The 72,089-nt window shown below is 35.2% G+C and overlaps 1 pseudogene across 1 annotated transcript; it reads right to left on the minus strand.

Annotated features, from left to right (window-relative positions):
- Window positions 1–1,567: 1,567 nt before the first annotated feature.
- LOC149781820 (sodium- and chloride-dependent glycine transporter 2-like) lies at window positions 1,568–59,698 on the minus strand (annotated as a pseudogene). Its single transcript, XR_016414793.1, has 15 exons — window positions 59,584–59,698; window positions 39,783–39,984; window positions 38,178–38,309; window positions 29,532–29,659; window positions 28,580–28,764; window positions 16,723–16,868; window positions 16,267–16,401; window positions 15,419–15,522; window positions 14,947–15,071; window positions 13,768–13,877; window positions 8,714–8,842; window positions 6,576–6,675; window positions 4,757–4,863; window positions 3,248–3,418; window positions 1,568–2,540 (listed from the first exon to the last, which is right to left on the minus strand). The product of XR_016414793.1 is annotated as a sodium- and chloride-dependent glycine transporter 2-like (transcript).
- Window positions 59,699–72,089: the final 12,391 nt, after the last annotated feature.

The following is a 72,089-nucleotide window of genomic DNA, read 5'->3' on the forward strand; positions in this document are numbered from 1 at the left end:
TTTCTGTTAGGCTTACAAAACGTTGAGCCTCTTGGCAACATGGGAGATTATGTTAATTTATATCTAGATCATAGTTTGTATGTTTATGATTTTTTTTAAATGTGGTACACATGGCTGCAAATGTGAATGTTGTGACTATATAACTCTTACTCATCTCCAGAACCAGTAGAGTTTTCTCTCTTAAATGCAATGGATTACCTGGTTCTGTCCTTGTCAAATGACAATCTAACATTGTTCTCTATGACAGTGTGTGACATGCATGCTGAGGTAGGATAGAAAGTATATTTATTTCCAAAAAAATTAGCTTTGAGCTATATGGGAAAACAATTGCTACCATGGTACCTTCACAACAAACATAGCAGAATTTTTCCGCATTTCTTACACAAGAACGAGACAAAATCAGACACTGGCAAATAAGAGAGCACGATACTGTATCATATCCAGAGTTGATACAGGGCAATTTGTTCAGTAGAGTTCATCATCCATGAATTCTAGGAATAACATGATGTAATTCATATCGTGTATGACACAATACCAGCTTCAGTTGGCATCATTCCTTGTTTTCCCTATTTATAAAAATGCAGATACGCTCCAAACAGTAATATATTTATTTATTCATAGCTAATATAAGGTAATTTGTTCAGCAGAGTGACGTAAGCTTAGTTATGATTTCATCATCAATGACGTCTAGGAATAACATGATAAAATTCATATAATGTATACCACAATACCAGCTTCAGATTGCATCATTCATTGTTATGCCTAAAAAGCAAGTAATGTCACTACCCAGATATAGATTTATTCATAGCTCCTGTCAAAGATGTATTTAGTCATTTCTGGTTTAAATTGAGATCCCTTCCATTTATGACTCACTTATACTCCACCATTACCACGTTAAGGGTCAAGGGTCGTATATACTGATCCAGTATCATATTATTAAAACTAGAGCCAATCAACAATGTGAAGCATCATTTTCGTTTTCGGTGACTCAGAATTAACAAAGTTTCACTACATTTATTTCGAAATCATTTTGGCTGTAGATCATTCTAATAAAACAAAACAAAAAAAAAAAAAAAAAAAAAACAAACATATTTTGATGATATTTAAATATTCTAATACTATTTATTCATCTCTATGAAGTCCGTATTTCTACACTTTTCTCGGAATATTTACAAAATTGCAAATATACGTAACAGTAGCTGATTGTCGGAAAATAAATATCACATACACCAGATAAAAGAAGATTTGTATTCATGCAATATGGAAACAAGGATATTGTTAAAGAATACTCTTGTTTGTTTTCGAAGAGAATAAGTATGACAAAGTTTTCAAAACTAACCTTTTCGCATATAAACAATTACAATTTAGGTATATATAATGATCATGTGGATGAAATAAGTAAAGGATATTCAATAAAAAATATACATGTTGGAAATAAGTAAAGGATATTCAATAAAAAATATACATGTTGGAAATAAGTAAAGGATATTCAATAAAAAATATACATGTTTAGATCAGTCAGTGCGAAATGCATGTAAAATGAATCAACAAAAATGAAAGACATGAGAATTGCGACGAAATTTGTATGATGAAAATTAGTAGAATAAAGTACATATAGTTTTTTCAAGCTCGCAAGTTCTACAAATAAAAAATACAATAACAACAAACATTGTTGATGAACATCTAACCTTAGCTAGGATACACAATCTGGCATAAAGAAAACTGTCGAAGACGATATGCATAAAACGCTGATAAAGATTTGCCTTGTGTTTACTGCATCATCCAAATCGAATGTTATACTTAGTCTGTGTACGTGATATTACTATGTTAGAGACAAAATTTCGTCTTCGAAACATTCTGCCACAACGTCCAAGGCGATGATTTACAATTGTTCACTTCACAAGCAATCATACCGTGTTAAAGATTCTTATATAAAAGAAAAAATAATGAAAACCAATCTACTGAAATACCTCATAACGTTGCCATATATATTTAATGAACATCACTCCCTTGTATGAAGATATTAGGATATTTGTAAGTACATATTGCTTGCAAACAACTTACCCAATATAACACATGTCTGACTGAAGTATCTGTAAAAATAGATCTTTTGGGTAAAATGTCGACTGACAGAGGAAGTATCACTATTGACAAGAGAAAGCTTTACATATTCAGTAATGTTAAATGAGCAAGAAGAGTATATAAATGCAAAAACACAGGTACAATATAGATAGCAACAACTCTTTAAAACAGCTCATTAATGAGTAGTACATATTAGGTACATTGTACATTCTTGAAGTAAGCAACTGAATAACTAGATAAGGACAATCAAATTTCAAATACAATAATTTCATTCACACCCACTAAGACATGGCATGGACCATTTAGAATGTATGGTTTCCTTCGTCAGCAATATGAATTGCTGGATTATCATATCCATATTTGACATCATTTGCGATATCATTCATGTGAACTTCATGCTTCATTGAGCCGTCATTCGGTCCCCACTCTAACGTTGGTGTTGTGATCGTTTTCAGCCTCTGAAAAATAATTAACACTTCATGGAATTTTAACAAATTATTCATTAGTATGTACAACTGAATTCTAAAAGAAAAGCTGATGAAATATATCATCAAAGATGTAACAAGATTGATTTGTATAGCCGTAATGAGTTGTGTTGAGAAATAAAATCTGGACCACTTGAGAGGCTGTAAGCCCATAAATGATAATTAAGAACCCAAACAAACCAATTACATACACTGGAGTAAGACACGAAGCTATTCGCCATCTGAATGAACATAATCGGATCGTATCATAGCAAATAAAACTTGCAACAATTTTGGTATTTGCAGTTCAGAAGTCTATAAGCTATTATGCATACATGCGTCAAGAAAATTGTTTTTAAATTTAGCAATTTCTAAAATAAAGAAAATGCCTTTAATACATACAGCATCATTTATTTACGAAGAATAGTGTGCGAATAACTGTTTAACGATTCCTGATGGCGCTGATATTAATTGATTGATACAAGGTATATATTAAATGCAACATTTGCAATTTTGCGTCATAGTTCTCCTTTAGTATAAACCCGTGAAATCAGAATCGTCTTTTCTGACAATAGGGAAACAGGTGCAACAGGAAGTAAGAGTATAGACTTTCCAGAAATATGCATGTTTATCAAGTGTGTGTGTCTTTGTGGGTGTGTGTGTGTGTGTGGTTAATCCTTAGTGTTTGGCATGCTGCTTACCTGCCACAAACTTCCCTTCGTATCAAATAACAGCTTGTATACGAACATTAGTGGAATGGGGCACATGACAAAGGCGGTAATAGCCCAACCAGTACTTTGAGCAAACTCTGGGAATACATCATTTTCAACCTTGGGAGGACTGTATTTCACTATACGGTATATAAACAGTAGCTGCGTAGAGAAAAGGCTAGAGTAAGATATGATTATGTGACTCGTCTGGCATACAACTACTTGTGGCATTTTCGTGTTTAACGAAAAGATAATGGATTATGTTAAAGTCTTCCAAAATTCTGTTGAAAAACACGTTGGAATTTACTTGATAAGAAAACATTCTGATTATATCGATGTTTGGAAACTAATCATAACTTAAGGAATTTCAGTTTTAATTTGAGAACTTTTATTGACCGGATAAAAGCGCCGAACAACGTTTGTATAGTGGACATTTGTAATTATGTCGAATTCCAAAATAAAGTCTCGTCTTTTTCTTGAAGATGTGTTTCCAAATACATACACATTTTGCATTGAAAGAACGAGTAGATATGAATAGCAATATCACGTGTTCCTAATTATCATGATTGGGCGTAGCAGAAACTGCTTAGTCATATGTGATATTCACAACCTCGGGCGACCCACGCCTGTCTGCAGTATTTACGGAAACAGTAATCTGACTGTCCCCGCAATATAAAACAGTTATTTATCTAGTTTCGGAAGCAGTTGTAACATGCTTCACAGACGCAAACTCCTCGTCAATCAGAAACGATAGTATACTACTATTTAGATAATTGATTAACAAATATAATTGTTTATAAAATATTAATAATAATTTACACACCAGATCATTTAAATTTAGTTGTATTTGCTTGTCATTTTAGTTTGTTTCTTTGTGTTTTGTTTAGACAGTATCGTCTATACTGAATAACCTGTAGCTTTGGTGTCACATTTCGTTAACATGTTAAGACGAATGTATCACGTTTCCCGTAGAAATAACTGCTGCGATTTCCACATTTAAAGTTTTGTTACAGTTTTAGAAAGTCACATTCAGGAGAGTGGGGAATGTGGGCGATATACTTGATTCCGCAAAACGCTTATATCAATATAGTACTCATTCTTAAATTTAGCTTTATCCCCTGTTGGTTTGGGGATATAAAATATGCCCAGTTAAACTGACATTAAATAACATACTAGTGTTGCTGTGCCAAATATATGATCTACACGTCACCATGTGATACAAGTTCAAAAAATTGAGAAAAGGTAGTCAACAATACTACTTGAAAAATGAATATTGATGAACATTGTTCTTGACTATCTGCAGCTTGTAAAAGAAAGGAAGACATAAAGAAAGAAGGCATCTAAGTCGAAGAAGTGGAAATGAACATATAGTCCCTCCTCCCAATTTCTCTCTCTCTCTCTCTCTCTCTCTCTCTCTCTCTCTCTCCTTACCCCAGTATAAACAAGTCGACGTTAGTCTATCTCCCTCTCTCTCTCTCTCTCTCTCTCTCTCTCTCTTACCCCACTAAGGACAGGAGCACAGAAGGCCCAACAGAAGGCCCAGTACCAGGAAGGCCTTAGTGGACTACCGAGCATATATGTCACATCTTTAACAAATCTTCTGATACCTGGAAAGTTTCCATAGACCTGACGTGAACAGACAACACTAGAATTACACTAAGATTCCGTTATGATTGTGTGGTTTTTTTGTGGCTAGTTTAGAGAGTAGTTTTAGTAATGTTAAGGTGAACACAAAAGCAGGACAGTCGCATAATGTTGGTTTACTAATGTCGATTCTGGGAAGTCTCAAGCGAGTTGCAGGCGACCGTACGTCAAGATGGATGCTGTATGGATGTTTTGCAAGAAATTGGATGAGTGCATTTTTTTCGTCAGAGGGGCAGCAATACGAGGTAATTGAAATAAGGCAGAATACAGTATAAGGATACAAGGTTAAGTTGCGCGTGTCTATTAACATGTTCTGAACATTGAATATTTTCGACTTTAGTGACCTATCCGTATGTCAACAGTTATGAAATACAAATATTCTGAATTTGTTCTTTGGTCGGGGATGGATAGTTTGCTGCTGCTGAACAATTGCTTATTGTGACTAGTACCGATGTAAATCTAACGATTATACGTGATTTCATGGTTTATTTTTTTGCAAAAGTTTGACGGAGCCCTCGGGTCTCTCTGCGTGCTGCGGCGAACCTTTGCACACATCACCTGTGTATGGTCCCTATAGTCATATTATGCAAGCTTTAACGGTGCCAACTGTCACAAACAGAGTATCGTATGATTGATCACGAGATAACGTATTTATTCAAGAGACCTCCATACTTTTTGTCCATGCCTCTTCCTCGTTGTACACATAAGAAGATGATTCATGTGCAGAAGCACATTTGTGCTCGACAGGCTCGAAACGTTTGCCTGATGTATGAATGAGTGCTTGCCCGTTTTCTTCTGTTTTATATGTTTACCAAAACGTTTTGGTGAGTGATTTTGTAGGACATTTTTCCGTTGATACTCCAATTTCTTCTTCATTAAAGTAATATCTGGGACGTACTTGTTCCCGCTTTTCATATGAAATATCTCCGATTTTGTTCAGTATTTTATTGTGTTCAAAATGGCGATGGGGTTGTGTGGCTCTAGAAAGCGTAATCACAGAAGGATTGGCTTTGTTGTGCTATAATTTTAATGATTCGGTTTCTCCAAAGTCTATCGAACAAAAAGTAGCTAGATGTTAATGGTTGAGGCTATTTCATTAAAGGGTGACTTTACGGTTAGAAGACACAACTTCCACGTCTGCTGTAGTTGAAACCTGCTTAGTAATATCGAAAGCTATCGTAGAATCGTGTATCATCATAAAGTACAGGCAATGACATGATAATACGGTATCAGTAATATGTCAGTCGTTGTCGTTGTTGTCGTCGCTATCTTAGTAGCGGTACGAACGGTAGAAGGAGTAGTTGTATTCGTAATTTTAATAGTACCATATCAGTAGTACTGTCAATTGTAGAAGTTCTAACAGGTGGTATTGGTAGTGGTGCAATCGTGATGGTGTTGTTAGCGGATATGTTCTGGATCATAATAATCTGTAACTGTCCACAATTCATTCACAACATTTACACTGATATAGATGAACATACATAAATAACGAATGAGAATTGTTTTCTAATAGAATTTTCCTTGATGTTTGGCAATTAAATATGATTGCTCACATAAAAAGGAAAAGCTACCAAAGCTTAAAATAGCACGCTCCTATTCCACCGGCTTGCGCTTTCTTTCACGTATATAAAAAAGAACAAAACGACAAAAAAGGCAAATTGTCTTACAGACTTACCATAGACCCAAAACACAGCTATACATTCGCATGTGGCTAGGAATAATAACAAAAAATCGGTTCCATAACTATCCAGGAGTGTCACGATGTAGTCTCCGGCCTGTTGAAAATAAGTATATTCCATACAAAATCTCAGTATAGATCACTCAAAGCCTGAATGCTTTCAGTTTTTACATATCTTGTATGAATAGTTATGCAAATCTGATTTAATTTATATTTATTTTAATTTTATTGATTGTTCGTCAGCTTTAAGTTTTCTTATTCTATTATTGATATTATAATAAAATATTGTTTACGTGATTTGGATTTTTTTCTCCAGAAAATAGTTTGACCTTGACTCTTTAGTTGTAAACACCTAAGGTTGACCTAGTTCCTGGCCTTAATTCAAAAGTAGTAACAGCCACGTGAACTAATAATTTTTCATTGCTTATTTTCATTGTGGGAATAGTAAGGGTTAAATCGAGGTTGTATTGGATATGTGACCTTAGGCTTACAATAGTGTACTGAAGTAAACAATTTTTAAAATTTTATTCTTAGAGTAAAATGATGCCTTTTTGTCAGGGCCATGTTGAGCGTACGTGATGTAAAAATGATCACGTGAACCTCATACGGGTACCTATTCTGCGCTTCAAAATTACTGTATAACCATTGTTTTAGAGAAATAATCTCAGTCTGGGCTTAAAACACTTGATGTCAAGTCGTTCTTCTGTTGTAGCCAGTTTTCGAGTTATATTTTAATTTTTCTTCAGATTAATTGGATTCTAAAAGAGTAATTCGTTTCTCTGGAAAAAGTTGAATTCTTGAACCAAGACATTTCTTAAAAATTGTATTCGGATTTCCAACACCAGGGTGTTATTTCTTGTGTTTCTAGAAAGAACCATAAACGATAAAACGCTATACTGACTACAATATACATCATCGCCTTCCATCTTGGGTTATTCGTCTGGTCTTTAACTTGAATTCATTAGAACATTTAATTATTAGGACTTCTTAAACTTTATTCGGGGATTATTCTTGGATTACTTTTGGATTTGATTCTTAAAACCGTAAGTTCTTATTTTTTTTCATTTTTACAGTGTTTTTCCAGGGAAATAAATTATTTATTAAAGTTTTTCAAAGCTTGTTGTTTACACTCTTTCTTTTGTTACTGTTTATTTGATCCTAAACACGTAATATAAGAGAATACTAGCAAATCTAAATATAGTATGCATCACGTGAACCAGACCTATTGAGGATAACAAACGTGGTTCATAAAATTAACTGAAATAACGCTTGATTTTATTTAGTTTATACTACGCTTTAATCAGACTTTCTTGTGTAATTTATATGTACGCATCTTATCCGAGCACTGATGTTTATATTGGTTAGTTTTGAACAGCGCTTATACCACATTATTAGCTAAGTGTTTTTCGCACGGAAATACTTGGCAGCCGACCAGTGCAGATAGGAAAAGTATCGCGGGAAACACAAGGTCACAGAGTTGACGGCAGAAGAAGACACGAAACACTTTCTCGAACCCACTTTTAGATACATGAAAATATCTAGACTACTACAACAAAGCTGTATCTCATCTCTATTATATGACTGAATTTCACATTTTTCTGATGAGCATGATTTGTTTTTAATTTTTTTATTTATTTATTTATTTATTTATTAGTAGTAGTAGTAGTATTAGTAATAGTAGTAATAGTAATAGTAGTAGTAGTAATAGTAGTAGTACTAGCAGTAGTAGTAATAATAGTAGTAGTAGTAGTATAATATAACAGGGATTTACACATTTTATGAAAGGCAAGCTGACATAAAAATTGAACATGCCCTTGATCATGCATAAAACATAATATCCCAAAATGAGTAAAAAAGAAATAACATTAAACTTGGGGTGTTTAAAGGAAATTAAAATTGTTTGCCTAGATACCATACCGGGCTCATCTCATCAACTTCATCACCAACAAAGCACGCTAGACTGTGTAATGATTTATTTATACTCACAACTGAATGATTTATGAACTTAAAAAGTATAGTGTAGTAACCTTGAAATTGTGAACTGGGTAAGTAGATTTGTAAATTCCTGATCATTAATGCTGATGATAGTGGCGGTGGTAAAAAGTAAGCAAATATTATACCATATTTTAACTTACAGGTGTAACATAGGGCAGAGCAAGGAAGAAACATGCCACACCAAAGCCGACACACATGTAGCTCTCGTACTTCCTTATTCTTGGAAACTCGTCTAGAATGCACGTGATTACTGTTTCTGATGTGGCGAACTGAAAGAAATGCAATAGACAAATGCATGTATCTAGTTCGACAGAACTTTCTGAAAGCAATAAAATAAGAAATAACACTAAAATCAACAAACTTTATATGGCTGAAAATTTTGAAGTCATTATAAAGTTGATGAAATCTTGACCAGTGTGAATGAAAGGGAACCATTCACATTTACCTCTATTTTTTTTAGACTTCTAAATAAATATAACCAGTAACAACCAGTGTAAATCACAGGGAACCAGTCACCTACGCATTTATGAGAGACAAATATAATCAGCAACAACATATTGTCTCTGAGAGCGAAAACAGAAAAGCACTAAACGAGACAGCCTTGGAAGCCGTGATATAATGATCGTATCGGGAAAATAATTCATAGAAGATTTTCTTTTCCTACGTTAATACCTGATATATTGTGATGTGCGGTACCAAAGCCATACTTTAACGAGTGGCGAAACTTTTGTTGGAACGCACAATCAAGCGTCGCATGGCATAATGGAAAATCTTATTTTTTTACATGTGGAAATATAAGGATATATTTTTCACACGTGAAAGTATAGGAGTGAAAAAATATGAAAATTGTTTCGCAAATACGTCTCGATATTTCATACTTAAGAATATAATAAAACAAATTATAAAACAGTATGTAAAATTGGAAATATAAGAGAGATAAAAGGGATTAGGTGTATCAAAGAAAAAAGAAAGAATATTACAAAGCAACTATAATCCATGACAATACTGGCTTAAATCCTACATTTGCTTTCTTAAACAACCAATGGAATTCGGTTTGACTAAAGATAATATTGATCGAAATGCAACAAATGTGAGAAACGGTCGAATATATCAGCGCAGACTGTCCCGTAAGATATGTTACGTGGCTAAATTCAGAAGGTTGCGGTATAAGGAAAAATGTTCGTCATAGAGTTAGTAGAGTTAAAAGCCTAGCTTTCAAAACCGACCGGTTGGACTAAAAGAAAAACGTAGGTAATAGTTATACACCGAGTTGCAAGGGTTCTTTTCTAGACAACCGCTGCAACTAGATATATAATTCATATAAAATAATAATAATAATAATAATAATAATAATAATAATATAATAACAACAACATCATCAACAAAAGCAAGTGCGACAGCAATTAATAACAGAACAGAACATAAAATATATCTGGCATTAAAATCTCAGGGAAACACTCAGGCTGCATAATGCTTACATATGCTGGGTGGCAGAGCGAGTAGAATGTAGTTATTAAACGTTTGACGGAAAAAAGTCGGTAAGGATTCATGGTGACCAAGTGGTCTGAGGAGCTTGCTTTTACATACCGTTGAAATCGCATCTCTTTCCGAGTGGTTTTGAGACTCGGGCTTAGCCAACGTGGGTATGTGAGAAAGTTTGCTAGTGGATACTCTTGGGTCGGTGGCTTTTCCCCAGTTCGACCTGCACCAAATATATTGGCCGCCATGTATTACATATCATGTGCTTACAAATGGCGTTAAATCCATAACATCAAGCGGGTATATGATGAAAGGGTATGGGCATTACTATCGTAAAACGCTTACATTGCATTTCATAATCATCTCGACAAATTTGCAAAGACGTATTAACATTCAGCAATATCGGGATGAAAAGAGTTTACCAAACTTTAGTATATGATTATTAGCACAACTATAAGAATGTAATACTTAACAAAATTTTTTGCAAACAAAGGATCGAGACGCAAATAGTAAAATTCATCATCCATGTCATTCCTATTGCAATATTAAAATTATAGCAAAAATACCAGCTTTATCTGTCATTTTTGTTACGACAGACGTTGCTATACAATATGGCAACTTTACAAAAAGAAAAGATGTTTTTAAACTGAATATTAATTCAATGAAGCACGAAAGCCCGTGCAATTGATCGATTGTCTACTTTTGAGATATGAAGTCAAACATTAGTGCTGATAGCTATAGTTCTAAATTTATTGCTAACTCAGCCTGTCTGTTTTACATTAATTAACTGTGTGCACAAACTGTTCACTTATCTTATTATATAGACTGAAAGTATGATTCCGCTAAGACCGCTCAGGTGTTCTAATTGGATGCTGGAGATCGCGGTTCGGACCCCGGCTGAGTCTTATAAAATGGTACTATCAGCTGCCTCGCTTGGTGCTTGGCATTAAAAGGTTAGTGTCAAGACTGATGGGCCTGGTGTCCGGATAATGTGACTGGGTAGGACATGATATTACATGTCTTAGACACGATGTCCCAGTACTAGACAACGAAATGTCTGTTAGTGCGCTCTTTCAAGCGCAACGACACGAATTTATATGATGTAACACCATAAATTTCCGGAAACCTACGTCGTCATGTTCCGTAAGCACAATACATTGATCATGAAAGAGTTTCCGAATTAGCAACCCCCTTTACAAACAGAGTACCTAGAGTGTAAGTGAATTTTCCGCCTCAGATGGAAAGGTTCAAGATCACTTTGGATAAGCACCGAAGCAAAAGAGAGTTGCACAGCCAGACCGTGTGCAATGCACGTGCTCAGATGTCAATATTTGCTGAATTTCGAAGTCGATTGTGTTAATTGTGTTAACCCGATTCCACATTCTGAATGGTAGATTTTCTTATCTGCTATGAGGGCATGCATGGTTTGCAATACATTTCAAGTTATCACTTTCATATGCCCTACTGATACCTTTGTACATGACCAGGTGTTCAAGTATGCAAACCAAGTATTCAAGTGGAAGTGGTGTTCGTGTTCAAGTTCTTGAAAACCAGTTTGCATGCTGCGTGAAAACCTGAGCAGGTGCAACTTCCTTTTTCAGTTTGGTTCTTTAGACTTTTAAAACACCTTCCAAAGCACGAAAATATGAGATACACCTGAACGGTGATTGGTCTGCTAGGTGGATCTTGGTCATCTAAACATATCAAAAAAGGTATGTAAGCCTCTTTGCTGAATTTCCCCTGTTTGCAGTCTAAGTTTAATTCTTTCTTCATTTAATTGGAATAACGCATGGTAGTAGTGAAGGGGGATAACTAGTGTTTGGAAAACTACATTATCTTGATTTTTGGTAAATAAGTTATGCACTCAGTCACTTTTAATATAAGAAAAACGATCATACACAATTTCTTGTGTTGTGTTGCAATGTTTGCCGGAGCAAGAGGGAAAGACTTCGTAACCTCGGGTGTAAACCTTTTCCTTCCTGCTTTGGCAAACTTTTCAACAAAGCCGACTGTACATAATCATGCATAATCACATTAGTGTCCTTCCACGACAGACCACTGACATGTCAATCGGCGTCAATAGAATCTGTAAATCACAGTATCATTTAGTTACCTAAACCAGCAAGCAAATCAGATTCCTATCGGGAAAAAGAATCTCGTCAATGGCAGCTAAGTATAAACTAAACCAAAGAAAATCACCACCCAAACATCCCACCTCAACCCACCTGCGTTTTTAATAGTGAGGTTTCGGGCTTTAAAACATAAACTACTGATGAGAAAGGTAACATTTTGGTATGGATCAGGAAATGGATAATTGATTATAACAGACGAAAGTTTCTCTTTTCAATTACTGTTTTAAGAATTCTGTAAATCCAGGTAACGTTTATTTGGTTAGGAAATCTTTCTTCAGAATTAAAATTGCGGGCGCATTGCACATGCCCTCTTAATTAGAGGCAGATTTAGCTAGCTTACCAATCTACGCAGGCAAGTTTTATTTCATGATAATCATTATTGAACAAAATGGATACGATGTGCATCAAATCGGTTGACAATGACCTCAAAGTGACCAGCAGGTGCAGATGTTTTGTCATACATCATTATGATCGGCTGAAGCCTGTGGGGGAAAATGTAATACCGTGGTCGCGATTGATTTAGCAGGAATATTAAACTATATTAATTCCACTAGATAAATCGCTGTGCATGATGTTGGGTAATGATGCAGATAAGAACTTTTGAAATAATTGTTTAATTTTAATGTATTCTTCAGGATGATGGGACAATCACTACGCAATAATCGCATTTTGTTCCAAGAGATAAATAATTAAGTACGAGTCATGCGATAAGGAATGACTGTGAACGAAGTCATGTATCATTGTCGTGAAAGTTTATGCTAACCCAGTGTCAATTTAGAACAATGAACTGCAACAAATTCTAGAGTTTTAAGCCTTTAAACCATTCAAAAAAAAATTTCTTCCCTAAAAGTATTTCTTTTATTTTCGCGTAAACGACGAATATCATAAATTGGGAACCATCATAATATGTTGCAAATTTCACAGCTCTAGAAACTTTACGATTTATAATTTAGAGATTGTGTGTATTATTGTTTCGATTGTCAACTCGCGCTATTTAGAAAACTTTTTTTAATGTATCTTCTCTAAAATAAAGTTAGGATGTATCTTTGTATCCTTGTAATTGTTATGTGCTAGTAGAATAAAGGTTATCTATTTATGAATGTGTAAAATTTATGTGCAACGTTAATGCTATTATTAGATTTTTCCTACAGTAGTGATACGTTCAGTCAGTCAATGAGAAATGTGCGTTTGGTTTTATTATTATAGCTACTTTCCTCAACGTCACCGTTAACAGCGCTCGTTAAAAGTTCATGAAGATGGCGTTGGCACACCTAGCTCGCGCACTCTTTGTGGATAAGAGACGTGAAACTCAGAAATCTGATTGGTCGCTGACTAAAACTTGCTTTCTAAAATCTTATAATTTCCAAAATGAATGTTCTGATATTTCAACACAATAAAATGATATATTACCTGATGACATATTAATTAGAAAACTTCCCTTCTGCCCTCAAAATATGAATTTAAAAAATCTCCGGAACCAGATAGCGATGAGTAATACATGCATGAAACTTCTTATGTCGGATTGCGTGCTAGTAACTGCAATACACAATTTCAGGAAGTAAACAAAGATTTTTCATACATACCTCGCTGTTGAGTCCCAGAGTAAAAAGCAAGAAGAACAGAATAGAACAGAGCTGAGGAGGTGATAAGTTAGACAGGGCTTTTGGGTAAGCAACAAAAGCCATACCATATCCTATTATAATAATAATAATAATAATAATAATAATAATAATAAGTTAGACAGGGCTTCTGGGTAAGCAACAAAAGCCATGCCATATCCTATAATAATAATAATAATAATAATAATAATAAGTTAGACAGGGCTTTTGGGTAAGCAACAAAAGCCATGCCATATCCTATAATAATAATAATAATAATAATAATGATAATAATAAGTTAGACAGGGCTTCTGGGTAAGCAACAAAAGCCATGCCATATCCTATAATAATAATAATAATATTAATAATAATAATAATAAGTTAGACAGGGCTTCTGGGTAAGCAACAAAAGCCATGCCATATCCTATAATAATAATAATAATAAGTTAGACAGGGCTTCTGGGTAAGCAACAAAAGCCATGCCATATCCTATAATAATAATAATAATAAGTTAGACAGGGCTTTTGGGTAAGCAACAAAAGCCATACCATATCCTATAATAATAATGATAATAATAATAATAATAATAATAATGATAATAATTGTCATCATGATCAATACCATTTATACGCGATGTTCAAAATCTGACTTGTTTAAATGGTTGGCAAGTCAGACATTTTCAACTTAATTTGCCACACGCGATCTATATCTCTAATTGATTTTTCTTTAGACATTTTACAATTTTTTGGTGCTTTTGAAACAAAATAGAACTGCAAAATTGGAGCGAACTGACAGCTAATAACACTGGAATGCTTCTGACTTTACGCCTTTGCATTGCGTGATAGACATGAAGCAATTTGTATCATCATTATGTGTTATTATACTTTTTTAATACTATGCAATGTTAATTAATTTATTAAAATTAAATTAAGATGTCAAGTAATGAAATACAAAATGCGATTAATCGCAACTAAGGTCATTTTGAAGGTATTAAACCATGTGTCTCCATCTCTATAAATGTATATAATCACCTCATTTATTTTTTTTGTGTAAATAATTCACGTAGATATAACGAATAAAACTTGTTTGGTTTCTAAAATGCTTGATCAAACAGTTTTGCATTATTGCAAGCGTGATTGGGTTTTATAGTTTTCGTCAGCTTACCTCCCTTTGCTACATCCTGTACGTTCACGCCAAGTTCCTTGGCCATTCCACCAAACGTTGTAAATATAATAAAACCAGCAATTATGCTTGTTATTATATCCATCGCTGCAATTATTATGACGTCTCTGAGGAGGAAAATTCAAAAATAAATATTAGTTTTGATCTAGTCTTTCAATCATGACATTTATTTCGTGGACTTACACACCAATATAATATTCTTAAAGTTGTCTTTAAAACATGATCGATATAAAAGATGGCATTCTGCGACATCAGTCTTAAGTATTACCCAAGTACTGAATAGGGAAAGTAAGGAAAGGTCGTCTGGTTGAAAGAAATAAGAGAGACAGAGAGAGAGAGAGAGAGAGAGAGAGAGAGAGAGAGCATTTTTATTATTTACATAGACACCGGTGTCGATGTTTTCTAAAACGATATACTTTTTCAGGAACGCCTTGATTATGTTGCATGCACTTACCCATATAAGTTATTCTTAAACTTGTTAAAGCTCCCAAACATGATTAAACCACCAACGGATATACTGAGGGAGAAAAACATCTGACCCGCGGCAGCTACCCATACCTAAAAACACAAACAATATATGCTCTTTTAGAGGTGTTGATTTGGTTGATATATGTACCAATTTTTAATTCCTTGTTGCTTCCAACTGGCGATTTAATAACCAGCAAAATATACATCTCCCAAACCTTTAAACATCAATAATTTATATGGTTATTTTCAGTGTAACGTGTTAAACATACAAATGGTCATATGAGCAACACAGCAATCTTGGTCGTTAGACACGTTAGACATCTGTCAGTAAAAACAGGGCATATTACGATAATATCAGACATAAACGTATCTTACCTCATTAAAGCCTGCTGTGACATTATATATGGGTCTCTAACCGTTATCATGATTTTAATGATTACTGTGATCTTCTACCAAGTCTATTAAAATACAATGGTCACATACGTCTCTGCAATAATCGTTTAATATCAAAATAGTAATTGCTAAAATTAACGTTCTGTCTTTAATTTCTATCGCGCTAAGGGCTATTACACCAGAGGTTGTGTCTTTAGTATGCCTTGGATCGTTTGGGAATATTTATATAAAAAAAAATTGAATTCAAATGAGGATTGGATTGGATGCCAGAATACGCGGCATTATGCTCTTGATGCTAGATAATTCCTATTTTGCAGTAAAGGACTTCGTCTTGGCATTAGACAAATTTGAAGACTTCTCGAAGACAGCGAGTAATCATTACAACAAAAAAACAACAGATAACTGCAAACACGACGGTAAAACACATGTACTTAGACTCACCTTGAGATCAAGTAGTGTTTCCCATTTAGTAACTACAAAATATAACACCCCGTCCATTGCACCGTCAGGTGTGGAACCACGAACAAGCAAGATGAGCAGAATGACGTATGGTAACGTAGCAGTAAAATACGTAACCTTTGAAGAAAAATAAAATGAATGCAAATGCGCAATAATTTCGACGACGAAAAGGCCGAGTGAAATTAATTAAATGTCTACACAGTAGAGTTGCATTCCTCAAACGGAAAAGATAGAATCAGAGCTATTGAAGCACAGGATGCTTGTGAGCAGACAACATATGCATTATCATGAGCATCTTCTCGTACAAAAAGTTTATTCTTTGTTCGATTCTATCTGACAAAGTCTTATGTATAGCAGAAACAAAAAAATATTCATAAATCTAGTATTGAGATTAAGTCATTAACTCGATCAAAATTATCTATAAAAATTTCACCCTACCTTTCCAAAAGACTTGATTCCTTTGATCGGACAGACGACTACGATAATCCAGGAGAGGAGAAGACAAAGAACAAGTTTCCACGGGGGGGGGGGGGGGGCCGATATCCTTAGGATATATGTTTGGGGCCCTTTGGATGACCTCTTTACTGAAAGGAGATCAAAAACAGTTGGTACATGCAATAAGTTCAAATTAATTTTGCTGGCTCTCTACATGTTTGTATTTTGCATAGGTTTAGATTTTAAAGAAAAGGAATTTCCCCCGTTTTCGTCACTGGTTATACTGGCTATTTAAAAAAAGAAACCTTGTATATCTTTGGTATTGTACAAGAACATTCAATTCCCGTTTGATGTGATTGATTGGTGTAGTATGGGTTTTAGAGTATACAGCTTGGTCTTACTTCAGATGTGCACAGCAGCAAAGAGGGTGAATAGACATTTTGCTGGAACTTCATTTTGGAGAAAATAAAGCTTCCTACGAAAATAAATAAAATAAGGTCAATAACGTCAAACCGAAGGCTCTAATTTACCGAGAGTTTCTCTGATTGGGTTATTTTATTTTTTTTCACTTTATTTTTGTCGTTAGTGTTTTTCTAAATTTGTATGTGCGTTTGTTTACCCACCGGACGTTTCATTGAGGTCGCACCCTCTCTGCTGCTATAAATATATTAGTAATTAAATCATGATTCTATCAATAATGGAATCTCGCTCAGCTAGATTAGCTCGAGAGCGATAGAGGCCATTAAAATATATATTCCAGTCCGTGATTCTGTCAAACACAAACTACAAGCGCGTCAGGAGTCTCAGGTGGAATTTGTAGAAGGTACAAAACAATTATTTAAGCCTTTTACAAAAGTTACCGAAAGAGTTGCGGAAGCTACTGAATGTCTTCTTCCAACTTTAGAACAAACCGCTAAAGATACTAGAAAAATAGCAAAAAGAACTAAGAAAACAAAAACAATTTTAGGAGATCTTCCAACTAAAATAGCCGCTGCTCCACATCCTGGTAGAGAAGAAGTAATACTTGAAGGTATTGACAAAGCTCGTGTGAACAAAAACAAAAAGGGAGAAAGTTGACGAAGTAATTAAATTTACATAGGAAGTAATTAAACAAATATAAAAAAATGGATAAATGGAGTGAAAGAGTTAATTTTACAGTAGATAATTTTTAAGAAAAAAAATATTTTACACCTGAGTGTGCTCGTGATTATGAAAGTGGTAAAAATTAGAGGAAATGGATATTTCGATTAAAAACTGGTAAACCCAAAGCTAAAGATAATGACGTAGAATTCATTAGATTTAATCAATTAATAGATTGTTATATTGCAGATAAACAAGAACCTTCCTATCAACTTCCTCCACTACAACAACAAAAAGAACGACAAAAACAACAACAACAACCGCCAGAAACTGAAGTTGATGTTAAGAATAAATTTAAGTCTGAAGGTATTAACCTTATCACAAATTTGCTACGTGAAAAAGTAGTAAATGTCGCCGCAAGTGGTCTATCGTCCAATAGGAAAATATTTAAAACCTAAATATCTTCTTTATTGGGTTAATGACGATGATTGGACTAAGGATGTATATTTCATATATAGTAATAGACCTGCAGAAGATGATGACTCGTATTTTCTTGATTTCACATGAGATGTAGAACTAGAAAAGAAACTAGAAGAAGAATTTAATGACTTATTTAGCCCAGGCGTTACTGGAAGTGGTTTTTGCTACTCAAGAAAGTGGTCTTATTACTTGTCGTAACAACATCATTTCTGACGTAGATAGATTAGAAATTCTGATTGGGGGGGAAACGTGCTGAAAATCAAAGGAAATTATTAATGAAGCAGCTGATATTTGTCAACGATTATTTACAGAGGGCATCATAGACCTTAATCTTTATCGGTCTCATATTGATTAAACCGTTGATGATTATCACAGCGATTAATTAAAATTAGTGATAATAAAACATGATGATTATGCATAATGCTCAATGTGGACCGGTAAAGGTCAAGGTGATAAATTCACGATTACCAACGTAAGTGATCTACGATGATGGACTCGGTCATGTTGTTCAGGGTTTATTTAGAAGGATAGCCCCAAAAGCAATACTGATTTCAAAACAAGCTGGAATGAAATCTATTGATTTTTCTGGTGGAAATTTCCTAGCGCACCCAGCAATGAAGTTGTGCCTGCAAATGTCAATAAAATAATATATCAGGCTGCAAATCAAAACTATCTGAGTTGACTGTTGAAGCAGAAAAAAATATAACTGCAAGTTTAATAGCAGGAAGTGGTCTTCGTGGTAGAAGATAACAATTATAATAAAATGTTTAAACGTGTATCTGATCTAGCACTTGATATGGACGCACCAATTCTCAAGTATAAGTCTGTACGTGATTATCAGTATTGTATGGTCATGACGCACGTGGAAGAATGAAATTACGTGTTCAGGATATAAGTAGATATTTCTTGCCCGCTGAGGCATTTATCGAGATCGAAGGTAGACTTTTGAGAGCAGACGATACAGCATACGGAATTGGTGATCGAATTGGTAAAACATAGACGTTGGTACGACGATGCTTGGCCTTGCAAGATACAGCGATGCTTACTCAAAATCAGCTGGTCCATCAATGATGTCTGCAAAAGATACAACTGATCATCCAGAAAACAGAAACGTAACACTAAATGCAGCTTTAACTGAACTTGCATCATGGAATGAAAATTTCAACTTAGGATCTTCCGCACGTTGATCAATGTTGAACGGCAATGTAGAGTTCTCACGTGCAATTCTGCGGTCTCATATTTTTGGATTTTGCAGAAATGTTAGAAAGGTTATATTTGGCGCTAAACACACGTGGTACTTGTCAGAAAAGCCACCCACAATGATGCAATATGGCTTAATGCTACCGTTGGTGCTGGCAAAGTAACACTAACAAAACTGACGCAGTGGATGCTAGTAATGATTACATCGCTTGCGAAAGAACTAAAAATACTTTCTTTTATTGACACAGGTGGTAAATCATTAAATTACCATAGTTGACATTCATCACATACAGTATTCAAAGCAATGCTTCTAGGTTATTCACATGGCAGATAGCATTACAGCAGGGAGTGTCAGAACTACGACATATATTCATCGCATTTCAGTAAAATGCCAGAGTAGACTCGCAGGAAAGAAATAAAATGGCATTTGACACACATGAAGTTTCTGAAGTTGCTTTGAGGATAAATGGACGTCAAGAACCTTCTGAAGAAGTGTTGCTGAATTTTGAACACAACCATGTTGGACGTGTATATCATCGGTTGATGACATTTATGGGGCGTGATCAGATTGTTGATTCTGGTTTCCATATACCTCAGTGGGATTTGAAAACATTATATCCTATCCGTTGGAACATTTAGATTTATTCAGACAATCTGTCGTTGATACACACTTCCGATCTCGTGTAGCTCGATTACACGCTGATGGCTACAGAGCAATCGCTTTCATCTCCTCATACAAAACAATGTTACTTGAAGGTGTTGGTGGACGAATGAGAGTTATTGATGCTCCAGTAGAAAACATGTAATTTAATCGCTTATAACATTATAAATGTCATATCATCATGTTAGTGTTACTCTGACTTCTGGTCAGATTTAAATACTAAAATCAGTTTTAAAAGATAACTGTGGAGTAAAAGTATCCCCAAAAAAAGAACAAGTTGCAGGTGGTCCGAATAAATTATCATCGCTGACTGAACGTCAAAGCAAACACTTCAATAAAGCTAAACAAACAAAAACCGGCATTAGACATAATCTTTCTGCAAGCGCCATTAAATATTCAATCACGACTGGTGGTATATTTCCACTTGTTGCAGCTATACCAGCTTTATTAGCCGCTGAAGCCCCAGCTGTTGCAAAAGCTGATGCACTTGGTGCTGTTGGAACTGCTGGTGGATTAGCAGCAAAAAATATTATGACAGGAAAAGGAATAAAAATGGGGACAGGTCTAAGATTACCAGGAACTCATTATCGATACGCCAAAGGTCTGAGACTTCCAAGAACACTTCGTTAATTCTTCCTATGTCAAAGTATGATTTACTTGATGCTGCTACAAAGTTAAATATAAATATTTCAGATGTGTTTTATGCGTGACCAATTACCAAAACAACCAAACAATGCTGAAACAAGCATCATTAATCTTGATAAAAGTATTGGTCCAGGAACGCATTGGGTTGCATATGCGATTGATCCATGTGGAATTGTTTATTTTGATTTGTAGGGATAGGCACCACAGAGGGAAATTTTAAAATATGTCGGCGGACTTCTAACTCTAGTCTGGTATTCAACATTGCCAACACAGACAATAGCAGATCCGCCAATATGTGGCTGTGAAGTAATTGCTGTACTCGACGATGTATCTGCATCAACAGCATCACCTCGCAAAGTCGTGCATGACTATACAAGTAGCCGCTTATCTTTTTAAACAGATCTTAACATATAATGGTAAATATTTACGGAAGATCTTCTACCTGTGCTATCACTGTAGGCTTGAAAAAAATGATCATATCGATTTGTCGAATTACGCTACTTGAGATGATCTTGCCGATCTTATGAACCTCTCCAGAGTTGAAAGGGATGAAGTCGTTATTTTTGAGGATATATACATGGTGTTTTAAAGACGAGTAACATCAAGTGGGTCGACATGGTTCGTAGAGTTCTTAGTACTACCATGGATAACATTCCAGTATTGTAGAATCAGAGATTCAAATGTATCAGTCGCAACTATTAGAAATGATATTGCGAACAAAGTGTTGCTAATCGTTTACGATCAACCGGTGATATAATGACAGGTGAACTTACCATGAATGGAAATAAAATAGTTGTTTTAAGAGATCCAACATCGCAACAAACAATTATGCATACAATAACTATACTACAGTAGATACTAAATTAACCACGCTGCGATCTGAGAATGACGTTAACATAAATATGTTTCTAAATCTTCGTAAAACTTTCAAAAACACAATACAATCGCAGATGATTTCTTTGGAAGTCTGTTGCTTGTTGACGTAAAATTCTCTGAAATTAAAACAAAACTCTGCGATAATAAAACACCTATGTCAGACATTGAAACGATTAAAAACGATTAGTTATTATTCAAGATTCTAAATCACTTTCAGAGCTAATCACGATAGCACTGAGTAATATCGATGATATTAAAAAAGGCTAGAAAATGTTATCAGGGGAACTCCTGATATCGTTAAAAAATTAATCGGATTAAAATTCCTCACAAACAAATCATCAACGTGGTATGCACAGGATCATAAGGATCATCAACGTGGTCACAGCAAAATAACACTATAAAGCATAATGCGCAAGTCACTGGTGTGAACAGGCTGTACATGTTCAGCGATGCAAAATTTAGTATATTTACTACGTATCTTTGGCGTCATTCAACCGATACTTTTTCTGGAACCGTCTATACCGTGTTAAATAAAGGGGGACGAAGAAACATTTATGCTGAAATCATCTGATAAAAAATTAACTACAGCGTCTTACTGGTGGTGCCCGGAATTCTTAGCTGAAACAACTCAATTAATTACTAAGCAGTTAAAATATAATGAGCCTCCCAATCAACGTTCAGAATTTTAGATACAATCAAGCACGTGAATGGCAAACAAATTAAAATAAATATCGTTGACGAATATACAACCAAAGTAAAAACAAATACCGTAGACGTGTAGTTATTGTTGAAGTAATTGTGTATTCAGTGTCTGCTGTTATCGCTGTATTATTCTCTTCTGTAACAAAGACATCGCCAGCAGTTGTAACAATTGCATTTCAGCTGCAACAGCAATTGCCGGTTTTCTTAATATCATCGCAAAAAGATATGCCCGGGCAAGCATAAAAATTCCAGGTGTATATAATAAAATTGCACGCATCAGCGCTAGGATACTCTAAATTATCCTCACTGATTTCGACAAGTCTTAACGATGTAAAAATATCAGATTTTGAGTTCACACAAATGATTGAGATTTACAAAAAAGTAATGCCTGTGATAGAACCTATGCCTGACTTAGAAAGTCAGGATTTAGAAAATAATAATAATAATAATAATAATAATAATGTCAACGCCGAAAGAATTACTACAGCAATTTTTTGTTAATACAACTCGGTCGAAAACTACGATGATATCAATAAGTTCGACAAATCCTGAATTCAGTGTTAATTTTCCAACTGCAATTCCGGCAACAACAAAAAAAATAGCGCAAGCACAATTACGAGTTTATTACAGTTGGAAAAATATCAGATCAAAATCATTTGGCGGATTACCAGCAAATAATTCGATTGTATTTGCAAATAAAAATAAACCAGATGGAACTCCAGATTGGCAATTTGTTGGCATTATCTCAGGTACTTATCAGATTAAAAAAATGAATGACAAATTCCAGCGCAGAATTAAATCTATAACTAGAAGAGAATCAAAAATAGCTATAACGGTTCATGAGCCAATATTATCAGCTGCGATTGAAATTAATTCGCAAGATTATGTCGTTGATATTTATTCTTCATAAATCCGAAGAATTTAATGATGGCCAGAAATTCCTCCAAAATATTAGCAACTACCAGAACCAAGACGAGATGTTTTTCCACCAACGAAACAATTTTTATTACAATTCCAGAAGATTGAACCAAATATATATTGACTGACACGGATAGTTATATTCTTCATTATACCAAAAGATTTCCTACAACATCAATATCAGTAATCGATTATGACCGTAAAACTACTTTTTATGAAAGAAATTTCAGATCACTGGCTAATAAAATTAAAACTGAACATATAACTATGTACAAAACATTAGCGCAATTGTTTATAAATTATGTTCTGGAGTATCATAATAACGATATAATCAAGAAAATCATTGAAACAAAAAAGTTGTGTCAGACCTTGTATATGCTAATAGAACTATTGTTGAGGTAATAAATGCTAGTGCTTTTACAGAAGATAGATATGAATTATCATAAAATAGCTGAACCAGATTTCTTAAAATTTGTATTACCAGGATTTAACGCCGACGAAATAATAATATCACTCAACGATCTTATCAATGAATACTTTCCGCAAATCGTCGAGTCATGGAAATAGTAACCACAATAGTAGTTATCCTCAAACAAAACAATAATCCGTACGGTGGTGATCGTCATATTTCACCAAGAATTGTAAATATAACTTCAGCTATTTCAGTCAATTTATATGTGATGCAATTGATGGCAGTTATAAAACAGATCTTGAAATATCCAGTCAGGCTCAAGAAGGATATATTTTATATACATTCACGCCTCAAGTACCTCCTGAATGTTTTATTAAACAAGAATCGATTAATCCGGTTTATCTACGGTGTCATAATCCCTTATTATCAAGGATACAATTCAAACTCACCGACCAGACTAGATATTTACTTAATTAAAGAAAAGAAAATTTGAATATAAATCTCTATGTAAATTCTTATCGATTTTAGGGTATGTTACCATAATTTATCAAATTATCAAACAATTTCAATAAGATGGGATATATAAAAATCATCTCATCGAGAAAAAAAATTTGTATAATAATAATTTCATAAACAAATATATATTTTTAACATAATCTTTTGTGCTGATTTTTCGTTAATATGATGGGGCAAAGAAGGAAATGGCGTGTCTAGTTAAAATTGAAATTTGGAGTCATATTGTGAATGAATGTGCATTACAACAACTTTTCCATTTGATCTGGAATGAATAGATTTTGGTATATATCTCGATACTAGGAAATATCGTGATTATTGACTGGATTTGTATGTGACGATTCCACGTGAAATAAATGAGATTGAAGCTAGGGAGAAGCGTGTTGACATCTGCAAATGTGTTTCTGTTTCTGTCATTCAATGTTTAAAATCATAATGTGGGGGAAATATGAAGTCTTTCAATTGCAATTATCAAAAAGACGATATGGAATTCAATGCTTATTTCATTTTGAGTGCAGTAAGGAGGATGCAAATGCACTTATCATCGAAATTACAGCACAATTTCGAAATGTGTAATCCAGATTGAAAACCTATGGCATGGCTCATGTAATTCGGATTTGCAGAATTAAGAAAAAACATTTTGAGGAAATTCAGGATGTAAAACTCTAAGTATATTTTATTTTGCCATTCTTATCACCAGCGAAAGAAGAGAATATCTAAGGTGTCACTTGTATGTTATTTGTAAGGACATTATCTCGTGTCTGTTATATACTGTAGCTAGCCTAAATCCGTAACATTGTATCAACGCAGAATGTGCCAAAGGTCTGGTATGTGGCAGTCCACGAAACATATGTTTTAGTTCATTCAGAAACAAATTTAAACAACCACAACGTAAAGAGCCCCTTACGCGAGTGTACATGATTTGTGTACAAATCAAAAGTGCTGGCGTCTGCGTCCATTGTTTGTTTACAATAGAAACAAGTTCCTTTATGCACGTGAATGCAATATGTGTATTGTAGCGCGAGCTCAGTATCGGGTAATATTGAACGATTTTGACAATGTAAAGTTAACGGGGGGGGGGAAATGATGATATAATAAATATGTTCATAATTATTTTTTGCTTCGTATCCCTGAGACAATTATGATCTAATTTTCTCAATCGCGCTTGAAAGCGAGACGAATTTATCAACTTCTGTATTGTTGACCGCAGCCAAGGATAACAACATAGCTTGCTGAATGTGCTTGATGAATTTATATCTTCGAATTTACGTTCTTGCAATGATTTAAAATCACAAATAATTTTTCAGGATTAAGTTCATCAGACATTTAACAACTTTTATGTGCTTACCAGTGTCATCAGCCTGTAAATTACACAAACAATTAGTTTTCTTATCTGAATCACTATCATCAATCACAAGGCAGTCTTCGATTACTCCTGATAACGTTCGGACCCGAACCTGTGCCAGTAATAATTTTTTTTTCCATCAACACCAAACGTTAGATGACCAGAAGTACTATTAACATAACCAAGTGGTTTTTTTTAGTCTGTAGTTCCTGATTATATCACGAGAAGCCTCATAATTCTTGATGATGGGATGTTTTACAAACTCTTTTAGTTCCATATATATAATAATATCATTTGTTTAAATGATTATTTCTCTCAATTATTTTTTTTAAATCTGGCGAGATAGTTATCAGCGTTTCTTATAATCTTTTCATTATCGGTGTTACTTTTTATCATGATATCTTTCCAGTTCTTAGTATTTTGTACCCACCACATTGCACACACAACTGCGTTTCACCTCTATCTCCAGCACCACAAATAAAATATGGTCTTAGTCCTAAACTCACTCCTCGTACACTTTGTAAATGATATCTGCAAAATTCATTTACGCAGGCTTTGTTAAAAGGGGTTGTAGAGCCTGCATTAGCCATCTGCATTTATTCTTTGTTTGAATCGTTATATTTCAATTTAAATATTTGTCTTAATAATATTATGGATGAGTTTGAGATATCCTCGGTTAAGATTAAACCTTCTAAAGATAAATTTAATATTGACAGAATATCCCCTGACTTACCGGTGCGAGCTCTTGTTGATCCGACGAATAAAACTTTGATTAATAGTATTCATGACGCCAATAAAGAATTTCGCAGAGATGGCGCAAATCAGGTGTGGTCAACGTTCAAAATCATACTCAACACCGATGGTGTTATCTATGCTACAATGAACAACTAATGAACAGCAACGATTATTAATTATCTCGACAATCAAAGTTATTTTTTCAGAGTAAAGTTTATTATTATATCAGAAACAGAAAACAATACTTGGATTATCCGTGACAAACGTGATACTGTCCTTCATAATGAAAAAGTGCCATATAGAGTAAACATTCCCAAATCAGGAATGTTGATTGGTATTGACAAACCATATTATGAACGAACGTATCCTTTAACCGCGGTTATTTATGTAATATATCCGATAAATGATAAACCCAGCGTTAATAATCTAAAACCGATGAAATTGTCAAGGCTAAATTGTGTAGCCGAAACAGTAACGGAACATTTTACAATTTCGCCTCGTGGAAATGGTTTAACGGATAAAATGCATAACATAATAAATGACTGGGCAGAAATAGTTAAGGATACTGGATCTTCTGTCAAATACATCGCTGAATTAGGAAAGAAACTAAGATGTCCAATAATGGTAAAAACGATAATAAGAGAGATTTTTACGATTCAAAATATAAATCGGATTGAGCTTCGATTAAAATTATTGATCATAATGCACATACGTGGACTAATGCGGTGAAAACATTACCACGAAATCGATCTGTTAAATTTTATAACGGTGATATATTTGATTTTATTAACGATGTAAGTAAAAGCGATCCTTTATATGTATGGTTATTTCAGAGTTCTGATGATGGAAACTATGATCTGTAATGGATATCTTTGTCGTACAGAATCTCTCCACGATGAAATGAAAAATCTTGCGTTGATATATAAACAGTTATTGAATAAGTGGTTTACTATTCCGTCAACCGCGGCTCATTTTGCTAGAGAGAAAAATTCATGGAAATCAATTCGGTTTGATTTTCTCAATAATGTAACATCGAGTTGTGTCGAATATGGACACAGTGGATTGTGAAATAGTAAATAGGATTATAAGGATGTTATCTCGGTTGATATTACTGCATGTTATCTCAGAGGTTTTCTTGGAATGGGAGACTGTTCTGCGTATTTTAACAGATTTGGACATTAAACACACGAGATGACCATGGTATCGATACACGGAACATTACCGGATTTTGATTTGACTGGATTCGCTTGTATTGAACCATTTAAGTTTGCCGAAAATCTTTATGTGATTTGTTATGTCTGGTTTGTAGAAACAAAATCAGAAAATAATGTGGGTACCAACAGTATTATTACGGTATATGCTCGATCTAAACTACTGATATCATTGATTGTAAGTAAAGCAATTATTTCATATAATCCTCAGAAGGAAGTTTGGTTACCACAACAAAAGAAATATTCCGATGACGAACATCCTGATACAATTGCAAAAGATCTCTGTAGAAAAGAAATATTATGATGATGAAAATCCTGATATAACTGATTTTGAGAATAAAATCGTAAAAGATCTTGGCAGAAAAAAAATAATCGGTAAATTTACCCAAGAAGGATAATATGATAATAAACGACATTGTACAAGATTGATTATAGATGATGCTGAGTTAGATTTTATAATTGCTGATACAACGAAAAGAAATACGTTTAGAAGTTGAAGTAATGTCAACTTATCAGACGCAACTAAAATAGGTACAGTTGTGAGTTATATTGATGGTGAGTCATCGCAGTTTATTCATTTAAGATCTTCAGTGTTCGCGTACGTTTCGATAAATTTATTATCGATGATAAATAGAGATTCTAAGTTTGTTGTCAGATTCTCTACGGATTCATTTTATAACAATAAAAAATGCAGGATTGCAAAAACAACTAAATATCGGCACTCATGTTACGTGGTGTGAATGGACAATAAAGCGAAAAAATATGCTTAATTATTCTGAATCCGCCGACGATGAAATTAAGGGTATTTATTACAAAAATAATCAAATATCATAATCGGCATCAGCACTATCGGTATATGTTCCTGTAGCTAGACATAAAACAATTTATCTCAATGGGCATGGGGTTCTGGTAAAACAACTCGTGTGATTGAATATTTCGGAATATTGATAAAGTTGTATTAACACCTACACAGAGACTCGCATGAGAACCGAAAGAAAGAAATATTAAAGCATGCACTTATCACAAATTCTTTCGATGGAAAGGAGATACTTGGACTCCTGAACGAATGTTTCTATACTCACTAGAAGTATAATTCAGCAACTGGGGTTGGATTTCCGACATAGCTAATATTTGTACAATTGTAAGGAAGACTGACATCAAACGTGGCATTTAAAGGGCAGCGACAATCTTCAGTGATGTCTTGAGCATCGTCACAGTACTGCATCCTTCTGGTTGTCTTCTCTACACATCCAAACTGCTTCCACTCCTGGTAAATAAGGGAAATATTGGACCAATCATATCTAAATTATGACCTTCTTAACAGTAAAGAAACCATCTATTCTTGTTTCATGCTTTATATTTTCAGAACATAGCATGCTGTTGAGTAGATGTATGTGTTAAGGCTTCGATTAACTTAATAATACATGCATATTAGATATTTTGTACAAACGGTTGACAATATGTATGCCGTCAAATTTGTTTTTGTTTTTTTTCAAAGAATAAAATTTCATATTTAACAAGAACAATTTATATAAGTATAGATAATGATTGTATCCACCAAAGGGTTGTTACGTCCAAGCCCGGAAAAATTAAAATCAACACTTTCAACGCCACTTTCAACTTATACAGTTTTGATGATTTCGAGAACGAATTCTTTCATTCATGTAACTTAGGAATGAAAGCCAGGCAAAGAATACACATTTTTCAAAATAACATCATTTTATAATTATCAAAATACGAACAACGATACAGCTACTTCAAGTAGTTAACATTTAATGACCAATCTAGATTTATTTATGCTATTATATACAAGAAAGTTTTACATTAAACATGGCTTTATACGCATGAGCAAAACATGCATAGCTAGGAAAAGAAGTATTTTAGCCCCGTGATTTTTCAGAATTGAAAATGATAATCTATGTAGTAGTATAAGAAATTCCATTCAATTCTTTATTATGTAAGCACATATTCTGTTACATCCTCATTATGCACAGATCACAGGATAAGAAAATAAAGATGATAAAATACACATACCTCTTTACAAACAGTCCAGGGAAGAGTGCCTTGCATGGAGGCAAACATGTAATACAGAATATAGGCAACAATCACGTTGTAGTAAATGGCAACTACGAGGGATATAATGGCCTGGGAAATTCCAATGCCTGTAACAACAATAACAGTAAGTGTAACAACAACGAAAACAATAATAATAATAATAATAATAATAATAATAGCACTAGAAATAAAACATCTACTATCGTAAGTACAATAGTAACTGAGGCCTCGACGGTTATTTTTTAAGCAAATTCTCGTTCTATGGGAATGTGAACAGTTTGAAAACTTGCAGGTATGCTTGCTAGCGTATGTTTATATTGAATTTCCTGAAATGTCTTTAATGTGAATACTTAGACGTGTGTTTAACCCTGCAACTTACAATTATAGGACATGTTGAAAGCGTACATGTACAAGAGTCTCGCCAGTTCATTCAGATGTACAGTGTGTACCATAAATTAAGGTACTTCTGGCTTGTGTTCTTGAAATTGATTTCGGGCATGTACAAAGTTACTCAGCAGTATGTTGATAGTGAAATACCAATACTCGGCTAGGAAGAAGAGCTAGACTCCCATAGCAGTAAACACATGGGCTTGGGGCAAGTAGAATATCTCAAACACGGCTAGGAAGAAGAGCTAGACTCCCATAGCAGTAAACACATGGGCTTGGGGCAAGTAGAATATCTCAAACACGGCTAGGAAGAAGAGCTAGACTCACATAGGAGTAAACACATGGGCTTGGGGCAAGTAGAATATCTCAAACACGGCTAGGAAGAAGAGCTAGACTCCCATAGCAGTAAACACATGGGCTTGGGGCAAGTAGAATATCTCAAACACGGCTAGGAAGAAGAGCTAGACTCCCATAGCAGTAAACACATGGGCTTGGGGCAAGTAGAATATCTCAAACACGGCTAGGAAGAAGAGCTAGACTCACATAGGAGTAAACACATGGGCTTGGGGCAAGTATAATATCTCAAACACGGCTTGGATGACATCATTTTCAGTTGTATCAGCCTGTTTAGTACACACAGTTTTGCAGAACTGTCATATTGGAAAAGGGTTTGTGTTTGCACTGTGAGCATCACATGGTGTAAGAAATGACCTTCGGACATGAAAATTGTAGGTATAAATTTGCGATTGGGGTGCATACATTTCTTCTGTCATGAACTGCCATTGACTTCTCTGGTCAAGTGGATAATATTCTTATGCTTTTTTAATATATGTATACAAAATATGACCTTTCTGACCTCACTTGTGTATTTAATTTTTTATGATTTTTATACTAAGTCGCTGATTGCGGCACTAAATTTGTACATAAAACCTGGCCCCTGCCCCCTTAAGCAACGAAGTGGGCCAGGATAGGCTGCTTTTCACAGCTGGTGCTTAGGATTGGTGATATGTCTCTATCGATCCGTCTTCTGTTTTTTGTTTTGTGGGTTATTCAAGGAAAGAATCTTACACAGGATCTGGGATGGGCAGACCGGGGAGGCCACCAACAAATACTGCACGTTTGAATGCCAGTCTTAGAGAATATGTCATCGATAAACAGAGCGATTTGGAAATACGGACTAGGAATGTTTCCGCCATGAATCCATCATCGGGATCAAACAAGGCGTATCAGTGACATACCTCAACTCATTTCAATGCCTACTGACTCAGGAAGAGTAACATCCCCTCATTAGTCACAATCTTCACAGCAAGATGAATCAGGCCCAGCATTCCGTTTATGAAAGTTCCTAAAGATCCTTTAATCTTATACAGATCATGAGTGATATCCGTGGTGACGTCAGACGTCTAAAGTATAGATTAGTTCTCTTGGAACATGCAACTGAACAGCTACAAAAAATAAAATGAATTAAAAGTACCTAACCACAACTTGCGAGAAAAAGTAAATGACCTCGCTGAATCATGTTAAGTCTACAAAAATATTGGATAACGAGAAGAAACTTGAGAGTCAAAAAGCACAATCACCCCGAGACAACCTAATTTTCTACGGTATTCCAGAAATGTAGAACGAAAAGTAGAACTACACAGAAATCATGATAAGAAAATATGTAAAGCAGACATTGAACATAAATGAATCAAAAATTAAAATTGAATGAGCTCACCGGTTACTTTCAAAACGGAGTCCAAGACCAACAATTGTTATTTTTTCTCGCTTCATTGATAAAGAAAGTTTTTAAAAAGTGCAAAGAAATTAACAAGACAGCCCGAAACAAGACACCTGTGGAAGAGAGAGAGAGAGAGAGAGAGAGGAGAACTGATAACTAATATAAAAATGTTTCAGGACTAAACCACATATCCACGTAGCTGAAGACTTCCCAGATAGAGTAAGTCGGGCACAAACAGCTCTCTACACTTTCTTCATACAGGCACTACGGAATGAGTGAGGTAAAGCAGTCTTCTTGAAATATAACAGACTGGTTATAACTAGAGCTGAATATGTGTTTAAGGATGATATCTGCATGATATAGTAAAAATAAATTATAGATAGGGGTCCAGTCGAGGCCATTTTACACATGTGATACATATTGTGCAGACGGTTAGTGAAACTGAGTTCTGTATCTGGAATATTTCAAGTTTAACAAGAAAACAATCCAGTGACCAGTCTAAGCTGGATTGTAAGGATTTTATTAATTGTATGCTTGACTTTGATATCTTTGCTCTGGTCGAGACTTGGGCAGGTGATAAACTTGACATAAGTGGTGTCACGTGTTATATAAGTGTCAGATATAAAGAGTTAAATGTAAAACGTTTTTCTGTTGGTATTGTTGCATAAGTAAACGAACATACAAGACACAATTTAAATTACAGTCAACTTCAGGGTAAATCCAAAAATAATGTTTGGTTAAAATTCTCATTTGTATACAGTCTGTTCATGTAGACCCGATTTTTGCTGTAGTATATATGTCACGTGGATACTCACAAATACATGCAGAAGAAGACTTGTTTCCCAATCTAGATTTCGTACTGGCACATTATAGAGTTATGTATCCGAATCACTCATTTATTATTCGTTGAAATTTCAATGTCTATACCTGCACATAACATGATTTCATTATACATGACAGTAATAAGATCCTTGGTGCAAATACTGCTAATGTTACATAAGTGTCGGATATAAAGAGTATATAAAGATATGCAGCGTTCTTTTGCATACAGGGCCCAGCAACGTGAAATGAATTGCCCACTGAATTTAGACACAAAGACAGAGTGATCACATTCAAGAGGACTCTCAAAACTCACTTATTTCGACTGCAGGAACAAACTTTAAGACCTAATAATGTTTCCTACCTGAAATATTCTCAGCATATTTTTTAATGTTTTCTAATTTCATGGTGTTTGTTTTTGTAATCATATTATTGTTTTTTATCTTATAGGTGTTGTCTAATGTTGTAAAGCGCTTAGAGCTTCTAAAGATTAGGCGCTATACAAAGTCCTCATTATTATTATTATTATTAGTATTAATGTCGAAGACATCTATTTAGGGTAAGAACAAGTAAAGACAGAAAGGCGAGAATTTGCTGAAATGTGGTCAGTGATCTGGAACGAGGATTGTAAATGGCAGATGTAGGGATGATAAAAATATTGGAAACTTTACATGTAATCAATACAACTCTATTACAACCAGGAACTACTTACTGTTAGATCAATCATTATCTGTATATGCTACTACCTGTAAGATTGGTAATATAATTGAATCTATTCATCAACCAATAATATTTCCTTTAGATCTAACTGATCTCATTACCATCACAACTGGTAAAAATGAAAGCTTTTCTCCAAGAGAGAGACACGTGTGGAATGAAACAAAAAGAAATATATCTTTCCAAAATGTCAGCTATCTACTATCAGAAAGATCTAATACAATATTTATTCAACTCGATACTGCTCTGAATTCTTTCATGGAGAGTATATTTGAATCAGCACAACGAAAGTAGATCAAAATGATTTCAATAAAAGATGCAACCGATTATTGGTCACACACAACCTTGGTATGATGCAGACTGAAAGGTAGCAAAATAACATGCACTTTATGCGCTTAGAAACTTCCAATATTATAATATGGCTTTGTATAAGGATAATAGAAATTTGAACAAAAACTGAACAAGGAATAAACGTAACCTATACGGAGAAAAGGAGGCAAGTCTTGAAGAAAGAAAAAAAAAACACTTTCAGATGAGGATTCCAAATCCTTCTGGAGACTTTTAAAATGTCCAAGCACCACGCACAGAATAATTAACATTACTGGATGGCACCATTATTTTTCCGAGTTATTTAATATACAATATGAGATGGACCATACGTTTAGATTAAACGAAACAATATTCGCCATGAAAATCTAGATTATAAAATAACAGAATCAAGACTGCAAAATGCTTTAAAAATATGAAGTCGGGATAATCTGTTGGAATTAATGACCTTTCTATTGACTTTTTTTAAGACAACTGCAAAATATTATGATTACCTATCTTAGTATATATGTTCAAAAAGTTATTTGATCTTGGATACTTCCCAAAGTGTTATTCCTCGGCAGTTATCACATCCATTCACAAAATAGAGAATATGAATATGCCTGGAAATTATAAAGGGATTAGCGATTTACCAGTCCTGAGCAAAATATTTACCTTCATTTTAAAAGAAAGACTAAATAACTGGATCTAAGAAAATTATACTTTAGGTGAAGAAAAGGTCGTTTTCAGAAACTGAAATTCCACTATAGGTAATATATTTACCCTAAGCACTTTGATATATAAATATCTGAGAAAACATAAAGGTAGGTTTATGCTCTTGTTGTTGAATATAAAAAAGCGTTTGACTGTAGTGTCAAGAGTCTACTTTGTCATAAATTAGTAAATAAAAAAATAGTAGTAAAATGTTTATGATACCAAAAGTCATATATGCAACTGTGAAAGCTTGTGTAAAAAGGCCAAATGGCTTGAAAAAAATATTAAACTATCTGGACAGGGTAAGACAAGTTTGTGTTTCATCACCTATTTTATTTTCATTATTTCTAAACGATTTAAAGGTACATATTTCCCGCTAGAATAATGGTGTAATGCTAGAATTTGCTAATTTATTTGCATTGTTGCATGCAGATAATTGGCTGTCTTCGCAGAAACTGCTGCTCATTTTCAAAGAAATGTAAATAAACTAAAACAATAATGCAACATATAGAAATTTAAGATAAATCTGCAATAAAACTTAAATTGTAGTCTTTCAGAAAGGGGGAAGATATGAAAGACGGTATTTTCGTGATTTCATGACAGAGACAGTATCTTATTATACGTATCTTGACTGTGTATTCTTTTCTAAAGGCTAATGATATATGTCACGGAATTGTATAAATGTATTGTTGTATTTATATTAAATACATGTACTCGGGTTTCGTTTTTTTTTTTTGTGAACAGCGTTACCCGAGGGTGGGTTATGTATATCGCTTATTATTTCAAAACAGTTCAGGTCATCCTATGCTGCACGAGCGAAGTGCTTACCATAGGAAAACCGATAGTCCCCAAGCGCACAGACGATGTAGGGCTACATAGTCGGCGTATAAGTTACATCACCGTAGGACAAAATGGTACAATACGAAAAGTCTTGTCAGTGAGCAGTCTCCCTAACGACTTGCGATCTCCAACTGTAGTGATATGTGAATTATATATTAGTTTCCTATTTGTATTATACGATATAATTATTGTGCTACCACGTTTATTTCGTATTGTATTTTGTAATTTTGGTAGCTCCGACTTGTTTCGCATACTACAATGATATAGTAGATTTCCTGATTTATTTGTATGTGATTTAACAGAACATTTGATATTTGCAATAACGTTGTATTTTCTTAAGGGATGTTAAGTACTATAAGATTCTTATCGGACACGGGTTCACTTCTGAACCTGCTTATCGCTTGGCATAGTTGTCCCGATAATATGAGTATAAAATAATTAACTGAAGTATACAGCCCATAACGTCATTACGTGTTATTATACATGCTCATGTATTCTGTAGTAAACGGGATTTGGATATATTTTTCAGCTGAGTGGTTAATCGACCAGCTGTAGAGCTGATTGATTGACTGGTGGATTGACTTACCAGTGATTGACTGATGGTTGATTGACTGGTAGCCAAGTGTTGTGCTGGGAGAGTGACGGAGTGATGTGCATCTCCATATATGCATCGGATTGTAGGTGATGTTCAGCCGTAGGCTAACATGGGTTTTACTATACCCAGTGACCTGCTGCCGGGGAGGAGGTTGGCCGGAAGAAGACGAAGATTGTCAATTGGTGAGGAACCAAGGCTTCTGGACAAACGGGTTTGCAGAGAACAAAAGATTGCATGGATCTTTACGCAGACTAGGAGGGGCGGACCATTGGTGGTGGCTCCTCAACCTCCCGACATAGCGTTTGGGCTGAGAAGATATTTCGCGTTTCATTATTTGAATGAAAAACTCGTACATTTCACTATTTGAGCGAAACGCAATATTTTACTATCTGAGTAAAGCATATCATATTTCATTGAAAATGTATGAAATTACTTTGAATCATAGATCTCTGTACTATTTCTTACGTATCAATTCACACTTCATTTATACTGCAGTACAGTATCAGATTCATATATATTATATTAATTGCCCAACATTTGGATCTTGTATTGCGCACGAATTGAACATAATCTTTTCCACTGAATCATTCATAAATAAACATTGTATTTTTGTTACCATCTTTGGTGTTCTTCGTTATAATCCGACTCCAACCTGGTTATCATTTTACAATATATGTCTAAAAATACACTAGCTGCAAATCCACTTTATCGTTTGAAGATTACACTTAATCGGTTTGGTAAACTAATATACAAAAATGCACTTTTCCAAATATTTGATACTATACTTGCACCAATTTTGAATTGATACGTCGGAAGTTTTTGTTTTCTACAAAGCAGTTGACATTGAAGCTATACATACGCTATTTTGTAAATATATTCTTGTTATTACCAAACATGCACCAAACGCGTTTACATATAATGAGCTGGGTAAAACGCAAATGCATGTAGTAAGATAAAGAAGAATTATTTAAGTTCTGCTTCAAATTATTTAAAAATGAGATTCACAAAACGATGTTATAATGGACAATTGACATGGAGCAAAAATTTTGAATGTCGCGTAAATAAAGTTAAGAATCTATTGTTTCTTCACGCGGAATGGTGAGAAGTTTGGGTCAATCAAGGGACTGGTGGTGAGAAACACTTTAAATAAATTAAACAACATTATAAAGATTTTCAACAATAACTTTATTAGGTTAACTTCAAAGGATTGATTACAATTCTATAACGAAATCAGAAACAATCTAAGCATTCTGTTCTATTTAGATCATTTGAAATCCACAGTGTTAGCGTGCTATACATGTTCAGAAATGAAAGCCCTCCCATAATGGCATATACAGGTAGGTAACAAAAAAAAAATACCCCCATGTTGAAAGATTGTGCCATTTTTGTGCAGATAAAGAAGATGAGTTTCACTTTGCTGTTAAATGCGCCATGTATGATAATTTGAAAAAGGCACATGTACCTTCTTATGTCCATTGTAATGCAAATAACATAAAGTTTTATAATTTTATCCAGAAAATCAACAATAATATTAATATCCTACATAACTCTGCTGTTTATCGAGAAAACAAATCTTTGAAAGTGAGAGAATCTGTGTGTTAATTCAAGAATTACATTTTATGATTGTACCATATTTTTAATGCATGCGTGTACTTTGGGCCGATTGCCTATGTTACTAATAACGATTCTTCTCCTTCTTCCCTCATTCTTTCTTCTCCTTCCTTCTTCTGGTTCTTTCTTCTAATAGCAATCCAGCAGAATTATAACTAAATCCTCAGATCTTGGCAGATCGGAGGAGGAAGAACCGACACATACACAACCCTGCTAAAAGTAGCGCAAAGAAGGAAACGTTTCCTAGAGTAAGTGTTCTTAAAATTATGCTATGAAAACTCTTAAATACCACCACGCTCCATTTCGACGATATTGCTCAACCCGCCGCTGTAAACGCATGACTGGGTTTGTATAAAGTGGTATCAAGGATGAATAATCCGACTCGAACTACCATATGTTTCATTAAGGAAAGAGATGAATATTAACCACGACAACAAAAATCAATTTGAAATTCGACTAATAATAATAATGTTATCGTATAAAAATTCTGGTGTTGTTTAGTATTGAAAAGGTGAAAGTGGATGATAAAAATTAGGCGAGACAAACTGTTCAGTACACTGTTAGGTTAAATTATATTAAATTGTATTAAAACTCTGATGATGCAAGGCGTTGACTATAATGTAATTTTCAGACACACCAAGACGACGCACCAACTGATGTTATTCCACGATGTTGTATAGCAAAGGTACAATAGTTTTATATTAAACTCACATATTATATCAAAATATGATACGTATTCAAAGCATTGTGTGATGTACACATACAAATATATGAAGAGGTAATTAAAACTTCTTTGCAAGAAAAGCAAACGAACAAATAAGTACAAAATACTAACTTACTTCTGTAATTGAATATGTACGGTCCTCTAGCGATTTTATCGAGAAATAAACTAATCATATTCGTTATTAAAACTTACCTTTGCCACTTGGATTCAGAGCCCAAAGCTTTGATGGCCCCTTACCAGGATACTGTCCTAATGCCAACTCTAGGAAGTACATCGGTTTGCCGATCAGGAACTGCAGGATGATGTAGGCAATCAGGAAAGCCGCTGCAAGAGACATTTATTTTCGTCGTTACTGATATCAGAGTCGAAGTTTCTGACTTCAGAGCGAACTATATACATTAATCTCATCTAGCGTGTTTTTAACATACAACATTCTGCAAAACGTTGTGATAGCAATCGATACCACGTACGTTTCTTGTTACTTTGATTTTGTCTTTCTTCAATAGCGCCCGCCTGCAGAACCCGGTAAAAATGATTAAAATATTTATTGTGTCATTTACATTTTAGTTTAATGCGTTAAGTCGTCCTTTTTCAATTTAAAGTACGCCTTTTTGTAGCTTTAGGAATTTCTAAATAGTCAATCACAATGTGTTTCTACGACGATTTAATCAGTTTAAATATAAACATTGACAGTCTCGATGCCTATCATACTGAGTCGTTCAGACACGTAGCTAACGTGAGGGAAAATCTGTTAAAAAGTGGTCGAGACTAAATCAAGAATCTGAACAATCCTACAAGACATGTGAAAGAAAAGTCTCACCATATATCGCCTGGCTCATTTCATGTTTATTCATATTTTATACATTAAATGTGTGTTCACTAAAATATTTAAGAATTTACAGCAGTAATATAAAGAGAGACTCAATTAATAATACTTACAACACAGGTTGTAAATCTTTGTTACATGATAATATGGCGTTTCAAGAGAATATGGTGTTGCAATATAATATGGTGTTGCATGATAATATGGTGTTACATGATAATATGGCGTTACATGATAATATGGTGTTGCATGATAATATGGCGTTAGATGATAATATTTTGTTTATCATGAGAATATGGTGTTGCATGATAATATGGTGTTACATGATAATATGGTGTTGCATGATAATATGGCGTTACATGATAATATGGTGTTAATGATAATATGGTGTTACATGACCATATGGTGTTACATGATAATATGGTGTTGCGTGATAATATGGTGTCGCATGATAATATGGTTTTACATGATAATATGATGTTACATGATAATATCGAGTTGCATGATGATATGGAGTTAATGATAGTATGGTGTTACATGATAATATGGTGTTACATGATACTATGGTGTTAATGATAATATTGTGTTACATGATAATATGGCGTTACATGATAATATGGTGTTACATGATAATATGGTGTTATCTGATAATATGGTGTTGCCCGCACAATTTTAGTATTTTGTTTGAACGATGAAGCAGTCTCTAAACGCAGGTTCATTGGTATCTTATAATCGTATGTCATAAAAGAATAAGATTATTTATAAACAAATTGTGTATAATGTTACCATTACAGTTTCATTTTTAATTTACTGCATAATTCACCTCATATTGGGTTATCCAGGTATTTTCCTTGTGGAACATAACGCAGAAGATTAATATAATAATCTTATGTATGATTCAATACCAACATTTGAACGTATAAATTTTTATCACCAATCTTTGAAGAAATAATTTTAATTGATATGTAACACACCTCCTCCATTTTCATAAGCGAGGTAGGGAAATCTCCAGAGTTTGACCAAGCCCACTGAGTACCCCATACAGGACAAAACATATTCCCATTTGTTGTCCCACTCTCCTCTTTCCTCGGCTTTCAGTTGTTCGGAGGATTTCTCCTCATTGGTTGCACCATTGCTTGTTTTTAACGTGCTGCCATATTGTGCCACATCAGAATTCTTTAAAGAGAGACAAATAAATATTGTCCATGAGTTAAATGCGATCAAGACCTAGCTGGTAGGATGGCATAATGCCATTAAAATAACGGTCTGTATATTCTAAAGTATGATTATGTGATGATGGGACTAATTGAACCAAAAAATATCTGAATAAATAATTTTATCGTTAAATATATTAGTTTATAATTTAACTGTGGATCTATATTTCGCTAGTCTAGAATTGAATATTGAGGTACTTAAATGTTGTTCGCTGTATTAAGGTGGGGACGAGAATAATCTGAAAATAATGTTGAATACAAAAAAATTCCCAATCCTATGTACGGCCTATCTTTTTAGCTCTAACGATTCACTGATTTCTTTTTCTTCTTTTTCTTCTTTTTCTTATTTTAGTAGATTATAGCTCTATATTAAGCCATAGTTTGACTGTTATGTGGTGTCAACGTTTCATATTCGAATTTGACTTTAGTACTAGCTTTGTGACAAGGAATCCGTATTTGAATTGTTTATAATTTAAAAAATAGAAAAGAAGAGCAACAGCAACACCAACACCTCCTCAAAACAATAAAAACCAAAACAAGTATCAAATGTTAATAAAACATCTACATTGGAACTCTCATTCTCGATTTTGGAAATAAAGATCTGCTTTCAGTTAGATCAATGTCTTTGAAAGCTCTAATAAAGCTATTTTCCATGTATTTGCTGTTTTGAGTACTGATTACCGGTTGACTCCCTAAAACCGGTACAAAAGGCAGAGCAGTAAACTATCCAGCAAAACCCCAAAATTATGTTGAAATAATCCGGTAGAGAAGTCACTGATTTCACTTTGGTTCCACACAGCAGGTAAAAATGTAAAGACGTACGCTATATAACAAAACTTAGCAATCAAATTTTTCTTGAAATAATTCGAAAGAAAAGTCATTAAAAATGTGTTAAATCTAATAACGTGTTTAAAAATCTGTGTGGAATGAATATACAACTTGTTCTCAAAACGCATTTAAATGCTTTTCGCCGTATATTAAGATTGATTTGTTCTCATCTTTTATGCTTTTTTATTTTAGAGTATACAGCAAAAAAAATTTCACTGTCATTCATATATATGTATATGTTATATATACGTTATACGTTAGATTACTTGTTTATATATAGGTTTGCACCAATATGATATAACAGGTTAGAGTTATAACTTGTTCAAAGAAAGAATTGATCCGGTGCCGCGCATAAGGGAAACAATCGTCAAGCTCCCCTTCCCATGCATTCCCATAGAAAGGATTGAGCAGGATCAAAGGTAATGAATCTAGGTGTACGAGACCTGACCCGCTAGGCAAGCGTAATTTAACGCTCAGCTATATGCACAAACACGTTGGATTTCGTTTGAGAAATGAAAAATATATACATTTAATTATAATCTTAAATAGGCACATATATGCCAAACAGAAAGGAAAGCGCCTATCTCTTTGGGACTAAATATAATAATATGCATACAAACAACATACTTTATTAATATCTTATGTCCGTTTGGCACGTTTAGGATTTGAAACAAAATACTTTGTGTGACGGATTCCAATAATTCGGTACTCAGAATAAGTTGATAGTTCTGCCGTAAGGAATCGTGAGCTTTAATTTATTGATGTAATGTAATACAGCTATAATAGGTAGACAATAAGGATACGTTCGGAATACATGATAAGTAAGGCTCTGAACACAACTAAAATAGATGTCAACATATTTATTTCGATATATTTTTAAATAATTTTTGTCGTATATATGTATTATAAATTAAAGTGAGTACATGTAGTATTCTCTCTAAGTATGCCTTGACTGTGCATAACCCTGACACTCTTCACACAAGAAATTTAACTGGTGATACATGGTGAAAACTTCACTGTTTTTATTTTTTAAAAAGTGCACAACGCAAGGAAGGGAGTTTTAGCATTGTTGTTCATTACTCTTACCTGAGTACAGGTGCATGTTTACGTTTAATTTCGTTTCTAAATCAACCCGGATAGTTATATGCTTCATCGCCATTTTAATAAGTTAAATTTAATCACCGAGCCAAGCGTGGAAAAACATAAGGCAGATGTAAATACATACCACATTCCGATTCATGGCATGTGTTATGTATCATCAACTCGAGTAATGGGCGGGGCTGATCTGTTATATTTAGTTGTTTTAGCGCATGAAAACGATTGTCCATTCTACCTAAGGTATGTTGAAGACACGTGATGCTCATGCGTCGATACTCAGTTAAAAATACAAAACTGACGCGTTATTTAGGATTAAATTAAGTCTGCCTTTAAAGAATTGTATGTACCTATTACAAGTACAATTGTGTATATATTTAAATGGTGGTCAGAAAAGGTAATTTTTGGAAAATAAACAAATACGGTTTTATGATAAAATTATACTAATAAACAGTATTAAACCAATAGTATGCCCCTTGCTGCAGTAAAGTTGAACCATATGTATATACAAATACGACTTTGATAAAACAAAACAAAAAAGGAAGAAAAAGAGACAAACACAAGCAAGTCGTATTATTCCAACAGAGGTGTGTTTAGCCCCCCCCCCCCCCGAACATCCGCCCCCACCCCGCAGAAAACAACAAAAACACAAGCAAATACACTAAAGCATCAATGTCCATACATGGTGTCAATGCATACCTTTCTAGTAAGATCCGAAATTATAATAAGTTCACATCTTTAAAGCTGTGATTTTGTGCACCAATCACCTCAGAAGAATCCTATACATTTCCCAATTCTCACCGACAATTTCACTAGGTACAGGGAGTAGAAGTATTCCTTAGTCCTTAATCAGTGGCGCCCGCACATGGGGGGGGGGGGGGCGGGAATTATCCTATTTCCCACCGGTTTTCAACTCTAAACATGTTTTGGCCTGCATCCGTACAACGTATAGCTGACCCCTATACGTTTGCCCCCACCCCACAAATAATACTATCATACATGTTAGAGAATTTTTAATTCGTACTCGACGGAGTTTCGAACCCAGTTCCGCGGGTAAACGGCACCCATCGCCTTGCCTGCACACACGAGCACATATTCCCTCACGACCAAGTACTCATTCCAAAACAATGGTGCTACTTAATAAATGTTATATGAATTCGTGCGTAGCAGACACACTCACATGACGACCTAGTAATTAATTTTCATTTATCTTCACAGTGGATGCAAGGCGATGGGTGTCGTTTACCCATGTACCTGGGTTCGAATCTCCTTAGAGTACGAATTAAAAATTCTCTAACGTGTATGCTAATAATATTTGTATTAAATATCAATTTAGCTTGCTTTATCAAGCATTCTTCTATATGTATGTATGTATGTATGTATGTATGTATGTATGTATGTATGTATGTGTTTGCGTGTGTGTGTGTGTGTGTGCATGTGTGTGTGTACCCTTTGTCTCCATTTATCAAAACATGGATGGCTAGTTTTTGGACAAAATTAATAATAGAGGAAGAGCGAAATATTCGTGTATTTTACTTATATACTTCATAAGAAATTTACAATATACCACCTTTGCAAATAAATGGATTTATTATATCAAAGCTTGAAAGCTTGTCTTTGGTTAAGAAGTTATTTTCCTCCTAACAAATATTTGGTAACACAATGCAAAGAAATCACTGTTGACCAAATTATACACAACTAGAGATTTAATTTCAATGATTCATCAACAGAAATGATTTATACCTACTAATTAAAACTTAATTAGAATTTGAACATTATATTGTAAACTTGTCATAACACGCTGTATATAGTTATCACTAATTTGTGTTCTAGTTACATTAAGGTTAGAATGCTCAGACATGACAGAAAATGTGTTTTAGGTAATGGTGAAGAAATTAGAGACGAATTCCGTAATTTGCTCTCAAGCATATTTTAGATCAACAACGCCTCACATGTAAAAAGTATCATTGTACAAGACCAACTATTATAAAAGTCATGGCACTAAAATTGTAAAAATTTACGTACGTTTGTGATTGCTCTAAAATTACTTTTTCGATCATGTTAATCTTTCCTGAATTCAACGCTTAACAGTTTGTTCAACCAAGAGTATATATAACCCACATGTTATTCGTGCTAAGTGATTCTCACTGTGAGACCATGTAATATGTCATACGCAGGTACGATTAAAAACTCGCAAAGTTCTGATCAAAGGCATTATCTTATCCACGTCTACGTAATTAACTATCAGTCGACGATCAATTGTGACTTAGCGGTGAATGAAGTTAATCACAATAACGTACCGGCACATGCGAGCAGCAGAGAGGGTGAACATACCTTTTGCTAGAACGTCATTTTTGAAGAAGAAAAAGCTTCCTACGAAAATGAAAACTAAATAAGGTAAATGACGTCAAACTGAAGCATCTAACTTACCGAGAGTTTCTCTAATTGGGTTATTTTTTTTTGTTACTTTAATTTTGTCGTTAGTGTTTTTCTCAATTTGTATGTGCGTTCGTTTACCCACCAGACATTTTATTGAGGTCGCACCCACTCTGCTGCTAAACATATGTCAGTGATTAAACTAATTCTCATCTAAAGATTTTACCTAGACCAATACGATATCGTTATCGAGGATCGTGTAAATTTATTTTTATAAGTCCGTGTGGGGTTGATTGTGCTTTTGCCGCTGCACCAGGTCTGATGCATATTTTACAGACCATGTGTATCAACTCCATTAAACATCACTAAAATATTACAATTATCTCTCATCACTTTAGGTATTTGCGTTTATCGATGAGTAACATAAATCACATCCGTGTTTTTATGCCTGCCTCTAGGAAATATTCTAGCTGGATTTAATTGTTTGTCCAGCATTATGTCGTCATAAAGTAGTGAATTATTAATAAATCCATCAATATCAGTGATAAAATTAACATCATTACCATCTTCGTCCAACAATTGTGCATACTCATTAAAATCTTTAAGCACATTGTAACATCTCTGATCATCAACTGACAGAGATACTAAATATAGCTTGTCCCACTTGAGCCATCTTATTATCAAATTAAGCAGTACTTGTGTTTTATCCTATGCGGATGGACCTATTATTATCATTCTGATGGAATTTGGCAATGTTGAAGTACGTTTTACTGGCTCTTGCTTTCGTGTTGCTGAGAAATCAATGACATTAATGTTGTACAAATATAATAAATAATAAAGATCTATCTTGTGTTTGATGTAGAGCATCCACCCCAACAATTGGACTAACAACAATGATAACAAAAGATAAAAAGCGTGCACTTACAGGTAAATGTGTAAAATGTGTACAAAAATATAAATTTATATTACTCAGTCAGGGCACAAAGTGTCTGGTGGTGATATTGCTGCTTCATTAGGAAAATTACCAGGAGCTCCATGGACTAAATGTCCAGGAGAAAAAACATCTTCCACGATATAATTATTGCGGTCCTGGAACTGAACTTGATATTCGACTTGACGAACGAGATCAACCAAAACATGGTGAATATCCAATAAACGAAATGGATAAAGCATGTCATATTCATGATGCAGCGTGTAAAAGTAACGATCTGCAACAAAGACATATTGCAGACGTGAAGTTGATTCATGCTTTAAATTCAATATAAAAAAAAATCTTTCAAATAATCATTAACTAATTGCTTGATTAGATCTGAGATGAAAGGTAAATTATTATTCAGAGTAGGTAATTAATCAACCGATTATTATAAAATAATGGAATCAATTTAGTATAGCCCAAAAGGATAATGGAATGGTAGAGCAGCGATTAGTAACTCTATGATACAAAAAATGGTACACGTTTTGTTGCTGAAAAATGGTTAGCACGGCAGGCAATAGGGCAAATTAATTACCACCACCTAAAATATTCAGCATGGACGTTTTGATGTCAGCACTCCAAATGATATTCATCAAGTAGATATTTTATTTTTACCACATGAAACTATTAAAATTGAAAGACGTTAATTAACATACTGTCATTAATGCTGCAAGTAGATATAAGGAAACAGAGCCATTAACAACTAAAACAGCAGCTGAAGTTTCTTCTGCTTCTGAACGAATTTATCAACGAGGACCCTTACGATGGCCACAGTTATTACAAGCTGATCCTGGCAAGGACTTTCTTGGTACAGTGTTATTCCTGATGCACAAACGTATAGTCAAAATTAGACGAAAACATACTGCAATTCATCGTGATCTGGCAATTGTTGTATGATTTAATCAAACCCGTGCTGAGCGGTTATTTGGCTGTCAATATGCATAGGAAATAATTCAGAAAGATATGAAATCTCGTGAATGGGTTGCAAGAGTACAAAGTGTAATAGCTGCAATAACGAAATTACTCGAACAACTGCCATGAAACCTTTTAATGTAATTACAAAAAGATCCACATACCAGTACAACGACATGAAATTTCGAAATAAATAGTAATAGGTACGTGAATGTAAGATATTTATATGAACCCAGTGAAACATGAAGGTGGTGAAAAAAGAACGACTGATCCTTTTTGGAGTAATACAAAAACATATTAGTTCAAGCGTGGTAAGATCGAAGGATAGAACTGCAGTATCAGAATAGATTCAACTGCTCCACATCGTGGATTGGTACGCGAGCAGTTACAAATAATTCCTGAAGACACACAATTACCACCGCATTCACTTTTGTGAACTAGCACCTCGACGTCGATTACATTCGAGACAGGTCAGTATTACATTTTCGCGATTATAACCAAACTTACTATAATTCTGTCTTCGTTGAATTGTCTTGGATTATTATTTGAATATTGCCACAACATTCCTGTGTTACAGCTCGCACACTGATTGTTTTGCTGTTGTTTCAATGTCATGATAAATTCAACATCGAGATAAATGTAGAAGTTACTTATTTTTTCACATTGTTTATAATTATCTATTTTTTTCTTACTCTATCATTATCAATAACATCGCTATTAACAGCAGTTTATGTGAAGTCTATAATAACCCTCCGTAGCTGAGATATTCTCCTGACTCGAGACACTGCGAGATAAACTAAATTTTGACCATTCGGTACGATAATCCACGATCCAGATATTTGTGTCAGAGATGATGAGTCCTTGTGATGAATGAATTGTCATTGCGTATCCTAGCGTCCATAGAGTTTTGTCCATAGTTAACGCGCTTTCAACATCATTGACAGAAACTAAAACAATATTATTTAATACAAGATTTTGTTTCTCTGATGATCCTGTTATTTCAACGCCGATATTCTCGTCGCGAATCTGTTGGTCGATACTACAATGGTACGGCTAGATTTTAAACTTTTCTTTATGTAACATAAATATTGTTGTTGAAGTGTATCACGAACTATCTTTCTACTTGCCATTATCAAATAATGTGGTCTCCATTAATTCCAAAAATTGTTAATAGAAGTTTCTAAAACTATTTCACGCATTATTTCTCACCAAGTTTTATTCGGTTGTAGTCTGATTAATTTATTAAACTCTTTTACTTTTGGATCGAGTGCTCTATGACCATTGGTTATTTGTTCGTAATAATCTACAAAATTACTCAGCCATTCATGTGGAGACAATCCGACAAAAGAAGGTGGTTGACCATGATCGCCACACATTATTACGTCAGTTATTTTTAACCTTTCTAATGATACGGTGCATATTTAATCCCATATAATAATCATTGGAATATATTTCTCTCCCATTCGTTCCGTTCAGGGGTCCATTTATCTCCCCTCTATCGAAATAATTCATGACAAGTGCACGATTTAAGATTTTATTCTCTCATTTCTTTTGCGGGTCTGTGTGTAGGTATTAATACAACTATATCGAAATTCCGAAACAATTCAACACACGAGTTGTTTTAACAGAACATTCTGGTCTATTGAGATACACTGTTTCACGTCAAGCTACAGGATAAAATACCGATGGTGCTGATGACAAGTTTGATTTTCGATTATTTTTGTATTACATACCCTTAATTTCAACTTCGGCAGATTCAGAAAAATTCAGTATATTTTCTCGCTTTATTCTCCATTTGCCCCATGAAGCATAATACCGATATTTAGTTGTTCTAGCAATCCTGTATTTTTATTGATGTAAATTTAATCCGTAGCGATCTCACAGCAAACTCAGAAACTCTAGTTAATAGATCGAAACGTACGCAAGCATTGAAGATCATAAACTGCGGTGACTCACCATCAATATAATTCACAATTGTACCTAATTTAATTCAAGAAAACTGTTTCTCGACTTATAAGCGTATATCTATTAGTTGTATCAGCAATTATAAAATCAAATTCAGCATCGTCTAAAATCAATCTTGAACAATGTCGTTTATGATTATATGACCCTCCTTGGGTGAATTTACCGATTAAATTTCTACCGATATCTTTTGCGATTGTATTCTCAAAATCAGTCATATCAGGATTTCCGTCATAGAATATTACTTTTGTTGTGGTAACCAAGTTTTTATCTGCGGACAATATGATAAAATTGCTTCACTTACTGTTAACAATAAAGGTAGTTTTACATCAAGCATATACCTTCATAGTAGTTGGTACCCACATTTTTTCTGTAAAACGTTTGAGAAACCAGACATAACAAATGGGATGAAGATTTCCAGCAAACTTAAATGACTCGATACATGCGAATCCGGTGAAATCAAAATCTGGTAATGGTCCATATATCTATACTCTGGTCATCTCGTGTGTGGAATGTCCAAATCGCTAAAAATACTAAGAACACTCACAAGGAAACTTCCCGGATGACATGCAACCATATGAACCGAATTAACATCTATAATCGTACTTAGTATTCCATAATCCTCCATGTCCGTATTCAACACAACTCGAAAATGTATCATTCAGACAAATAAACCTCGTAAGCTTCCAAGAAATTTTCTCTCTAGCAAAATGAGCTGCGACTGATGGAATTGTAAAATAATTACTGAGTAACTTTTCATAAATGACATTGTCATGGGTATATTTCAACGCAAGAATTTTCATTTTTATATGAAGAGAGTATGTTCGATATACTTCAACATTATATATGATTCAAACAAAGAATAAATGCAGATGGCTAACTATAAGCTCTACAACCCCTTTAACAAAACCTGCGTAGCGAATTCTGCGTACACAGATGATTTGCAAAGTGCACGGAGATGGAAAACGTCTATAATTTAAATTATGATGTATTTCAACCCTTACAGACGTACATACCAGCATGGGCATTCTAATACAATGTTTTCTGGAAAACAAAATAAATTGACTTTGCAGTTTGATATTCATCTGTAGAAAATCCAGCATATATGTTACTTTATATAATTCCTGAAACATATATCAATACGATTGTAACGTAGCACATTGCTAAAGCGCAGACCTCTCGTATTCGAAGTTTGGAATTCGAATCATGTGACTGACAATTGTTGACAGTGGCAATTCTTTTCCATGCTCAAACTTTGACTTAAAAAAACACACCTTCCTACCATGTTAGCACGTGGTAGGTGATCTTTGCACTCTCCCGGAGTTGATAGTTGGGCCGTCCTTAATATAAAAGTGATATGCTGTGCCATTCTTAGAATTAAGTTATAGAATTAAAATTACATCTGTATCCTCTGAGTCTGCTAGAATGTCGTTGACAATCTAGGTTTTCACATGGGTTTCTGCCTTCCTAAAAACAAAAATTATATACGACTATCCAATATATTTTATTTTAACTAATATAATATAATTAATATAATATAATATAATATAATATAATATAATATAATATAATATAATACAATACAATACAATACAATATGATATGATATAATATAATATAATATAATATAATATAATATAATATAATATAATATTAATATAATATAATATAATATAATGAATTATTTGTCATTTTGATTCACTGCAAACACGTAAATTTGACGATAGATATATAATACCAGCATGATGCAGATTAATAAAGCTAGTCCAGCAGGCTATGTTCCAACTTTAGCTGCTGTGGAAGATACGGAAGTTAAAATTTTCGTATCTCTCTCAAGCGTGATCGAAAAAAATAGATCAGAATACGAAAAGAAAAAGATTACTAATACGAACGTGAGACAGTAAAGAAAGATTATGTGAGATCGTGAAAATGAAAACAATGATAAAGTTATTATTGAAAGTAGTGAGGAAAGTGATAATAGTAAAGGAGATTTTGAACGTATTGTCAACGTCACTGATGAAAATGAAAGTTACGTAAATGTCGTGGTCAATCATCCTATGAGTTTTATTCTACCTGAGAAATGAAAAATAAAAGATATGTTATAATTTATTTCGTTGCTATTTGCTTTGACTTTGTCAAGGATTATATGTATTTGTTTCGTTTTTTATGAGACTTTCATTATTTTCGTACTATTTACCCCGTCAACATTATAAAATATAACTAATTTACATTATTTTAGTACTATTTACCCCTACAGAATTATATAATCTAACTGATTTTCATTATATTAGTACTATTTATCCCATGAAATTGACGAAAAATCAGATTAAAAAATATTCAGTTCTGTTATACTAAATTTATTTTTTGTTTTCTTTGACGTAGTCAAGGTTTATTATGTATTTGTTTCTTCTGTTTTTTACAATGGGATTTTCATCATTTTCATTAACTATTACTCATCAAAATTATAAAAATCTGACTGATTTTCATTATTTTAGTACTATTTACCCCATGAATTTGACGAAATTCTTTGATAATCTGATTTAATTCGGTTAAAAACCCCATCAAATCAATAAATTTGTTACTTCTGTTAATATATGTATTTATTTTTTGCTTGACTTTGTCAAGGAATAATATGTAATGTTTTATTTCTTCTGTTTGCAGTAGGATCTTAACAATGCTGAATACGATATACCCCATTAAATACGATAATCTGACTTATTTTCGTTATTTTAAATACATATACCCCACGAGATTCGATAATCTGACTGATTTTTAATATTTAAGTTTTGTTTACATGAAAACTGGACAATAATCAGTATAAAATATGTTTTAATATATTTATTTGTTTATAGACTAAGTCAAGGATTAGTATTATGTATTTTTTTATTTTATGCTAAGCAGTTAATTACTTGATTTTCTGATTAAAATAATTCTGATATTTTAATGTAGTGAAAAATTGATATTTTCTCACTAGAGGAACTGCATTTTTTGGTCAGAACATACCTAACTCTCCTTGATTTTCTCTCAGTGAACTACTTTTTTCTTTATGTACATATTTTCTGATTAATAATCCCTGTATATTATACTTGAAACTTGTAGTTTGCTATTCTGGAAATATCAGTTAATTTTTATCAATCTGATGTGGAACTAATTTTGTACGCTCGTACACATAGCACAGCAGAACATGTACGGTAAACAGCTGACATTACCGTAAGAAATCTGCTAATTCACTGTGTCACAAACTTTAGGTAGCCAACGTATGCGAGCATAAAATAAAATCAATATTTGCTTGAAACGAGTGAATAACGGATACATTTCATCTCTTGTGAAAATACCGAGTTTTTCATCCACTCGATGAAATATATCCGTTATTCTCTCGTATCAAGCAAATATCCTCTTTTCCTTTTATTTTCAATGAGATTATTTTATAATTTTGAGTATTATTTACCACAGTCAATTTAATGCAATTGACTATTACCAAGAACATTAAGGGTAATATACCCATCAATTTAATGAAAATCATTAATAATCTGAACCAATATGGGTAATATACCTATCAATTTGATGAAATCAGAATTTTTATTCAGAATTAGACCAAACATTTAAGCTGATCTGATTCAATACAAGTATGTGCATAATTCCGAATCAGATATCTATCACACGTAATTATAATATTATTTTCTAGCTGAAGTACATTTAATTGTTCAGGCGTCAACAAAAATATTTCATTGCTGTATTCATCAATAATTATATTAACACTGAACTGTTCTGTATTGACTTACGACGCTGTCATTATTGTTCTGATTACGTTTTCAAGTACATTATATAATATCTTTTGATTAAATAAATAATTGTAAAACTCTCTGCAAAAATCATTAAGATCTGGAGTAGAGATTAATATTCAAATTTTCATTTACTAAATCAATTAAGTATCCAGACTGGTCAGTAAGTTTGAAATGTATTCTTCATATTAAGGGATTATGACAACGTAAATAAACAGGATTACAATGCTCTTGCACAATCAAATCTCCAGGAGGTAGTGCAGTAGGAAGTTGCATTTGGAAAGTTGCCATTAAATTCAGGATTAGTTAGGTTTACCGATATCATCATTAGTTCTTGTCGGAGCATTGTTCTTTACAATCTGCTATAGTAGCTCGTACGACAATATTAGTGGGATTGACATTATTATTATTATTATTATTATTATCTAAATCACACGTGGATTCTATCACAGTCATTGCGTCTTCATAAATTTTAATCATCTCTGCAAACTCATAATCTGATATTTTTCCATCTTTAATACTTGCTGATAACAAGGACGATAAATTTTAATATGCTACCGCCACTGCACACAGTTTTACTGTGTGATCATGTATAGTTTGTGTTTGTACACGTGCATATTTTTTTTAATTATATTAGGTAGGCCAGCAATCATTGTTGCAGTATAAACATAAATTGTTAAAACTGCTGGTGATGCTATGCTTATTGTTGATAGTAATACGCCGGTGCCAGCAATAACAGGGGTCACTGAATATACAATTATGTCAAAAGCAACTTCACATCTTCGATATTTTTTTACCTTTACGGTATACACGTCAACGATATTTTTTAATTTTGTTTTCCATTCACATGCTTGAATATATCTATTGTTTTTAAAGTTCACTTGGGAGCTCGTTACATTTTATTTAGTAATCAATTTAGGTGTTTCAGCGACAAATTCCAGACACCTCCCATAAGACGCTGCGGTTAATTGTTTATCAGATGATTCCAGCATACATGTTTATTCATCTCAGCTACTTAACACAATAGACATAGTTAAAAAAAACAATACATTAAATGGCCAAGTTTTGTGTTAATTTCAGAAAATTTCATGTGAACAGTCAACTGACTTCCAAAGAAATCATCTGCGATTTCATTTTAATTTTTTCCAACATTTCTACGAAGATATTTAAATATATTTAGGTGAACGTCATATTCAGCTCGCAACGTGTTTAATTTGGTATCTGCTGTATTATAGTTAATGTCTATATATTTTTTGTTGCGGCACCTTCATCAGATGTAGGATCTCTTAAAACAACTATTTTATTTCCATTTATGCTGGGTTTATCCATCATTGTATCACCGGTGTTCATCAAACGATTAGCAACGGTTCTTGCAATTTCATTTCTAATAGTTGCGATTGATATATCTGAGTCGAGGATTCTACCGCTGTCATGAATACCAGAATATTATCCGTGGTAGCACTGAGAACTCTGCAAAATATTTCATTCCATTTGCTATTCAATCAAATCAATCAATCCTCTCTGCGCAGTCTGGTGCTTGAGGCGACAGCAAGGGAGCACCATTTTGGTCTGTCGGCTGCTGTTATGGGGGCGGTCTGCAGGGTGAGGCCTCTGGTCTTGAGTTCTCGCTCCACGGTACGGCGCCAGGTCTCTTTGGGTCTGCCACGGTTCCTAGAACGCAAGCTCGAAGTCTTCCAGGCCAAATGCCTGCGACGGATCATGAGGATCTTCTGGCTAAACATGATCTCGAATGAGGAACTCCGGTACAGAGCGGGTGCAGACACCATTGCTGAGACCATTGCAACTCGTCGATGGAGATGGCTCGGCCACGTCTGCAGAATGCCCCTTGACCCACTACCAAGGGTGGCACTGAGATGGACTCCACAGGGGAAAAGGAATCCATTTGCTATTACTCGTCTTTAAAACACCGTATTTACAACAACTTCATCTCGGTCAACTCTAGAGAGGTTCATAATATAGGCAAGTTCATCTGTAGTCGCGTAATTTGACAAATCAATAGCATCTATTGTTCATGTCTTTGATAGAAGAAAAACTTCCGAAAGTAACTACCATAATACATTAAGATCTATTTAAATCGTTTACGTGTATACTCCTGTACGACTTTATGAGGTGGAAGTGTTCAAGAAGATATAACGTTGAAGATATAAAGTTGAGTACAGTAATTCCTTCACGCCCGTATATTGGCGGATTGGTTATTGTTTGTGTTGTTAACGTTGAATACCAGACTGGAGTTTTTATTGTGTTTACTTAACTTACAAATTCTTTTGGTGGAGCCAACCCATACGAATAAAAAAAAAACAATTCCACTTGGATCAATTGCGTATGCCAACCAGTGAGTTCCAGGATCAAAACTATTATCAAGATTAACAATACCTGTTTCATTATTCTTTGGTTGTTTTGGCAATTGATCACGCATACAAATACTTCTAAAAGTTTTGATATTTAATATTTTAGCAGCATCAAGTAAATCAAAATTTGACATTGGACGGATTAACGAATGTTCCTGGAAGTCTCAGACCTTTTCTGTATCGATAAAGAGTTCTTGGTAATTTCAGACACTTGCAAAAGCACCAAGAGCAGCTGTCTTTGCTACAGCTGGAGCTGCAGAAGTAATTAATGCTGGTATAGCTGCAAGAAGTGGAAATATACCACCTGTTTTAATTGAGTTTTTAATAAAAGTCGGAGAAAGATGAAGTTGAACTCCGGTTTTTATTTCTAAATCCTCAGCAAAATGTTTAAGCTGAGTCTTGGCTAATGATAAGTTTAGACAACCACTAGAATGTTTATGTTTTTTAACGTTATTTTGTACCGCATTTATTGGCAAGTATTGATTGTAATTTTTTCACCTGACCTGAAGTCAGAGTGACATTAACGTGACTATATGACATTATAAATTGCGTAAGCGATTTAATTCCATGTTTTCTTCTAGAGCATCAGTAACTCTCATTCGTCCAATAACATTTTCAAGTAAAATGGCATGTCTGTACGAATAACAGCCAATGTATGTTATTAGGAATAGCAGCAGGATCTCTACACCAGCTCGAAAATATATATCAACGACATATTGTCCATCTAAGGCCACGTGTCCCAGTGTTCCAGCGAAAAGTAATAGATCGGATTAAGCGTTTTAAAATCTACTTGTGATATATGTAAACCATAATCAATACTCTGATCACGCCCTATAAACTTCATCATGATTTTGATCAAAATTTAACAATATATATGTTCAGATGGTTCTTGATATCCGTTTATCCATAAAGAATCCTCAGTAACACCGTTTTCGTCAAATATCGTTATGCTATTATTTAATTGTTTATTCGTACGATATCTTGAAATGCGACGAATATATGTCTTGGTGCAGAAACAACTTGCTGAAATGATATATACCATGAGAATAAACCATTGACTGAACTTTGAACGCTATCTGTACTCATTGTCAACCATGACAATGTTGATCTACCGCCTTTCCCAATGAAATATAACAATCCTTGTCATCACTGGCATCCACAATGAAAGTTTTGTCAATATTACTTTACCATCATCATCTGGACACCAAATTGCATCATTGTCTGTAGCTTTTCTTATAAGTGCAACAGTATGTTTCGCTCCAAAAATAATTTTTCTAACATCTCTACAAAATCCAAAAATATGAGATAATGGAATTGCGCATGAAAATCTTCTACGATTACCTTTTAACATTGATTGAGGTACTGCAAATCCTAAATTAAAATTTGGATTAACGCTAATACTCATGTTTTAAGCATCAATGTCAGCAGCTCCGACACTGTTTCTTGGTCGTCTTATTTCATACTGTCTGCTATCAGAAAAGTCAGAAGTATCCTTAACATTCATCAGTGACGGACAAGTTGAATATCTTGCTAGACCTATCATCGTCGTGGCAACGTCCACGTATTTCTGAACTGATTCAATATTTCTCCCGTCGATGATATATGTGGGGGCTGTCTAACAACGACATAATACCATTATTAACAAAACCAATTCTATCATTTGCTATCTTTTGGTATTATCAGCTTTTATAAATTTACCTTCTACTTTTATAAATGCTTCAGCGGATAAGAAATATCTACTCGTATCCTGAACTTGTAGTTTGATTCTCCCACACCGATCTGGCTCTTGTGCGTCATAAGAATAATATTGATAATCACGCACAGATTCATCCTTGAGAACTGGCGCATCCATGTCAAATGATGTATCTGACATAAGCTTGAAAATTTTTATTAAAATTGTTATCTTCTACCATGAAGACCACTTCCTTCTATCAGACTAGCAATTACATTATTTTTTGCTACATCAGCCAACTCAGCTAGTTTTTTATTTGCGGCTTGATTTATTATTTTTCTAACACTTGAAGGCATAACGTCGGGACTGGGTAATTTTACAGGCTTTGATTTTACTGGATGTGGTTTCCTTTGTATTAATCGTGTTAGTCTATCCTTGATGGCCAAGAATGCTTTCCTGGCAACATCACCAACAGTACAAATACCTGTATCACGAATAACGGCAATAGCTTTCATTCCCAGGTGCTTTGCAATCGGTATTGCTTTTGGGGAAATCCTTTTTAATAGACCCTGAACAACATCACCGAGTCCATCTCCGAAAATGCTTCGTATATTGGTAATCACGAATTTATCACCCTAACCAGTCTAGGTCTAAGTTGAAAATTATGTATGATCACCTTATTTTATTGTCACTGATCTAAATGCATACCCTCAATCACTATGATAATCATCCACAATTTCATCAATGAGAGACCGATAAATATTAATGTCCATGATGCCGCCTGTAAATAATCTCTAACAACTATCATCTGCTTCATTAATGATTTCTGAGGAATTATTACCAGCTCGTTTTCCGCCAATCAAATTTTCTAATCGTTCAACATCGGCAAGGACATTAATGTGACTTGAAGTAATACGACCACTTCCTCGAGTAGCAAGACCACATAGAGTGGAGATGGTGCAATGATCTGTATCATAATATAATTCTGACCCACTTGTGGAGAGGGTGCAAGGATCTGTATCTTAATATAATTCTGACCCACGTGTGGAGATGGTGCTAGGATCGGTATCATAATATAATTCTGACCCACGTTTGGAGATGGTGCAAGGATCTGTATTATAATATAATTCTGACCCGCTTATGGAGAGGGTGCAAGGATCTGTATCTTAATATAATTCTGACCCACGTGTGGAGATGGTGCCAGGATCGGTATCATAGTATAATTCTGACCCACGTGTGGAGATGGTGCAAGGATCTGTATTATAATATAATTCTGACCCACTTTTGGAGATGGTGCTAGGATCTGTATTATAATATAATTCTGACCAACTTGTTGTTTTTCTAGTTGCTCCTTCTTCCTCACTTGTTGTTCTATCCGTTATATTCTTAATTAGTGAAGAAGGTTTCTTTACCCATTTCGTTCTTTCTGTTTTTGATTTTCCAAATTGTTGTCTCTTTTCGTCTTCTACTTGTCTCTTTTCTTGCTTTACTCGTTCAATATGATCATTTACTTCTTGTTCAAAGAGGTTAAAAGTATACATATCGTCACTAGACTGGATTCGCGGAGTACTAATAGAGACACTAATTACATCCATAATCCAATCACCATGTTTTTAAGTTTTAACATATTCTGATTTAACACATTTTTCTCTTTCATAATGTACAAACACAGCAATATCAGTGACCTTGCTTCGGTCTTTCTTGACACGTTCAATACCTTCAGGCGCAAATTTATCTATAATTTTAGTTCTGAATCTTGGTAATTGTTCAGGTTGAACTTCAGGCTGTGGTTAAGGAGGTTGCTGGGATGGTGGTTGAGGTGCTTGAAGACGTCCAGCAGTATCAACAGGTAATGTTTCAAGAGCTTTTTTAGTCGCCTCAGCTGCTGTAAAAAATTTCTTTATAGGTTCGACAATTGGTTTAAATAATTATTCTGTACCTTCTGCAAATTCCACCTGAGACTCCTGACGCTGTTGTAATTTTTGTTTGACATAATCACGGACTGGAATATATATTTTAGATTCCATTAATCATATAATAATGATTTGATTACTCACTTATGTATAGCAACAGAGAGGAGCGACCACAGTGAAACGTCTGGTAGGTAAACAAACGCAGATACAAATTTAGAAAAACCCTAACGACAAAAATAAAGTAACAAAGAAAACCCTAACGCAATTAGAGAAACTCGTTGTAAGATATAGACTTCGGATAGATGTTATTGACCTTTGTTTTCTTCATTTTCGTAGGAAGCTTTATTTTTTCAAACAAAAGGTCTATTCACCCTCTCTGCTGCTATGCGTGAAGAGAATCCGTATCATCTGTTCTTGCTTTAATAACAGTCGCGTTCACAAAACCACACACAAAATGACCATGTATCACACATATTTTATGCTGTTGTTATTGTTGTTATATGTTTAAAGCCATTTGTTCATCACGTGATAGATTATACATGGCGGTAAGTATATTTGGTGGAGCAAGAACAGTGAAATACTCTGTGAAGAACCACTTACTGATGCCAAAGCTTTCTCAAATACCTAGGTTGTCCGAGCCCCAGCCTCGAACCCACGCGGACTGAGGCGAGATGTCAGTGATCAGAAAGTCAAGCAAATTGGATCACTCTGTCTCCCGCCAATCTTCCCACCCCATCCCCATTGTATCATTCTATCATGGATTGTCCGGATAAATCATCTTAATAATATTTAGTTATGTCTACTTTTTCTTTCCAACAAATGTAAAATGTCTTCAAAATTGTAATATTTACTAAGTTACTGATATAAAGTCAAAAGTAGTCCGACTCATATTTCTACTTCCTCACCAAAATCGGTCATCCAAAAAATCTAGACAATGAAACCAAAATAATCTAACATGCTGCGGTTAACGGTAATTAATGCCTAGCTCGGATACACTGACACCTCTACTAGCACGGACACGCACTCATCCCCCAAAAGGGATTGAACGAGGTTTCAGGTAAGGACTCGATGTGTACGAGAACACACTCGCAATGCAAAAGGAATTTAACACTCGACAATATGAACCTACCGAATTTCTAATTAGAAATGCATGGCATGCATTAAATTACAAGTTCACCCATATATAACAAATAGAAAGGTAAGCGCTTATCTCTGGATACATATATATTGTAATTTAATGCATGTCTTTGTATTAAATAAAATGTATTTTGTGCACAGTTTGAATAGTAAGTTACCGTATCTTTTTCGGCAAACATATCCTCGAGTAAAAATGACTTCTTTGTGAATCCAATCTTGTCAAAGACGATGCGTGAATAGTGTCACATCTTTTCTTTTCTCATTTCGTTATTTCTTCTCTTTCTCTTAATCTATTTGTATTATTCCTTTCCTTTTCATCAAATAGAAAAATAGAAGAAAATAACCCAACGTTTACTGATTGGAACATTTCCTTACTTTCCGTCATTATTTTCTTTCAGTTATCTTTTAAAAGGGTGATACGTGCGTGTTGACAGAATAAAGAAAATTTTCAGATCATTGATCAGAAATGAAGGCATTTAATTTTTGTGACATGCAAGAAACACCTTCAAAAATGAAAAGGTAGGCTAATTTAATTGACTTACTTTTTGAGTAAACTTGTACTTCTTAGGCATATCTAAATTTTATGAATGGCACAAATGTCAAGTTCACCACACGCCACATAAGGTAAGGTCCAGGCGTTGCTACACTGTTCTCCGTGTGTTCTCAAGTCTAAATACCCCCAGAGCGGTAAATATTTATGTGTTAATGACGTTATTCGGTAAGGATAGGTATTGGTATCTCTCATTTCCGGTTCGGTCATACAAATAACCATATGAGGTCATGAAATGAAATAATGCATGTAACATATTGACGAACATGATAAAAGCTAAACAGTACATGTGTTTAAAGAGGGCAAGAAGAGCTCCACACAGTTGGATTGAAATAAAAAAAATTCTGACTTGTTTAAACAGGAAACATATTCTATTACATCTCTATTTAAAATAGCATGTTGTAACAATGCTAAAACTGACTTATCGCTTTTTGCATTTAAGATGACGTATTGGATGAAATACAATCAAATTCGTATTATTTAACTCAATATTGGAATAAATCCTAGCAGACAAGGAAGTAGATGCATAAATAATTTTATTATATGAAGATTTTGCTTACAAAACCGTCATGGACTCCTTGGATGAAATTAGGAAATCGTTGATTAAAAAAATATAAAAATGAAATCCGTCGCATATGATCAATACTATTTTCTTTCGAAAGAAACAAAAGGGAATACTCTGGTAAATTATCTTTCTCTCAATTAAATTATGTTTCTCGCAAAGATCCCAGTGTTACATGTTCAGGCTCGAATAAACTGTAACACAAGCAAGAGTGAAAACAACAAGCTTTGTAAATAAAAATTATAAATAATTTATTTCCCTGGAATAATCTTGTAAAAGTATAAACAAAATATGATAACTTTCGGTTTCCAGAATCAAATCCAAAATTAATACAAGAAGTATTTCGCAATTTCGGAAATGCCTAATTGAGATATATATTGCGGAAAAGAGGATGACGTGATCATGTTTACATGTCAAAGTCATATAGCTTCCGTATGTCCTTGATAAGAACCAATCATTTTACTCTTAGAAAAATTAGTTTACTTTACCCTCAATCAAGGCAAGGAACTATGTCAGAAATTGAAACGAGTGTTTCTTTTTTCAGGTATCTAATGAAAACTCAGTTCAAACTGAAGGTTCTGGAAAATATAAATTTTCTAGTAAACAAAATTACAGTATATTGACATGTAAAGAAAACACAAAGATCCAAAACCCACAAACAATCAAATTAAATTAATTACAACTTATATAAATATGAATTACATCCAATATATATAACACCAGTTACAAAAGAGCCCATTTCCGAAAACCATAAAAATATAATCTAATATGCCGTTTTTATTCTACAAACTAATTATTTCAACTGACTCCAATTTCACCTTTTACTTTGCTATGTTCTCCGATCGAAAATAAGCATACCGTGTTGAGACCACAACGTCCTGTGTACGTGCATGCGCTACTTTTGGTTCCGGCACCATGCTTTGGCCCTGGGTACAAGGACTCGTACTAGAGAAAATTAGGAGTATTCGTAAATGAATCGAGGCGGTTGGGGGTCTAACCTGTAACAAAATAGTGTATTGTTATATATTAGGCCCCAGATATTGATTCATTGACGGATACTCCTAATTTGTAACGTGCCCCAGTGGTACTGGTGGGCTGGAAGGAAATTCCGGGAATTTACGTGCAGGTATTTGCTTTTATAAGTCTTTTGTTAATACGCTTTCAATTAAATAACCATCTACCTATGTCCGCACAAATTTTTTAATTAGCCTGATGTTCATTCAAGGGGCAGAAATGTATATTTCGATATTGTTTTGATAGGTTCATACGTTTCCGGCTAAAACACGTGTCAGGCGCCATGTTTAATATTACCACCAGGTCAGCCAATTCTGCGGATACGTCATTTCTGTAAACCTTGGCTAACTTGATTTCTTGGTCAAAACTCCATTTTGTATCAAGAAAGAACGATAGTACCTTGATTATGAAAAGTGATATTTTCAAAGTGTACAAAAATATCCCAGATTTCGACTCAAAAACCATTTGAAAATATGATTTCTAAATGTCAACATGAAGACCCACTCCATGACCTTCTTAAACTTGAAATGCAGAAAATCCTATTTACTATGTATATTTTAAAATCATACAAATAAATACATCATATAAAGGTGGAAATTTATACCTTACAAAATTCCGCATCTTAATCCACGTTTCCAGTTTTGTAAGAAGTTGTACCACACGTACAATATCGTCTGCTAGAACGGTAATTTCCCGCCGTATAGACTGTTTTTAAATTCTTAAGTAATTCTTCCCCATAACAAAGACGTCATAAACACGTTACTTCCTACTCCTTGTTTTTTTTCTTCCACATGATAGCTTATATTTTATAAAATGTTGAACTTTACTAATTTGTTTTGCATGATACGTTTAATTTGATTGATATCTCTTGCATTTATTGGCATTGTTATGTTGAAGTTTGTAAAACAAGCTATAACCCTGACCTAATTATTCGACTGAAATGCTTACAAAAACAGACAAAAGTAATGTATTTCAATTCTATAACCCGATGGATAAACATTACAATTTTTCAAAGCTGTGCTCAGAATAGGCTGATATATCTCGGGGTGGTATCCGGTGTGTCCAAAGCTAATATTATTTTGAATATTCTGGTGGCAATTGCCTCCTTTCAAATGGTAAGCGTTGCAGTATTTAATTTTGTCAATTGATCAAATTCGGAAAGCGATTAACTTCAATGCTGGAGAAGGAAACTTTAGGTGCGCAGAAATCCCCGACAACATTGCATTTGAATTTTAATAAATGTCATCGAGTTCAATCGAAAGAAGAAAAGAAAGATGATTAGTGTAGTTTTTATTACTATTGATTTTGCAGCAAAAGATGTGCTATATTATATACTGGTCATATAAAGGGACCAGTCATAAAAAAAATATTGAATAATATCTCTTATACAGTCGTTACTCAAATTGGGTCATTCCGTACCCAATTCGTTTCGTTAAATGAGTCGTTTTATACCCTATGCTATGGTAACCGGGGTTCGTTACAAAAAAATTTAACAGTAACCGTCAATAAATCGAGGTATGGGGGAGTCAGTAATATAATAGGGCTGTATAGGGACTATGAAAACCTCAGTCAGAAACGTCGTGGGGCTGCACACGGATACGATTTATAGGAACAAGAGACATCCCAGTCAAAAAGGTCGTGGGTCTGTATAGGGATAGTTGGACTTACCATTAATATAGAACAAAAAAATGAATTGAACAGGTGAGATGATGCCACGGTATTGAAGATTGGTAGCAATGTTGCAACAATGTTGCAAGTGGCTGACTTCAATCGAGGCCAAAAAGCGGAGGAAGAAAACCTAGAATGTTAAGCGGGAGAGAGACAAATATAACACATACATTATACAAAATACAGACATAAACCATTGTACAACAGACTAAAAATAAGTGTAGGCAAGAACACATCTTTTCGAGACATATGAGTGGACTTGAAAAGGGCTTTTGATGTTTTGTCATCTAAGAGGGCATCACATAGGTTTTCTTCTCCCTCCTCAAACTTCTTCTGACTTCTGGTCCGTAAATGAGGACTCGCTTTATACAGCATTATCTCTCCAAATAATTTGTTTTTCTCCAAACGCTCGTATCGGAGATCCGCATAATTGCCCATGATGATCTGCATACATGGTTAAGTATTAAAGAAACAGTATAGACGATACGAGATTAGCTGATTCGACATTAGTGCACTTTTTGTGACCACAATAGGTGAAGGGAATGAAATGAAATACGGTTATTTATAGTGGAAGAGCGGATCTAAAGGGAGCAGCAGAGAGACTGGACCCACCAACTTTTTCGTCCAACAGGACCATCTATCAAAAACTCTTCTGATAGAAGGTCTTATTTCGCAAAATAAACCCTTCCAGCCAGAAACTATGATGACTAAATCCTCTTTTCTGGCTAGAAGGGGTTATTTCGACAGCGATAACTCGCTATAAAAAAAGTTTCTTCAAGGGGGGGGGGGGCACGACGACGACGTTGGTGGCGTAGTCTCTCTGCTGCTAATCATTTTAGGATTTCCATTGTGAATTAAAAATTTAAGTAAACAATAATGGCCAACATCGGAGAAGCATATTCTGCTAGACTAGCTCGAGAGCGACTAGAAGCAATAAAAAAATTTATTCCTGTGCGAGATAGTGTCAGAGAAAAATTACAAGCACGGCAGCAAGTAAAGGAAGGTTTCGCAACGACCACAGAGGAATTATTTAAACCTATCACCGCAGTCACTGGAAAGGTTTTAACTGCTATCAAAGGACGAACTGAAGAAGAGGCTGCAATTGAGGGTGGAAAACCAGAGCAGGGTTTGCTTCAAGCAATAAAACAACTTAGTGAACAACAAGTAGCAGCCGCAGCTGATCCAGGTGCAGCAGGTCCACCTGCAACTGTCAGGGAAACATTTATTAAAAAATTTAGCGAAGATGGAATCAACGAAATAAGAAGTATTCCACTGAGTAATAAAGAGGAACTTAGACAATTTTCTGTTTGGATTGTTGATAATTATCGTCGCAGACATGAGTTCCTGAAACCAGAAGCTGCCAAGGGCATGTCTCAAGCTGAGTGGGCTGATTATGTGTATAAAATAAATCGAGGTTTTCCCCGAATACCTAAAGATGATAATACTTATAATTATATAAAAACAGGAGTAATTGGGTATAATAAAAAATTAAAAGATGAAAAATGAGCAGAAAAACAAGCGAAAAAAGAGAAAATACAAGCGAAGGAAATGCAGAAGAAAGTTACCGCAGAGAGAGATCAATCACCGCCACCTGAACTACCTAAACGAAAAGGAAGACCTAAAAAAGAGAAACCAGCGCCGTCTTACTCTGATCTTCCAGAGGGAGATGTTTTTGAAGAATTGAAGTTGGAACCTAAAACCGGGTCTGGTTTTATTGCTTGTCCTAATAATATCGTCGATGATGTATCACGGCTAGAAGCTCTCATCGGAGGAAAACGTGCCGGAAATAACTCACCAGAAATAATTAATGAAGCGGCTGATATCTGTCAACGACTATTTCAGCGTGGTATCATGGATATCGGCATCTACCGTGAACTTGTTAATGAACTCGCAGATGGTTATTACAGCGACTAATAATTTTAGTTAGAGAGAACAACAATTAAATAAAATGATCATACACGATACTCGACCCAGCCCAGTCAGAGTAGTAAATTCACGATTACCGGTCTACAGAGCAACCTACGGAGATGGTCTCGGTGATGTTGTTACGGGTTTGTTTTCAAGGATAGTCCCTAAGGCGTTACCGATTGCGAAACAACTGTCGATGAAAGCGATTGATGTTGTCAAGGATAAAGCCCCTGGAGCAATTGTTAATCTTGCGGGTAAAGCATTCACGTCAATCAAGGACAGACTGTTACGGTTAGCACGTAGACCAAAAGCGGTTAAACCACCGCCAGTAAAATTGCCGAGCACTGAACTTATGCCCGCGGATGTCAGTAAAGTAATAAATCAATCCGCGAATCAAAAACTTGCGGAGCTAGTAAACCAAATACCCGAACAAATAAATACGAGCCTGATAGGAAGTGGTCTTCGTTTTAGACGACAATAATTTTATATAATGTTCAAACGTGTGTCTGATCCAGCGTTCGACATGGATGCACCAACGCTTAAAGATGAATCTGTGCGCGATTATCAGTATTATTCCTACGAAGCAACATCAGCCAATCAGTCGGGTCGAACTGAATTACGAGTTCAGGATACAAGCAGATATTTTCTGCCGTCGGAAGCGTTTCTTGAAGTCGAAGGTAGTATTTTAAAACTCGATAACACAAACTATGGAGCAAATGACCAAGTTGGTTTTGTTAACAACGGCATCATGGCGCTGTTCAAAAGTGCTTCATATAGCATTGACGGGAGAGAAATTGAAACAATTCAGGATAACGTCGACGTTGCCACAACAACTATCGGATTGGCAAGATACTCAGATGATTACACCAGATCAGCCGGTCCGACCATGATGTTCGCTAAGGATAATTCTGATTATCCGGATGGTAGATCTAGTGTTTTGAGACAACCAAATAACCGTGCTGCTCCTCCTGCTCCTTCTGATGAAGTAGAAGATTTATAATTTCCCAACCCTAATTACAATCTGGGGTTTTCAGCGCGCAAATTAATGTTATCAGGTGATTCCAGAAGATTTTCATGTGCAATTCCGCTGTCTCACATCTTTGGATTCTGCAGAGGTGTCCGAAAGGTTATTTTTGGAGCCAATCATACTGTTGTACTTGTCAGAAAAGGTGATAGCAATGATGCTATCTGGCACGGTCCCGGCGCTAATGTTGCCACAACTAGAGCACTTCATGGTAAAGTAGTATTATCCAAGCTTGCTTTGTGGATGCCAGTGATGTCCCCATCGATCACTGAAGAGCAACGGCTACTCTCTTTCATGGACTCATGTGGTAAATCATTAATATCATGGTTGACAACAACAACAGATTCCATTGTGGGTTCCGGGGACGGGCATTTTACGTGGCATATATCATCACAGCAGGGAGTATCAGCGCCACGACATATTTTCGTTGCATTCCAAGAATATAAAAGATTAAACGATCAAACAAGAAACCCTATGGCATTTGACAAACTTCAGGTCAGAGAGGTTTCGCTGCGGGTAAACGGACATCAAGAACCGTCGGAAGATATACGTATAGCTTTTGACGAAAATAAGGTTGCACGTGCGTATCACCGTCTGCTGACATTTATGGGACGTGATCAAAATATTGATACCGGTCTGCAGATATCTCAGTTGGATTTCACAACGCGGTATCCAATTTATTACTTTTCTCTGGAACATATGGATTTAACCAAACAATCTGTCGTTGATATACACTTCAAGGCTAACGTGGGCTATTTCCCACCTGCAGCAGTTGATGCGGCCGGACCTCCAGTCGTACTTGCAGGTCCCGCTGGTTTCAGAGCAATTGCTGTTATACTCTCTGATAAATCAATGTTGCTTGAAGGTGTTGGCGGACGAATGAGAGTCATCGATGCTCCAGTGGAAAAACCTGTAGGTGCTCCAAAACCTTTTAGGTTTCCACTTGTAAACAATTAGATCAACATCATATTAAATAAAATGTCATACAGTTACGTTAATGTGTCACTGACTCCTGGTCAGGTGAAGAAATTACAATCGAAAAACGCGAGCACATGTGGGACATCAATAACGTTAAAGCACGATCAGCTAGCGGGCGGTCCAAACAAGCTGTCGCTGACTAAAACTTAGCTAAAACATTTCAACAGCGCGAAGCAGGGCACGACTGGAGTTCGAATTGATCTCTCTCCGGCCGCGGTCAAAGATATGGTCAAAAAGACCGGCGGAATACTTCCATTTCTTCCAATAATTTCCGCCGCGTTAGCACCAGCAGCAGCCGCCGCGGCAAAGGCAGCCGCGTTAGGAGCAGTTGGAACCGCTGCTGGAATGGCACTAAAGAAAGTAACCGGAAAGGGAATTTTACACAAGGAAAGTCTAAAAAAAAGACAAACAAGAACACAAAAACCAACAAGACGCCCCCGAAAGACAACTATGCCTCAGCCCAATCGTTTAAAACTTCCAGTGGAACAATACGGAGCGGGTCTAAGACTACCTGGAACTCCGGCGTCATGGTATCCAAAAAGGTTTTGAAAACACTTCCAGCATTGAAGCTTCCAGCGAATAATTTTGATTTACTTAATGTTGCTAAACAATTACGCATAAAATCCTTCAAAGGTGTATTTATGCGAGATGAATTACCAGCACGACCGAATAATCCAGAAACAGGAATTATTAATCTTGACAACAAGGAAGGCCCTGGGACTCATTGGGTTGCTTACGCGATCGATCCGCGTGGAATTATCTATTTCGATTCGTACGGGCTAGCACCGCCAGTTGAATTTCTCAGGTACGTCCAAGGATTTTCAATTCCAGTTTGGCAGTCAACGTTACCAACACAAACACTAATATGTGGTCAAGAGGTTTTGAATGTTCTCGCCGCGATAACAAAACATCCAGCGATTCCTCCTCATAAAGTCGTGCATGAATACACGTTGAAAAATCATCAATGATTTCCAAATTTAAACACCCCCATAACAGATAATGGTTGATATTTACGGAAGATCAAGCAGAACCAAGGAAGAAAAAAAAGATATCGATTTATCGAAGTATGCGACCAAAGATGAAATTGATGATCTTTTAAATCTAACCGGGATAGACCCAGATGAGGTTGTTATTTTTCAGGACAGGCACGGCAAACTAAGAACCAGTAACATTAAGTGGAATGACATAATTCGCAGGGTTATTGGAGCTGTCACGGACAACATTGTTGTATTCACTGACAGCGGCAGAATCAGAGATTCGTCGATATCAATTGCGATGCTGCGAGATGATGCACGAAGAGTCGCAGCGACGCGTGTAGCAAAATCCGGCGACATAATGACAGGCGAACTCAGCATGAACGGCAACAAAATAACCGTTCTAAAAAATCCGGAAGGTCCCGAAGATGCCGCAAACAAACAATACGTAGACACCGTCGACGGTAAACTAACTACGTTGCGGGCAGAGTATGATGTTCACGTGGGTGCGTTTGCAAGATTTCGAAGAAACTATCAAAAAACTGGTGAGACCGTGGATAAGTTCTTTGGGGTTCCTCCAGTCGTCGACGTGAAACTCGTTGATATCAAGACCGACATTGACACGATCAAACAAACACAGCAGGATATCGTATCGGGAATTCCTGAGATCGTTAACAAAACCAGTTTGTTAAAGTCCCCGTTACAGTTACTCCCGGGCATATCAGCAACATCGTATTCACGGTATCATCGGGATTCGCAACATGGTCCCGACAAAATAATACTATCAAATACACAGCAACGGTCACTGGCGTGTACAGGTTGTCTGTGTTTTCAGCCGCTAAATTTGAAATCTTCACAACATATCCTTGGAGACATTCCACCGATAAGTATTCCGGGGTTGTAACTATAATACTAAACAGCGGAACCGAAGAAATATTTATACTTGAAGCCGCAGACAAGAAATTAACCGCAACATCCTACTGGTGGTGTTTGGAATTCGTCGCAGAAACGCCTCAATTGGTTACCGCGTAATTGAAAATCGCCAGCGATTTTAAATAATGTCAACGACAACGTTGAAATCCGAAACATTTCCAGATGCTCAACAATATCGATATGATCAGGTACGCGAATGGCAATCAACGTTGAAAAACACCATTGACAGATGCGCAACAAAAATAAAAAAATACAAACGCCGTGTGACCGTGCTGGACATAACAGTGTACTCGGTATCCGCGGTAGTTGCATCCACTGGTGTGCTATTGTCTGCGCTGACACCAGTAACTGCTGCAATCGCTATCCCCATCGCGATTTCGGCCTCAACGACAATTGCGGGGGTCGCCAACATCATCGCAAAAAAAATATCCTCGTGTGCGATAACAAAATTACACGAGTATCAGCAACTAGCCAACGCGACCAACAGCGCCTACTCGAAATTGTCCTCGTTGATATCATCCAGTGTAGACGACAACAACATATCAGATTCTGAATTCACGCTGATGTCCGGTATATATAACGACTATGAGCGCGGGGTAGAAACCGCAAGCGGTTTTCATTTGAAAACCAACAACAACAATAACGATGGAAATAATTCAGCGCCAAGCGTTGCTCGACATAGCCGCGAATACAACTCCGACAAGGACCACAATGATATCAGTGTCCTCGACGCAACCAGAGTTCAGCATTAATTTTCCAACTGCAATTCCAGTAAGTGAAATCGCGTTGGCACAATTACGAGTATATCACAGTTGGCCCAATATCAGGTCGACATCATTTCACGGACAATCGCCGAATAACTCATTTGTATTTTCATATCAGAATAACGCTGATGGAACCCCAGATTGGAACGTCATTGCGTTACCCACTGGGAGTTATCAGATAGAAGAAATCAACAAAGAAATACAGCATCAAATAAAACGTGTCACCGGAAAGGAAGCAAAAATATCAATCACTGCACACGAGCCAACGCTGTCCACGATCATCGAAATCTCAACGCCGGGTTACGCCGTTGATATCTATAACAGTTCAATCAGAACCGTGCTAGGGTGGCCTCGAAATCCACCACTGACACCACCGATACCACCTGCACCCCAAAAGTCTGATTACATGACTGACGCGCAGTCATATCACACAATTACACCGCTACACCGAGAACATCTTGATGAGATCCGCAAGGATAATTTACAGGGTAAGATTTTTCCTGTCGCGCGCGGTGTCGATATTGTGTTTAATTTTACTCCTGAATCCGAAGATGGATGGGTGCGTGTTGGAGTTGTTATGAATCTGAACGACATGGTTGAGTACCTGAAGGGTATCAGTGACGCGCATGGAACGCACCGAGGGTATCTACGGCAACACTTCCAAGAACATATATCCACGGTGAGCACCGCGATGACAAGTTCACGCGAAGAAATTATTAAACAATTGAGATATTAAATCAACTTGCCGCAGATATGGAGTATATCAACAAGCACGTGGTTCAGGCGGTAATCACCAGCACACCCCCCGATAAACAAAAATTTCTGAGCAAGTACTCGCTGACGGAAGCTGAACTACCGAATTTTAAATTACCAGGATATATTTCCCGGGACATCCTACGAAAATTCGTCACTGATATCGTCGATGAATACTTCGATGACATACTTGCACAGCACAAACGAATACTACCAGAACCCGTTATCTTGGCACATGATAATTCCACAGCGAGCGATGGCCGGCATATTTCTCCGGGCATCGTAGCAATCACTGATGTCGTCGCGGTCAATCTTGTATGTGATGTCATCGATGGCAGTTACAACATAGACACAACAATATCAAATCAAGCCCAGCAAGGGTTTATACTGTATTCGTTTACTCCTACACAACCGCCTGGATTTTTGATTGTGCAGGAGCCAATCAATCCGGTATCGTTGCGGTGTCATAATCCGACGCTGACAAGGATGAATTTTAAAGTCCCTGACCAACAACATAGACTGTTGGACCTGCGTGGGGAGACTGTTAGTATTAATCTGCTGGTAAAATAATAAGATTTTCATCGTGAAACGATTTCCATCTTAAGACTTTCATCCTAAAGGACTTTCATCGTGAAACGATTTCCATCTTAAGACTTTCATCGTGAAACGATTTCCATCGTAAAAATACAAAGTATTTTTCAAGGACTTTCAATTAATAATATCATATCATAATAATGTCCAAAAAATCTTCGAATTACCAACAGTATGATGATGACGAGGATGTCTCTGACAGTGATTTTGTTGTCAGTGATGAAGATGATGAAACACAAAGTGTTTCCACTGACAGTGATTTTATTGACAGTGACAACGATGACGATGATAGCACTGTGGGAAACGCTAGCGTTTCCAACGGCATCATCATCAATGACAGCACTGTCACAATAAATTATATTAAATGAACGCGAATAACATAGCAAATGTATCAACACGTGAAATGTTCCATCGTTGACAAGCGTGCGCTTGAAGAATTCATCCGAAAAATATTTACCGGAAATCATTCCCCGGGCGTTGTTAAAATAATCATCGATAAACACGGCAATGATGACTTTTTACTGACAGATTTTCAGCTGAAGCAACTCCGCGAAAACAATATCACGATGATTACTTGTGATGCAGACCAAATCCTCAATGTTGCTCACTCGTGCATTTCACGGGATCATCTCGATAAGATACTTCAGTGAAAATTCTTTAAAAATATTTTACTTTATATATATTTTTTTACCACTGACCATTTTCCCGATTTCATAACGGTATTTTGCTATGAAAATCAACGAAATCGTCCATTTCACTGGTTTCATAACGGTATTTTTTGCTATGAAAATTAACAAAACAGACCAGCGTCGTGGATTCATAACGGTATTTTGCTATGAAAACCAGCGAAATTGTCCATTTTCCTCGATTTGATAGGGTATTTGCTAGTAAAAATTAACAAAACAGACCAGCGTCGTGGATTCATAACGGTATTTTGCTATGAAAACCAGCGAAATTGTCCATTTTCCTCGATTTGATAGAGGTTTTGCTATGAAAACCAACGAAATCGGACAGTTGCATAATGTACACAGTAAAAAAAAGTATTACTTTTTTTTACTTTCGATTTCACTTCTATTTACCCGATTTCACTTCCAAGTAAAATGCAATCAAGGTGAGGTATTTTTACTTCCCGTTGACTTCGTGAATGACTTCGTCATCGGTGACAAAGCTATCATTGCTTTCTAAATTCTCTGGATTTTCATCCTTGACGCTGTCAAGGGACATACAATGCTTTAATTTCCGGACCCGATTGTTAATTATTTTTTTAGTTTCATACTCAGCTGCCAGTGCCAGCCTGATCTTTTCGATTGCACGAGACAGTGGAACAAA

This window comes from Sinohyriopsis cumingii, chromosome 15 (assembly GCF_028554795.1).
Source record: "Sinohyriopsis cumingii isolate HCF-2022 chromosome 15, ASM2855479v2, whole genome shotgun sequence".
NCBI lineage: Eukaryota > Metazoa > Mollusca > Bivalvia > Unionida > Unionidae > Sinohyriopsis > Sinohyriopsis cumingii.